Raw genomic sequence first — 72,089 nt, forward strand, 5'->3', positions numbered from 1 at the left:
AAAGGTCACACATCTTTTCAGAGAGCTTTTTTTTTCCTCCTTTGTGGATGAAACATTTTCTGAGCACAGACTTTTTGACTAATGATCGTTTCCCATGCTGTGGGCTTAATTATTTAGCACAGAGTGGAGAGAGCTTGCAGAGTACCTGAGAAACACTGAGTTGAAGCTTTAAAAAAAATAAAAACATTTGAAGTTGAATATGATTTAGACACATACAATATTTCCACATACTTAAATCTAAGACACAAAACATTCGATCATTTGACCACTATTATTACTATAACTATTGAATCCCTAGATGGGGTACATTCTAAAGAGTAGTTTTGTATTCATTTTGCAATTATGAATATTTTAGACCTATCAAAATACCTCAGCTAGCATTTTTAATGCAATGCAGCTGCTTATGCTGATAAACAAAGCTGATAAACTTGGTTCCAATAACTACCGGAAATGGAGATGTATGTGGAACAAAAAAAAAAAAACAGAGACAATAATCATGTCTTTTTGATATATAATTCAGATGTCTCCAACTGACGTCAGTCTGTGCCACCAACCCCCAAACATCTGTCGATGCAAGCAGGAGCAAAGCCAGGGATATTTCTGAGAAAGTATTCCACCTCAGTAAATGTGACATACAGCTAAGCTAAGGTAAGAATGCTGTCAATAAGCAATTGAAAAGTGTGTTTACACCTTGTGTCACACATTTATCTGGAGAAGTAAGTTCAATAAAACAGTACAGTGGGTGATCATCACAATAACGGGGGTATCACATCTCTTTTACTCGCATCCTCTAATGAAATGTGTGCGTGAGGAAGAAAAGTTAAAAAGAGAGAGAGAGAGGCATACACGATGAGACAGAGATGATGGGGGGAGAGAGAGAGGGTGAGAGAGAGAGATAGAGAGAGAGCAAACAACACAAAGAAAAAGACAATTGAAAAAAGAAAAATATAAAATGGAATATGTACAAAAAAAAAAAGCAGGCCAAAAGAGTGAGAGGAGAAGACAGCGGATAAAAGAGGAGAATGGGTCTGTAGTTTAAGACAGAGGCAACAGTCAGTCTCTGCTTCCAGACATCACAGGACTTACTGAAAACAAAGCTTGGTTCCATCAAACACACAGTGTTAAATCAGATGATCAGGAGCAGAGAGTCTAAACTTTTTCTGAAACCAACTGAGTGTTTTATGCACCCAGTTCAGCTTTTACTCAGCTTTCCCCTCCTTCTGCCACCACCTCAGAGCTATGAATTAAATATAGCCACACACACACACACACACACACACACACACACACACACCACGCACACATACATACACTCACACACACACACACACAAACACGCACGCACGCACACACACACACACACACACACGCACGCACACCATGCACACACACACACGCACGCACACACAGATACACACAAACAAACAAATACAAAGCTCTGCACAGATGCTCAGAAACAACAACAAAAAAAGATGCTGTCTGCCTCTCTTCTTCATCCGAGACCTCACACACAAAAACTCCCAAGCGGGCCAATTTCTCAGAGTCCCAGTGCCAGGCCTGTATTCACATTGTTCTATTCCCGGACTGCTTCAGCCATCCTCAGGACATCAGCTTGATATCAAATTAAGTGTATTTAATGTAATCATTTTCTGAAAAAAAAAAAAACAAAAAAAACCTCCGCTTGTTTTTCTCCGAATGCTCGATGTTTAATGGTCTAATTGAGCCATTACACATTTTGGAATCGATCCTTGAGTATGGTAGACAAGCACAAGGGCTTAATTGATTGAGCCGTTCTCTGTCGGTGTGGACATCATTAATTGTTTTCATAAAAATGTCACATTTACAGCGCTAGGCTTGCCAAGGGAGAAAATGGATAACACAGGGTGCTTAATGCATTGCAAAAAGAGAAAGAGCTCCTTGTGGAACATTAAACTCGAGTCCAATTACTGAAGAGGGAGAGAGGGAGAGAGGGAGAGAGTAAAAAGCCAACAAGCCTTCAGTGGGAAAGCAGAGACTCATCTCAACCATATATTTTATTATGAGTTAATATGCCAGATCATTCATTCATATGATGTAACACCTCACTTATTATATTTGTTTCTCAGCTGCTCTGATACAAAACACTTCTCTTGAGGTCTGTAAACATATTTGCAGCCAGATAAATTTGTTTCTGTTTTGTAAACCCTGAATTTGTTTCAAAATTTTAAAACAAAATTAGGATATCACAGTATATAGAATAAAACAGAACAGAATTTAGTTGTATAGTTTAGCTGTGACAAAGTAGCAGTCTCTCTCTCTCTCTCTCTCTCTCTCTCTCTGAATGATGGCTCTTTCACTGGTGACTTGTATTAGGTGTGGGACAGACAGAAAGACAAAACACTTGGTTGTGTGAATGTTTTTCTGTTGGATTTTTACTTGTAGAAGTATTACCAAGGCTATTTCTTTGTTAGCAATCAGGGATTCAAAAAGAAAGAAAGAAAGAAAGAAAGAAACTCCAAAAGGTTATGACATGAAACCACGCAAGGTTCCTTTGGTAAAGTTTTGAGGAAATCTGACCCTGCAAATGACTTTGTTTTGGCTTCTTTGGGTCATGCATAAGGTCACACACAAAACTCCATTAATTAAACTGCTTTGTAATGATATCAGCATAATTTGCATAACATATTATATAATCTAACGAGCTCAAAACAAAACATGAACACACAGAGTTAGAGAGAGAGAGAGACAGAGAAAAAGGACAGAGGTATTATTACAAATTCATAGTTTAAAACTGAGTCTCTTCAATCAATAGCTACAGGCAAAGAAGAGTTAAAATGAGAGAGAGAGAGAGAGAGAGAAAGACAGAGAGAGAAAGACAGACAGACAGACAGAGACAGAGACAGAGGGAGTGCAAGAGAGAGCGAGAGAGAAAGAGATGCCAGGTGAAAAAAAGCACCCGTATCTTGTACAGGGAGCGGAGAGATTACTTTTAACACCAGCTCAATAAACGAGTCTATTAGTCTGCAGACTTCAGACAGAGAGAAAGAGAGAAAAGAAAAGGTCAACACCATATAGAAATCAACAGAGCAGGATTAAACACCTACTCTACCTGGTATCCCATTTGAGTTGAGTTTGATGAGTGTGGGTACTTCTAGAAGTGTAGAGAATTAATGTTTGGAAGAATTTTTTTTTTCCAGACTGATAACCTCCTGGTTAAACCCTCCAAATGACTGAAAATAGCACATGAACAAATTACATCAAATCGGAAGAAACTGGAGCTTGCGAAACTAAAAAACTGAAATGACTGAAGAGGGGATGGGGTCAAAAAGAGGTTGTGTAAACCATTGTTTCTTTTGGCTCAAACACACTGGGGCTTGTGGGGTGGTTCGTGGAGCATCCGGGAACAATACTCTTCAAGCCCTGTAGTTCAAATTGGCCTCTCCCAGGACAAAAGTGAATGGACGATTAAAACAAAGAAGTGGATGAAAGCACAAGGCCAGTTCCATGTACATACAAACCTGTTTATCTTCTCAATAGTCCTTTGTGTTGGGGACACTTTGTAGCCATGTGAACTCAACTAAACTCAGGACAAGACTGTGAGGGAGAGCAGGAGGCAGAGAGGGAGAGTGTGTGTGTGTGTGTGAGGGAGAGAGAGGAAGAAGGGTTGAGATGAGAAGAAGACAGTTGGGCTCTGGAGAGGCGGCACAGTATAGCAAAACTTAGTCTTTGAATCCTGGTTGCTCCTTTCTTTTTATGGGGCTAATTAAGGTCTGTGTGAGGCTGTTTTAGGGGAGATGAGAGGCCGCACAGAGAGACTGCCTCCCAGAACACAACCCACACAGGCTCAGAAAAGTTCATCTCTCCTGTGAGACATACTTCTGAGGTGAGAAAGTGATGAAATGATTGCCTTAGTGGCCTGTGAGTGAGTGTCTCTCTCTCTCTCTCTCTCTCTCTCTTTCTCACTCTGTTTGTGTTTGTGTGTGTGTGGAGGGTATGTGTATTCATGTTTTTTTGTGTGCGAGTGTCTCTGTGTGTGTGTGTGTGTGCGTACCATTACAGCGGTTTGGATTATGAGGTTCAAGTTTGGAGCAAGAATTTCTGCTTTTGACCTTCCTGATTGAGAACGTCCATCTCTCTCTCTCTCTCTCTGTCTCTCTCTCTCTTCCACTCTAACAGCGTGACCCTATGTTTATCCTCAGTGTTTTCCCTATTTCTGTCTGAGTGCTTGCTCCCTGCAGTGGGAAATACAAAACACTGATCCATCAGGGCCAATGAATAGTTCCTAATGTGTCACTCCTCTCAAAAGCTCATTTCTTTAGACAAAGCAGTTACTGGACTTCAATGATTCAGATGTCACTTTCTTTTCCGTCATGAAGAAATAGCTGTATATTTTATGGAAATGACTTCTTTATTTGACAGTTTCAGATCTTTTGTGGTTCGCTGATAAAGTAGCCACACAATCACCTTAATCTGCATAATTTATCTCAGAAAACATCACTTTACCTCATGATTTGGCTGAGACACACACACACACATACACACGCACACACAGACAGAGAAAAAGAGAGAGAGAGAGAGAGAGAGAGAGAGAGAGAGAGAGAGAGAGATTTAATATCCCTTTATTAAATCAGCTAAAGGGAACAAACTGAATAACCTTACACAGAAGTACAAATCACCACTATTATATATTCTCACAAAGAAATAGAATTACATTGTACTACCAAATATAATCACGTGCATACATTTGTCTTCATAGAACAAAAACCTGTCAGCCCACTGTGAGGTCGTGTGATTTTACTGTTGCTCAATAGCAAATATCCACAGCCAATAGCTCACATGTTCTTCTGGAGACCTCAAAAAATATTATTTCATTCAAGATTGAATCAGCCTTAAGTTCTCCCCTCAATCTCATGAAGAAGAAAGACCAAAGGAGGCCTAAAGCATCAGTTCCTTGAGCTCTGTTTAAAGAAGAAAAGTGTAAAGAAGAAAAACAGGCTAAATGCACCCAGGTAATGACTAGCACATGAACAGGGCAGAAATTCAGACATCCCATCTTCCTACACAACCCTGTACTGGCAGAGTCTTCATCTGCAGCTCGTCACTAACAGGTTAAGCTGTAGTTATAGTCTTACTTCTCTACAGTCTTTCTTCTAACCCACCCTTACTATAATCACACATACACGCTTCTTCTAGCCAATCCAGGCCACACCTGGATAGAGTGGCCACAAATTCCACCTGTGTTTCGTGAGCAATGGGAATGGTTAAAAAAGCATGTAAACAAAGAGATAGAACAACCCACAACAGCACAGATCGCAGTGCAATAATATACAAACACATATCCCAAGTATCTATGAATGTGCTCAACAGGCAAGAAAATGGCCAATTACAAAGTTCATCATTCCATTCTTCATGAATTGTCCATGTTACTCAAAGATCCCTTGAACTTGTGTAAGGATAAAGGATCAGAGATATGGCAATTATCAACATTGCCTCTTTAAAACATCCATTTCTCTGGAAACCATCCATATCCTTTATCCTTTATCAAAAAAAAAGAAAGAAAATAAAACTTAAGCTGAGGATGAGCCAAGATGTACCTTTTAAATATTGGGCATGGTCTGGTGAGTCACTCCTTTCAAATTTGTTTTGCCAGGTGACCTAGATAGTCATCTGAGCTTGGCCAAGCACAAAATTAATCACACAGCACGCATATCTGTGAGCATAAGCACAACAATACCTGAAAAAAACAACAACAAATGAATATGTTATAAAAGTCTCATTTGGTCTCACACTCTGATCATCCAGTGAGCTAAACACCCTAACATTCTGAGTCCTGAACATTGCATGAACACAGTTTAAGAACAGAAACAAGAAAGAACATCATTCAAAACATGCACAAAATGTAAGTGCTGAATGCTGTAACCACTGTATACATTTGAAGAACATGAGCGTGTGTACGGTACTGACCTGTAGAGAACATCTGGAGAACACAGGCACGTCAGCAGCCCTGCTCTGCACTGCCTGAAATGTTTTAAGTAACCGTCTGCATTCGACATAGATGTCAATCAAGCCCTTATTCCCCCAGCTCACTCTAATAAGGCGCATGCTTTCATGTTGATTCACTCTAACAATCATATCTCTGGTATAACAGCCACCGCTGTTGCCTTCTGAAGGCAATAAGCTGCCACACTACTCTTCAAATCAGCAAATTTAATCACACATTCAGGTGACAAAAATAATTCCACTGGTCCCAGACATTTGTTCTCTGAACATAAAAAGAAAAATCTACAAGAAGACTTTGAATTCCTTTCCAGAAACGAACTCCTCTCTTGGGACACTGTAGTTCTAAATTAGTGACAAAGTAAAATTGTTGCTAAGCTGTTGATCACCTGACATCTACCTCTATAAAACCACTGTGGCAGTCTGTACATGTCCACTTTGAGAGTGCAGTAACAACGGCCCAAAGAGCTGAAAGCATCAGAATCTGCTACAAACCCCTGCTTTTGGGCCACTTCACTTTAGCAGATGATGAACAGCCATGCTTTTGAGACTCGCCTTTGATAAAACAATAAATATTAACTTAACTCATCTACATATGCAAATAACCTAAAAGTTTCAAGAGGCACAGAATGAGGAGCTGGAGTCTCCTTTAATCTGCTATACAGAAAACATAAAGAAGACTCTTTAACCAAAACGAACAGTTGACCTGAAACTGGGTAAAACTATACTGTAGTTTTGCCCGCTGTGCACCCTCGGCAGTCTGCAGAACCTTAGACCAATTATAACAAATGTGATATTTTGAAATACAGGATTTTAAAATGAGATGAACTTCTTCCCCCGGCCAAAAGCACACAGAGCATCAAACATTAATCAGCGTTTTAAAGGTTTTTCTCTTGGTTGATGTTAGACATGTCCAAGATATCATTAATAAGGGAGATCTTCTATTTTGTAGACTATCCTGACATGCAATATGTTAAATATGCATGATGGAGTCCAGAGAGGTGATGGTTATGTTTAAGCCACTTGCCTGACACCATTTGAGCCAGTGACTATTTCACCTCACAACTTTTAGAGTCACAGGGTCAGTTACTCAGGAAACACAGAGCTGCAATTCTTACCTAAATATGACTCCTCATTTGCTAAGGAGATGTCCTTTTGCTAAGGAAAATAAATCCTTTCCAGTCTATGAATCTCAAAACAGCTTGTGGTAACTGATCACCAGTTCTGCAGTCTTATATCATTCTGGGTAAAAGAAGAACAAAAGCACACCCAGAAGTCATAAAAATCATTCATATAAACTACCTGGCAACATAAATTTCCCTTGAACTAATCAGGGGTCATGCCCTAAGGTGGTGCCATAAGCTTCTGTAGACTCACTGCTGCTTTCAGCTCTGTCCTCACGGACTGTCATTTATCAGTGTCCCCAACATCAGTAGGTTAGATCTGTGTCTACGACTGAGTTTCAGGTTTCAAGTTTATTTAGAGCCCAATATCACTGTTTACAGTCTCAAAGGGCTTTACATGCCACAACAAACAAAACAGGATGGCAACCCCTGACCACTGCAGCATTCCTGTCAGACCGCAGGCAGACCCATCCGTTTGGAAGGTAAACTATGCAGTACTTTATAGTATTTGTACTGTATACTAAAAATCATAAAATTAAATTATTTTACTTTTTTTCTGTATTTCTAATATGATGCTCATAGCTGTATCACAGCACTTGATTATACTGGAAAATTTATCCCTAATTTACTCGGGGCCAAATCCATCGTTTTACGATTCCCCATCGCTTACGCTTCAGGATCGCTAGTGAGTTTATCGATCACCCTAAACAGTCTGTAACCTCTCATACATGTCTCCTCTGATACACGTGGACTCACCGACCGTGTCCTTTCAGATCACAGAGGCCTTTTTGGGGGAGCAGTAATTGACGCGTGAAGAGCTTCTTGCTGCGGTCTCAGAACTCTTCTTACTGTGTTACTTAAACTTAAGCAACAGTAAGATTGTGACAAGCGAGCACGCTGAACTATGGCTCAACACGCAAAGAGAACTATGCAAACTGCCAAGTCTTCAGATCATCCTGCATTTCAATGAAACCGGCAAACACACGGCAGCCCCCACCAGTCCGCGCCACTGGCCCTAGGACACTCCATCTCAGATAAGTACAGTGAGTTCGCACTTATACAACTTTTTCATGTAAGACAAAGTCTTCCTCTCCTCTCCTAACTCTTCAAAAAAAAATTTCCCATCCATTTTGGTCCACTCGATAGCTCTCAGTGTACATTATGTCTTTTTCTAGGCTCCTAGTCAGCTCATTCGTTTTCCTCACTATCTCCTCACATTATTTTGGAGAGCTTTTAGGAACATTTTTCCTTTTCTACACATTTCAAATATTTTACGATTTAAATCTAGATGAAACTTGCTGTCACAGCTTAATGATAAATTCAGGAAGGCTTCTGCGTGAAACTGATGTATCAGGCAAAGCCCAAATAATCAATATGAAAAGCTACACAGACCAAAAATAGCTTTTTGTGACCCTGTCACCATCACCGCAACATTTAACAACACAGTCCACACTGACCTTCAATCCAAATATGGTGTTATGCAATTGGGTTCTTATCTGTCTATATGCCCAGGACACTAAATTTAGCCCAAACCCTATCCATCACCCCCACAGGAAACAGTTGTTGTGGTGACAATGAGAAAAAAAATGAACAAAATCCCCTCTCATCACTATAATGTTTTCCTTATTTATTTTCTGTTTCAGGTTGTGAAAAGCAGACACCCAAGCACATTAAATATAAAGAATGTTTGGCCTCTTACAGTTGCACTGGTTATCAATGAATCATTCTTAATTGCCACGTTTACAGAGACTGCATTTTAAACCTAACCCCCTGATACTGACCCAGTAATAACTGTCTTTACATGCGTCAGGACACGCTCTCTGGCCTGCCCGACACCTTAGTCTTTTTCTTTATTCCTGTCAATGTGGTTCCCCAGAGACGGAGACAAAGAGAGAGAAGGCATTTTACCTCAAGCTTTCTCATGAGGTTTGTAACCACTGGCATAGTAATAACTGTAAGTCAGTCCGGATAAGAGCGACAGCTAAATGAGCAAAATTGTAATTGTAATTGTAAACTCAAATCAAGATGGGATGAGTTACCAAGTCTTTTTTAACGAAACATAACACTACGGCTCAGACACATAGAGCATTAGCACAAGTTAACTCAATGCAAAAATTACAGCTTTTCTCTCAGTCAGATGTAGAGGCTGTATTTGAATCATTTGCTTACATCAGCATGGGTCAAAAACATCTCAGAGGGAGGACTGTCCTTGAACCTGATAAAAGCTTCATCCGATGAAAAAAACAAGACTACAGCTAGAACTCAGACAAAGCGCTAACAAACGCAGAGAACATGAGCCTGGCTTTCACCGTGATCCCATTATTATCAGAGCAGGATGTTCAATCAATGAATCTTGAAAACAAAGTATAAGATGATGTGCTTTTACCTCAATGTTACATTCACCCTGTGTTCTGTACATATTTACCCTTCTTAAAACACACAGTGAATCCGACATACAACGACATCAAAACAAGAGAAGTGGGCGGAATTGATGTCACTGAGTACCACTATTGAGTATGATACTCTTAGCCCCAGGTCTTGAACAGGTGATTCTTTACATTACTGAACATGCTGTCCTCTATCATTTACACAGAGGAGTCCATTGTATTGATAACCTTATCTACCAGGTTGAGACCAATTAGATCAATGTGGAAATGTAACTTAGGTAAAATTAATCCTTATTACCCTGCTCACCTTCAAGATAAAATTAAAATGATCCATATTCAGTGTAAATCAGTGCGAGGTATTGGTGACATGTTGATACATTACAGCAGAGCTTAAAAGATAAAAAAAATGAAGTAAGGGTTTCTGAGGTCATATTTTTCGCTGTAAAACCGGCACTGAGCAGGTAGTACTTAAAAACTTACCATGTGTCCAGATTGCCAGGCATGTCACTGCTGTGACACTTTCAATCAAACGGTCCAATTTTCTAGTCAGGATTCGTTAGTGATTTTAGTTGTGAAGTTTTAATGTTGTTTTCAAGTTGGATGTTCTGAGCTGGGATTTTTTTTTTTTTCAGACAGATAGTTGTTGCTAATATTGATTACTCAGCTTGGTATGTGAACAGCTTTTTCTGAAAAGTGCACATCAGCCATTTTCAAAACAAAAATAACAACAACAAAAAGAAACAGACTAAAGCAAATGAGTAAATCTGATCCACAGTTTAGTTGTATTTATAACAGTTGTTATTGGGAAAATGACCAAATGGCATATGAACAAAAAAATGGAAGTGTAAATGTTCATATTTTCATAAGAAATGAGCAGTACATCATTAAAAACGGATAACTCCCCTGGAAGATTTATGTTTCTTGTGACCAGCAGTCACGTACCGGTATGTGCTGCCGAATAATTTTAACTGTATCAGTTCATCTTTTAACCACTTGGTGGCAGTGTAGGTTCATTCTACTTTACAAAGTGAAAATTAATGAGAGTCCGTTTAGACTCAGTATTCCTCACCTGATGGTCAGGCTGGACTTTTCTCATTCACTCTAACTCTGATATCAGCCATGGTGAACGTTCCTGTAGGAGTCAGGCTCTGCTGTTTGACATCACACATTTTACACTGTTTTACACTTCCATCAAGAACGTCTCATTTCAACTGGAACTGAAAACACGAAACCTGACCCTTGACCACTGACCTGTCTGGGTTCCCCTGGGATTGGGCAGTATCATGAGAAACGGATTGGGATGAGGGCCAGGAAATGAGCATTTTATCAGCCATATTAAAACAGGGGAAAAGAAAACTGGGTGGATGTGAATTCTAAATTTAACATATCCTCTGCTTGGTATGTGCTCCAGGGTAGGGTTCAGTGCTCATATAACACTATGTATATAATACTGCTTACTGTGCTCTACCTACTCACTGAGACAACAACATCCTTACTCTAGTCATGTATCCTGTTACAGGAAGACTGTTATAAATACAATTACACATACAATAGTCACATCTCTTAATTAATCTCTTAATCTATTCAGTCTGGCCTTACATTTTTAGTCTGTCATGTCAAGTCTCACTATCTCATCTGGTTTCTGCAACATCTCCTGCCAACTCATATTTCTATTGCTTAATAAGTATTGTGCTGTACTGTCCCACATTGGACCAGACAGTGTGTGCTGTGCTCGTCTGGAGATTCTTCACTAATGAGAGAGATGCAAATTTGTGCCAAGACTGAAAAAAAAAAAAAAAAACACACAGCACAAAGTGAAAACCCCTGTCAACAGAAAGGGAGGATAAGCAGAGTGGACCAGAATGTACTCTTTCAGTTCAAAGGTCAAAAATACAACCACTTCTCTCTCTCTCTCTCTCTCTCTCTCTCTCTGTCCCTCTCTCTCTGTCTCTCTCCCTGTCTTTCTCTTTCTCTCTCTCTGTCTCTCTCCCTCTCTCAATATGCCTCCCCTCTCTATCTATGCCTCATGGCATGGTGGAGATGATAACGCACACACTCTGTTAGTCATCGACTGTGGAGTGTACTTGTGTGTGTGAGTGTGTGTGTGTGTGTGTATGTGTATGTGTAGGAGGAGGATGTGAGAGTGGGCATAGATTCTCTGTGTTGACCTCAGAGCTGTTTCGAGATGGAGAGGCAGGCAGTGTTTTGCATTCTGCACACTGAATATTACCGACCTCAAATGTTTTTTATGGGTGTATTGTTTTTTTCTCACTAACATTTATTCAGAATGTTATGCACATACACCATTACTCATTATACTGAAAATGTTTGAATTTGCATATGCATTGCATATTTGTAACAGTATAAATTTTACACAGAGTGGTAGAATTTGCACAAGTGACCCTGTTCAATGTTAGTGGTTCTATGAAGCATGTTCCTCTACCACGGAGCTGGATTCAATAGTGCTGTTTGATTTTAACTGTTTTAAAAATGGTGCCTCTTAATATGAGGCTCCTTGATACTTCACAAAATTATTATCTGATTACAGTCTATCTTTTGTGTAAGATACATGTGTTATGCAGTGTATATATTGTGTAAATAAATAAATTGCCTACAGATAAGCATGAAATACTTTTTAATTTCAGATAGATAAAATGGACCTGCATGTACGCAAGCACAGTTTAATAATTATGTTAATACCAGGTTCATTACCACCCACGGTGTTTGCTTTTTCCGGAATGTTCTTACTGAAGCACATTTGTAAGACAGGTTGAGACTAAGCAGTGAGTGTCAGATGGAGGTAAAGCGACGTGAGACAAAACAGAGCTCCTACATTCTCCTCCCGTTTCACACTGCACACCCTTCCCACAGACGAAAGACAGGAGGGAGGGATGGAGTAGCATGCGTCCGACCTGTTCCCTGAGAGGAAAGACATGAACAAAGGCAAGTTAAGACTGAGGTCAAACTCTGTCCAGGGTTAATGATGGTCATTCTTCAGGATGCCATTACATCCTGAGCCAATCAAGTTTGAGCTGGAGTTCAAACTGTTAGCGATACATTTGTCAAATATATCCTTCGTACGTGCATGTCTGTGTGTGTGTGTGTGTGTATGTGTGTGTGTGTGTGTGTGTGTGTGTGTGTGTGTGTGTGTGTGTGTGTGTGAATACATGTCTCTTATTTTCAGCAGAAGTCTTAAACTGTGGTGAACGTCACATGAAGTTCATTTCTCAACCTCAAGTCCACAAACAGATGATTACACCTCATTTATCTCACCACCAATAGTAAATCATTCTGAGACTGTTGATTTTAGATACACAGCTTGTGAGAGGAGAAGTGACTTTACATTCATGGTGAACAAAGACAGATTGCCTCTCCATAAGGTCTTTCAGTCCAGGGTGCAGCACAGACTACAACACGTCTTAATAGAGCATTAATGTTTCATTAGTGAGATTAACGGAGGGTTAATGTCCTTTGGGATGAGAAACTGATAAGAAATGAAGATTAACCAAACAGCTTCGAAAACTGAGTCATACAAATTTATGCCAGTCATGAGACTTCCAGGACAACAGTTTCCAAACTATCTTCATACTGGTCTCTTCAGTGGAAATTTGAACGGTTTTTGTTTCTTTCAGAGTTTTTCAGTGTTTTATACTTAGAAATTTACCATCAGCCCTTACAACTCCACATAAACATGTTTATAAGCTCATCCCACATCCCTCGTGGATGATTCTTAATGATATCACCACTGTCTGAACGACACAGCATCAACATTAGGCTTAATACAACAACAAAAACAGCAGCACCACCAACAACAATAACAACAATAACAATAATAATACTGATACTACTACTACTACTACTACTACTACTAATAATAATAATAACTGCGTCAATACAAAGTTCCATCACAGAAACACAAACCAGAATCTATAGCAGTAATCCTGCGTCTGTTATAGCTATCTTTTCTTTTCACTGACTAAGTCATGCTATGATGACACGATTTGGAAACAAATCCTTACCAACAATTAAGTTCTGTTTCACTGGTCAAAAATTTTCAGTGGAGTTTTAATGAAAACCACACTGTCATATGGAGTGAGTTGTGTAGCAGAATTTCTCACAGTATTTCTGTCTGAGAATTTTCAGAGTTTTCTTTCTTAACCGTAATAAACTCGAGAATAATAAGGCAAACGTGAGAGGCTATGGCCCTCCAGTCTTCCTTGTCCTGAAATAGTGCAACAGAAATAGAGTGAGCAGAGCCCTGGCTGAGCAGACTGACTGATTATGTAAGAAACCTCAGGGGAAATTATTGCAATGTTCGTGACGTGAGAGACTTCTGCTTTCCCCTTTTTTGCTCACCAAAGGTAAACCCATCTTGTCGTAATTAAAATGTCACAAACCGACTTCAAAAAGCAAAAAGTTAACTATAGGAATAATGATTAAATCAAAAGCTGTGGGTTGAACTCAGGTCAAACGACGTGGAGTTCTGCCATGTTTTTTTTTCCAGAAGCAAAGAAAACTCTAAGCATCTGGACTGAAAAGGACAAAAGATTTAGACTCTGTACACTCTGGAAAATATCACTATAAGCCCTGGTGCTGTTTGTCGTTTTTATTTTTTTTTTTCAGTCTGTGTACTGAAGGCTTTTGTGCCATAGCCATAGAGTATCACAGAGAGGTGAGTATCAGTTTTCCCTGATGAAGAAAATGGAATCCTCTTTCCAACGGGCAGCTGCTTCCAATTACTATATTATAGAGTCAAAGGTTATGAGTTTGATAAAACATTGGAGAGTTTCCCATCTCATGGGTCAAAAGGTCACAACCCAGAGAGAGGGTATAAAGGATTATGGGGTGGAGAGTTACCAAAAGAGCCTCTAGCCCTAAAAACTGATCCCTAAACATATTTACCCTATTTACTTAGTGTATATGTTTACCATCCGTCACCCTGAATGACAAATATAAACAGATATTTTGGGAGGTTAAAGAGTCACAGTGTGTACTTGCACTTCTTGCCTCCTACTTGCACGTCTGCCCCGGGGTCTCCTCCCAGTTGGTTGTGCCCAGAACACCTCCACAGGGAGGCACCCAGGAGGCATCCTGACTAGGTGCCCGAACCACCTCAGCTGGCTCCTTTCAATGCAGAGGAGCAGCAGCTCTACTCTACTCCCTCCCGGGTATCAGAGCTCCTCACCCTATCTCTAAGGGTGCACACAGCCACCCTGCAGAGGAAACTCATGTCCGCCGCTTGTATCCGCAATTTCATTCTTTTGGTCACTACCCAGAGCTTGTGACCATAGGTGAGGGACGGAACAAAGATTGACTGGTAAATTGAGAGCTTTGCCCTCTGGCTCAACTCCCTCCTCACCACGACGGTCCAGTACAACGACTGCATGACTGCCACCACCGCCCCGATCCGCCTGTCGATCTCCCATTCCATTTTAACCCTCACGCGTGAACAAGACCCCGAGATACTTGAACTCCTCCACTTGAAGCAGTAACTCCTAAGTCCTAATTTGGAGGGGGCAAGCCACCTTTTTCCGGCATAGGACCAGGGCCTTGGACTTAGATGTGCTGATCCTCATCCTGACCACTTCACACTCGGCTACAAACCACCCCAATGCGTGCTCATCACAGTTTGATGAGGCCAACAAAACCACATCATCTGCAAAAAGCAGGACAACATCCTCACCCTGACTGCGCCTTGAAATCCTGTCTAGAAAAATCAAGAATAGGATTGGATACAAGGTACAGCCTTGATGGAGTCCAACACTCACTGGTCCGCTGTTCCATGGCCAGTGAGGAATCCACATTGTTCCTCCTGAATCTGAGGTTCAACAATCGGTCGCAGTCTCCTTTCCAGGGGCTTTCCCAGGGAGGCTGAGCAGTGTGATACCCCGATAACTGGAACACACTTTCCGGTCCCCCTTTTTAAAAATGGGGACCACCACCCCCTCTGCCACTCAACAGGCATTGAAGAGACATGTCAGCCATGACAGCCCAACAACATCCAAAGCCTTCAGCATCTCAGGGCGGATCTCATCCACTCCTGGTGCCTTGCCAGGATGAGGCCCTGCCTGCCCCTCCTGAGTCACCTGACGGTTTGCAAGAACTTCTTTGAGGCCAATTGAAAGTCCTTTTCCATGTCCTCCCAAAATTCCTCCCATACCCAAGTTTTTGCTTCCATGTCTACCATTGCTGCAGCCCTTTTGGCGTATCTCTCAGCCAATGCCGGAGTCCCCCGAGCTAGGCAAGCCCGGAACACCTCCTTCATCATCTTGATGGCTTCCCTCACCGGTGGCGTCCACCAACGGGTCCTTGGGTTGCCACCACGACAGGCACCGATGACCATCTGGCCACAGGTCAAAGCTGCCACTTCAACAATGGAGACTTTGAACAGGGTCCATTTGGACTCCATGTCTCCAACCCCCCTCGGGATCAGGGAGAAGCTCCTCTGGGGGTGTGAGTTGAAGACCCTCCAGGCAGGGTCCTCAGCCATATGTTCCTAGTTCACCCTCACTATGCACTTGGGTTTACCAGGTCTGTCCAGCAGCCTCCCCCTCTGATCCAACACCAGGTGGTGGTCAGTTGACAGCTCTGTCCCTCTCTTCACCCTAGTGTCCAGGTCTGATGAGACGACTACAAAGTTGACCATCGACTGTTGGCCTAAGGAGCTCTGGTACCAGGTACACTTATGAGCCGCCTTATGCTCGAACATGGTGTTCATTAGGGACAATCCATGGCTCGCACAGAAGTCCAACAACAAAGCACCACTCGGGTTCAGATCGGATAGGCCATTGCTCCCAATCACTCCCCTCCAAGTGTCTCCATCATTGCCAACGTGAGCATTGAAGTTTCCCAGTACAACTACAGAGTCCCCAGATGGTGTCTTCACTAGGACACTTTCCAGTGTCTCTAGGAAGGCTGGGTACTCCGAGCTGCCTTTCGGCATGTATGCCGCCACGACAGTCAGAGATTTCCCTCCTGCAACCCGAAGCCGCAGTAAAGCAACCCTTTTGTTCACTGGGACAAACTCCAACACAGCAGCACTCAGTCGGGGGCTAACAAGTAACCCCACACCTGCCCATCACCTCTCACTCTGGGTAACTCCGGAGAAGGATAGAGTCCAGCCCCCATCCAGGGGTTTCAGAGCCAAGCCGTAGAAGTGAGCCCAACTATATATAATTGGTATCACTCCATCTCCTTCACAAGTTCTGGCTCGCCAGAGAGGTGACACTTACCAAAAGCCTGTGGCAGGTCCGGCCTCCAGGCGCTTGCCCATGAGCTCCCCTTCCAGGCATGGCTCCAGGTGGGGGCCTCAGTTTCCCTATTCCGGTTGAGGTGCCTGTTTCTCTGTGGGTGCTATTCATAAGGGCTTTAAGAATCGCATTTTGTCTGGCCCCTCACCTGGGACCTCATTGCATTGGGTGACCTTACCAGGAGCTGCATGCTCCCAGGATCGCAGGGGCTCACAAACCCCTCCACCATGATAAGGTTGCGATTCCAGGAGGGGTCACTATTCATACGTTAGTTAACAGGCAGGCTCTACTGCAAAATGCCTTTAAGAGGATACAAGAGCAATATTTATTTTAGATTTGCTAAATATCTGTGGCTTATCTGAGTTTTGGTGTAGACTATGAGACATACATGCAAAGAATGGACTTTTTAGCCTCATAGAATACTAATGCTACATTTATTACACAGAAAAGTTTACAGGATCCAGTTAAAAAGCAGTTACTTTCTTTGGGTGATTTTTGTTACATAAAAGCATTTCTATTAATTGTACCTTATCTATACCTTTTTGGCCTGACCTGAGTATTGAAATTAGAATATTTACTTCTGTAATTTTAATTCTGTCACTTTAAATGCCATCCTACACACCTCTGGGTGTTATGCTAAAATAAATGCTAAAAGGGAAACCCAAAACCAAGCTCATGCTTCTCTTCATTTAAAACTCATCACTCTCTCTCTCTCTCTCTCTCTCTCTCTATCTTACCTCTTGAACGATAAACAGTGGATGAAACATTCAAATAAAGGTGAAGATGTAACATCCATTACTGACTTTTCCCTGTAGCTATTCAGCACTCTGAGTTTTAACCAATCTTACAAAGTGGTCTGGGAGAAAAAAAAAAAAGATAAAATCTCTGTTTCGTTCTGTGGACCGAAGATTAAACATCATGCCAAGAAGTCTAGGTCAAGTACAGGGCAGTAATGACGTCCGCTGTTTATGTGTGTGTGAACATTTTTGGGTGTGCGAATGTGGCTTATGCTAAGATGTATTCTCTTGTGTGTTATAAATAAGTAAAGTAAAACAATATTCAGGATAGGAAGGACACTTTACATATTCATATTTGAATCCAAAGAGCGTTAAACAAATACAGAAACAGTGAAGAAAAAAAAATCAATTTCAATTCTATCATGGCTCTCTTGACCTTGCATGCTGTTAAGCTCTCCCGTTACACACTTTTGTTCTTATGGTAATGTCATGTTATATTTTTTGTTTTACAGTATACCAATCACTGGGCAGAATACTGTGAGTTTAAATGACCTCTCAGATAGCTTAAGTAGTGCTATGTTGTTTTTTTTTGTATTTTAATTGTATTTTATTATTCTTGTGAGTGAGACCTCCCAAAAAAATCACTACGTTCAGCACTGTAGGACCAGTTGAATTTTTGCTGTACCACAAGCATTGAAAGGTCACAAAACAGAGAAACACAAAAAGGTAAGTTCTCAAATACATAACAGGTTTGTGCACTTTGTAGCCTCTGTATGTGTATGTATGATGTAGACAGGTATAATGTAGACACGTATGATTTAGACAGGTATGGGGAAAGATGTTGATGCTATACAGGGTCAACGGGTAATAGATATGCTTATTTATCAGTATTTTGGGCATGTTTTCTTGTGATAAGCTATTTGACTCATCAGATCACTTGGGGAATTGAAACAGTTTAGAATCAGGGTCTGTCCCACTTCAGTAAATTTTTGGCAGCCAGCAGATCCTCACTACAATAACTGTATGTCTGCTCTCTCTCTCTCTCTCTCTCTCTCTCTCTCTCACTTACTCGCTCTCTTTCTATCTCTCTCTCTCTCACACACACACATACACACATACGCGCACGCGCGCACACACACACACACACACATTCTTTCTCTCTCTCTCTTTCTCTCTCTCTCTCACTCTCCTTTCCCTCCCTCTGTGTGTGTGTGTGTGTGTGTGTGCAAACCTGTCAGTCCTATCCCCAGTTTATAGTATGGAGCTGTTCTAAGCCTTGTACATGTAAACACAGTTGGGTTACAGCAAGTGTATTGCTTTCATTTGCTGTTTTAAAGTGCTCTGGTAAATATTAGCATTATCTGATTTATGCTAACAAATGTGTTTTGACAAAATTGTTTTTCAGTACCTCCCTGACACATAAAACATAATATCCTGTTTTAACATCCAGAAACAAACTATTAAAAAGCACGGCTTGACATTTAGGCTTAATCACACCATTTAAAAAAGAGTTGTATCATCTGTCTGCTGTCCCTATTGTTCATTAAGTCATCATCTTAATGAAGTAACTGAGACTGCTAAGCAAAGCCTTTGACTAAACTGCCAGAAGATCTGATAAAAAAAGAGGAAGGGAGAAAGTGTTGGGGGGGGGGGGGGGTACTCGATCAAATCCTGTGTCGGCAGGGTTTGCAGCAGATCTGACTAGTGTTCACATAGTACACTATTATCACAGATAATGGAACCACCTTGTAATTGGAAATCCCTCGATTTTGGTGAGATAGCATATTTGACATATCACAAATGACACAGATAAGGAATAAAAATGGTCCAAGACACATCAAAACACATTTCATTCATAACTTCCTGTAATTCCTGGAAAACTGTATATGTTAACCTGTAAGAATCCACAAATTACACTTGCCAGAGGTCAGTTAGTGTATAAAAACGGAAGAGAGCTGTGGAAACAGCTTGCGAGCCGTTGTAGTAAGAGAGATTTTGTCTGATTTCTCAGACTGTGTTGATTCTGCCACAGTGCTATGTAATCTACAGAGAGTGCTTCACTCAAGAGAGCAGTCATCAATATCAAAGACAGTAGACTTTCCTTGAAAAAGTAGTTTCAAATAGAAGACACATTATTTGAAGCACAAAAAGAATTGTGTGTGCGTTTGTTTGATCTCGACTGAGTAACATCTGGCCAGCGTCTGCATCTGAATAAACAAACTGGTCTCAAACTGTCTCTTTATCCTCTCTGAGTCAACTAACGCATGAATGAAGTTTCTGGGCAAGGTACAAAGCACTTTGCTTTGAAGCACTTGTGTTTTGGTTATGTTTGCTGTGTTGGCTTTGGTTCCTCTATGTACCCCCACCCCCTCACCTCCCTCCCCTTTGTGAAGGCCATGGGAATGTCAGCCCTTCTCCATGAAATTATATGCCAAAAAATCAAGGTTTACTCTCAAAAAAGGCATATGTCTATTTCCCGGACACAGCGACTCCAGCTCTGGATGAGTTCACATGGTGACTGAATTCCTGTGAGCTCATTGTTCTGCCCTGTGCAGGAAACATGACTTGGGGTGAGAAGAGCTTGTGTTAGAGGATTTGCATCATAAAGGAGACTTTTTCCTCAGACACACACACACACAGAGGGAGAGAGAGAGAGAGAGAGAGAGAGAGGGAAGACCACAGACTAAATAATAAAGATGAAATCCTTTTTATATCTGCATTTAACTCTAACCTATGACAAGTGTCCATCTTGCCCTCCTGTCCATCTCAGAAACAATGTTGTCCTTTATGTCTACTCCTAGTTTTTCATATATATATTTACACACACACACACACATGCCCATGTCTATCTATCTATCTATCTATCTATCTATCTATCTATCTATCTATCTATCTATCTATATGCGTATCTATGCATAGATAATAAGAAGTTTTCTCTGCACAGAAATGCATCTTTAACATAAATATGAGAATATGGATGTTCTCTAATTGTTGATTTTCTGACTGTAAATGTAGTAAATTTAGATAAAAAAAAAGAACATTTCATTGCATTTAACAGAGATCGTTTCAAGTGAATAATGGTACAGACTGCTGAGCAATAAGACCTCACATAGCCTATGCGAAATGAATAAAAAAATATATATTTTGATGTATGTTGACCCACCCGCAAAACTGTGTGACACCCAGGTGGAAGGGGGTGTGGTTGTGTGTGTAAGTGTGTGTGTGTGTCGGGGCGAAATAGGTAAAGACGGGGGTAGCTGGGAATGGGGGACCCTGCACTGCTTTACTTTTGTCCCGCCAAGTAATCAACAGTGGGCGGGTAAGGCAAACCACGTGGTCCTTTCAGCAAATTCCCACACAAACACACCCACGTACAACACGCGGACGAGCTCTCCAAGCGCGCACGCTCACACACTTCTCTTGGTTTTGGGAATAAGGCGCAATACATACCACGTTAAAACACGGTCTGGGAGTAAAAGTGTCGATCTGCAGTTGGCAAGAATGCTTAAAATTGGGGTGTAACTTATCGCGGGTTGGATTATAACATCAGAAACGTTTTCCTGCCTTTTCCCACTGTCTTTTCTGACGGAGTGATGTGTCCCGACCAGAACCAGAGAATCCACTTCGGTATCATCTGAAAACTACATAAATGTTCGTAAGGCATTGCACTCGTAATGTATGTATAGCAGTCAACTTTCAAAAAGTTGATATTCAGATTCTTGCAAATGTAATATTACAGTTTACATTATTTAATTACATATGCTTTTAAATGCTGCCGAAGATTGAAGAATTCAGAGACTTTGCATGGTAAAGATTTTTGTGTTGTATCATTCCAAGAACAAACTGATGGGTCGGATGCGTTTGATAGACTCATAATGTTACGTAATGTAATGGTAGTCATATAGTGACAAAAGCTCTAGACTGCTTGCGGAGGCAGCTGCGCCAGACAAGTTAAAACAGATTTTTGAAGACAATGAAATATATACGGCATGTATGGAAATAAAGTGAAATCAGACAGTCCTAAGTCCACTCTATACAGATTTGGAGTTAGAAAGGCTTTTGATTCAGAGGTTAGGCTCATCTTACGTGTGTGTCTGTAGCCTGGATATAACTGATTTGTTTAGATACACTCGCTGTGGTGATGTATTCTTATTGACTATGAAGCCCACGAGTCACAAAGACATACTGCCGCACACCAGTCTAGTTTTAATTGCGCACCCCATTGGAAAGTTGAAAGAGTTACCGCCTCACTGTGCTTTGTGTACTTATCTTCGGGTGCGCATTCGCCCATTTCACCCCCATAGGTGACGTTTTATCTGTAAAGGTGCGAAGTGCTCTAAATCTGTTGCATTTTCATGGCGCTCGGGGGAACTTAGCCCCTCCCCCGTCCCCCGCCGCCCCCCAGTTGCTCACTATTGACTCTTTACAGCTGCTCGGATAGACTAAGGTGCAGCACAGTGGCCAGGCAAAAAATGTGTGTGCTAAGCTTAGAGTGCTTAGAGTGTGTGTCAAGCTTTGCCGTCGATTTAAGTGTGCATGTATGTGTGCGTTTGGGTCAGTCTTTGCTACAGAGCATGTCTGCAGCGTTTTGTTAGGAAAAATATCTCAGGGAACTCGATGCTATCAGAAAGTCAAGACTTAACTCAAAGAAGTTTTCTTTTTTGTGTGTGAGTCTGAGGAGGGGGAACAAACTTTACTTTTAGATTTAATGAGTAAAACAATCTTTTTAACCATCCATACAACTTCATACACACTCTGAAATCAGTAGTATTCCAGCAAAACATATTATTACCACGTAGTATTAACATCACTTTATCTCTCCATATTCCAGTATTCAGGGATCACCTGCTGCCAGCTGCAGTGAGAAACATAGCAGTGGTTGCTGTGTGTGTCAGTCTGAGTGTTAGGGGATGAGTGTGGAAGTGGAGCAGATGGGGTCACCCCGGATACCGACCCCAAGTAGTCTGGACCTAAAAGAGAGGTACGCTGACCGAATGGACGAAAAGGATTCTGAGTGTCTGAGGAGCCGTAACATGTCACCTGATCTGAGACAAGACTTTAGCATGATGGAGCAGAAGAAAAGAGTGACCCAGATTCTACAGAGTCCAGTAAGAATCACACACAAACGCAAACACAGAGAGAGAGAGAGAGAGAGAGAGAGAGAGAGAGAGAAACAGACACTCTGTTCATCCTAAAACAGCCTTGGGTTGATGTTACTCTCATGCTATCATTTAGAGCTTTCGCTGTTAACATTAACATTTAACATAAAGACACAATAGCACCATTCAGCCAAGTTTTGTGATATGAGGGCATGATTTGGGGGTAAAAACTCTTGACATGCTCTGGTTTGTGAGGATCATAAGAGAGCCTTGTTGAGACTACATAGCAATACATCATGTGAGTGAAATGTGTGTACTCTGCAGAGACAGATGGCCAAGCCAGGAGGAGGGTTACCATGATTGGTTCTTGATTTGATCGACAACATGTTCACATTTTAGTCTGTGTATTCATACTAAAGAGAGCACTAAACAGAATAACTGCATGAGACCAGACTGTGTGTGTCACAGTGTGTGTGTGTAAGAGTGTAATATGGAAGTTCAAGTGATTCCTGCTCCTACTGGAGACAGTTGAGCAAGCACAGAGGGCTTTGGATGCCTCTGCAGCTAGAAGTACCACATACACCACAACCCACACATGAGAGAGAGAGAGAGAGCGCATTCAGAAATGTTAAGAAACAATCAGACTTGGAAAGTGATGACTGGTCAGATTGGTCAAATTTCTTTAAACTGCATTGGTGCCATAATCCTGCGGCCCCCCTCACGCACACACACAAGCACACACACACACACACACACACCCCTACACATAGTGCTTATTAACCTTTGAATCAATAACAGTCAGTCTCATAAAGGGAAAAATGCTGTGAAAACACTCTTTAAAGAACAACATACACATAGACATGCACACTCTCTCACTTAGCATGTAAAAAGGAGCCCACGCTTGTGAGAGATTGCATAACAACCAACAAGTGGAACTCAGTGCATCACCATGGAAACCATGCAGAGATAGTGTGGAATGTTGGCCTTCCATCAACGTTACTCCTGTCGAGTCTCTTTCTCCTCTTTTTTGGTCAAAGTATCAGTGCGAATTCATAGCTCTTTTTCTTCCCTTGGATTCAAAATTTATTGGTTTAAATTTACAATGTAAATTTAGCCTTGCCCTGCAAATTAAGATTCAGACATATATCTTGCCATTTTTGGGAAGAAACTCTAGACAGCTAAAATAAAAAAAAAAAAAAAAAACACTAACAGAAACACTAGACAAAGTGATGTCTTTGTCTCTCTCTCTCAATGTTTCCCTCGTCTCTCCCTCTCTCTGCCTCTCTTTCATCCTGTTTTTGTCCATATAAAGTAATATGCTTACCAGTTTTCATAACGCCCACACAAAGATAGTCATGAGGAGCCAGAGCTTTTGGAGATGTTTTGTTTGTGCAGTCATATTCTGTCCTGATAGTGTGAATGTCTGATATTGTTCATGAGTTGAAGGGTTTTATCTAAGCAGCAACTCAAACGTGTGTGCGTGTGTGTGCGCGTGTGCATGCGTATGTGTGTGTGTGTGTGTGTGTGTGTGCGCGTGTGTATGCATATGTGTGTGTGTGTATGCACATGTGTGCGTGTGTGTTTTCCAGGTGTTTAAGGATGAATTAGAGGGCTTGATTCAGGACCAGGTCTCTAAGGGCAGTAATTCCAGTGGTCTTTTGGCTCTCAGTCACATTGCAGACCTCATCATGGCCAACTCACTGCCTGGGACAGGAGCATACAATTCTTCTCTTGGTGAGTGAACACACACACACACACACACACACACACACACACACACACACGTACTTCTTTGACCCATATAGTCATAACTGCATTGTGACACAAAATCCATACTTACTCTCCATCAGAATGTCTCAGTGAAGACAGTACACAATATGCAATTCTTGCACAACAGCCACCTCATTTGCCCTGACTTGTACATACTGACGGTGCATCCTCCATCATGCACATGGCAAACCACTGTATTTTTTCACACCATTAGAACTGTAGCATCATAACCTGGAGGAGCTATCCTCTCAGATTGACACAGATCCACTCTCAGAGGGTAGACATCCTGCTGCTGTCCTTAGCAAGACACCACTGTGATCTCTGATTGGCTGAAGAGTAAACACACCTGTTTCCCATGTGAAAGAAATCAGCTTTTAATTAAGAGGTTGGAACGAAAAGCAATGAGGACAGCTCACTTCTCTGACTGAATCTGAGAATGTCCTGATCAGTTACATAGACAATAACACATAATCACATTAGCCCGTCCAAGCTGAGCCAAAAAAAAAAGAGGACATCTGGCCAACAGGGCTGCCCAAAAGAACACATCCCATAGCTTTCCTTTGGATTCCTGTTAACAGTTGTAGAATCAAAACTCTAAATTCTAAATGTAGGCCATACCCTTGCCCTGCCAGTATCTCAGCTGCATGTTACACTTGGGAAGCCATTTTTTAGGGACCTTAATGAACTCAAGATTAAAATGTTCTAAATGAGCTCAAAATGTTTCAATCAGTCAGATCTCTACATAGTATTAAAGCATCAATACTATACCGCACCACCTGATACTTGTCCCAGCGGTGACCTCTTTGCTGTTCTGCCTGGCTGATCTGTGGACTGCACTCTGATACTATCACTGTTACATTTACATTCCAAATGAAGGAGAGAAGAAGTGTGCTTGTTCAGTGGACTTTATAATTCTGGTCTATGGTTTTTACTGGCAACTTACTGGAAGTTATGTCGCTGCACAAAGGGTGTTTCACTGTTTTAAGAGCTTGTAAAATGCAAGATTCCAGTGTGTTAAGTTCCTATTCACAATGTGTTGTTTTACTGTCTCTAAATAGGGATAGACAGAACTCTGCATTAACCTTTACCATTCTGCATGGTGCTGCTAGACTCTTCACAGAGTTTTTGTTTAATCAAACAACTGTGAGATAATGTTATACACATGTCAGAGTAACAGGGCTATGTAGTGAGTCCAGACGTCTTCATCAGAGAGTTTTTATACTGTACATGTAGGTCGGTTCACTAAGTCTCTCTCTCTCTCTGTTCAGGCTTGGGAACGGTCACTCCAGTGAATGATTTGTTTGGTGTAGACTGTAGTTATTCTAAAGCAGAGCGCCAGAGCCGCTGTAAACTGGCCAGCCTCTACAGACTGCTGGATCTTTATGGCTGGACAAACTTTACCAATGCTTATATTACTGTGAGTACACACACACCACACTACACAAATATACTTGCAAATCATTTAGAATATTACTGTACTTTGTATATACAGCTTTGTGTATGTAATACTTTTCAGCTAAAGGGAATTTATTGCCAAAGTTTGTTTGAAACTGTTGCTTGAGGCCTTTTCACTGAGCGTCTCAGGTATTCTGTAAAACTGTTTTAATGTGGATTTATGATTTAAATTAACAGTTTATCATAATTGACTGTTAAGGCAGACTCTTTTATTCTCCCCATCTTCTCTCTAAGGCACTTCTTTCTCCTGTATAATGAGTTTTGACATACTGTTTTAGATTAAATTCATTATTATACATCTCTCCCTCTCTCTCTCTCTCTCTCTCTCAGGTGCGTGTAAGTAAGGAACAAGACCATGTTCTAATTCTTCCTCAAGGCCTCTCATTTTCAGAGGCCACTGCAGCTAATTTGGTAAGCCTTACACACACACACACACACAAACACGCGTGCTGACTGTAATGTTTATTGATAAGTGGAGTCAATAGTCTAGTCTGTCCTGATGCCCTGAGGGTAATTTCAGAGATATAGCACAACATTAAAAAGCCTGTTCCCCTGACCTACACACCCCGTAAACCCCTCTGACCTACTCAATTTAACACGACCCAGCAAACTTCATATGATGCCCTTAAAAGTCAAGGACAAACACAACATGCAGGCACACACATAAACAGCATGTCAGTCAAACAGCAATAGTTGTCCCAAACTCTACCTTTGCCCCAGTCTTTTATATTAATGAAATATTATAGTAATATGCATTTCACTTGATAACTGAAGTATTACTATGTTCTGTGCTAAATTTTTTTTTGCATCTGTTATGCCATAGTGATGTTTTTGATAATTTTCTCTTTTTTCATTTTATTTTTTTAAATCTTTGTATCATGCTATGTGTGAACTTTGTAGTTAGTCTTGAGAAACAGTTGTTTTTGCCGTTGGATTTGGTACACACTCTGTGTGTGTGTGTAGGTGAAGGTGAATATGATTGGTGATGTGGTGGATCAGGGAGTGACTGGACTGGCAATAGATCTCACAGGCTTCAGCCCCCACGCTGCCGTCTACTCAGTCCGTCCTGACGCCCGATGTATTATACACATACACACTCCAGCAACAGCCGCAGTGCGTACACACACACACACGCACACACTGAACACGCCGACTGGATACACACACATACATACACACACACACACACACGCGCGCATGCATGCACACTCACCAGCAACAGCTTCAGTGAGTAACACACACAAAACAATAGAGTCAAAACAATACGGCCAACTAATACTAGATCCTTTGTGAGATAACAGAAATCTCATTACACAGGCATGTAGACATGTGTTTACTTTTCAGAACTGCTATAGATTAACACAATTACAAGTCTGAAATGTACTATTTGTCATATGGACAAGTGGTCAGCCCCAGTCATGAGGTGATTAAGAGATGATTCAGCTGTGTGTGAGAGATGCCTTTGTCCTCTCTCTCTTCTCACTGGCTAAGACCCTCTGTCACATGTCCTACTTTTTTAGGTCTCATCCATGAAATGTGGTATCTTACCCATCTCCCATGAGGCCTTGCTACTAGGTGACGTGTCCTACTTCAGTTACCGTGGTGATGTGGATGATGGACAGGAGAGGGTGGAGTTACAGAAAGCCCTAGGACCCACTGCCAAGGTAACATTCTGTAACCATTGCCATAGGTCACCGTCATGACCTCTGCTACACAGTGGAGAGCCATAAAATAGTGACAGTTCGTATCACCACAGTTACTGTGGAGAGTTAAACAACTGTGAAAGGTGTGGAGCACGCCAAGTAGTAAAACTGAAAAAGAACAGTACTAAAGAAGAAAAATGTTTCTTTCACATAATGGAAGTGCTAACAAAATGTTGCAGTAGTTAGAGAGAGAGAGACAGAGAGAGAGAGAGAAACAGAAAGAGTGTGTTTGTGTGTGTAAGTTTGGGTGTGTGTGAGAAGACAGCATGATAGAGAGATGGGGAGTATTTAAAAAAAAAGGCAGGAAATTTAGAAAAAAAACAAGACACTGGAGCATTTCAGGGGGATCAAATAAAACGTTTCACACAGACAGTAGAGAAAAACAGATAAACATGCTCTGAGAGAAAAAAAAATAGGGAGAAAGAGATGAATGGACAGATGGACAGAGAAAAAAGAACAAAGAAAGAACAAGAAAGAACAAAAAAGATCTGTATTGCTCCTGTTGTAAAGATGAAAGCCCTCCAGGCTTAAAATCTTTATAATTCTACAATATTGTCCAGAAGTTTTCCTGAGCACTAAAACTTCAATCCATACTACTGGCTGTGTTCTCTAGGTGCTGGTCTTAAGAAACCACGGGGTGTTGGCATTTGGAGAGACAATAGAGGAAGCATTCCACTATATTTACCACTGCCAGGAGGCATGTGAAGTCCAGGTAAGGCTACACACACACACACACACACACACAGTGAGTAGCTCACATTGAGATATCAGAGGCTTGAACTGTGTATTGTGCCACGGGTTTCGTGCTGTAAGAGTCAGTGTTTCTTTATCCGTCTGCGAGAACAGGGCTAATGACTCCCATCTGTTCAAACACACTCAAGTCAGATCTCTGTGATTAATCTCTATACTGCTGCATACTCTGTGTGTGTGTGTGTGTGTGTGTGGGATGTAGGGTGGTAAGCCAGCACTCCACATGAAGTGGCCCCTTCATGGCCTTCCGCTGTGGTAAACAGTAAACGTTGATGTCACAATCTACCCAGCACTTTATCCATCTCTCTGTCTCTCTCTCTCATTCTCTCTCTGTAGGTTAATGCCTTGTCGTGTTCAGGTGGTGTTGAGAATCTGCTGCTGTTGGACAGAGAGCAGTACAGACCTGTGAATGCCCTACCCATAGTGAATGGGGAGATGCAGGAGGAACAAATCAGATGGAGATTGGGAGAGGCGGAGTTTGAGTCTCTGATGAGGATGTTGGATAATTTGGTGAGTGACCTTTGCACTTACTCTGACTTCATATCAGTCACAATGGTGAAGTTAGACATATGGATCAAAACACTTCAAATTCAGAATATGAAAAATTAAGTATTAGTACAGGTTTAATTTTTTTTGTGACAACGGCAGAAAGTTTTTTTATTTATTTATTTTTTAATCTTTTAGTGGGTGTGATGTGGTGTAGGTGGGTTCTGTGTGTGTGTGTGTGTGTGTGTGAGAGAGAGAGAGAGAGAGAGAGAGAGAGAGAGAGTTTGGGGTTGTTTTGGGCGTGTAGCCTAATTTGTGAATGCCAGATGTATTGAGAGCAGACCACATAGCCATTAAGAGTCGATTGTGTGGAAAATTTTGAGTTTGGCTTTTGTGCTACACACACACACACTCACACAGACACTCACACACACACACACTCACACAGACACTCACACACACACACACTCACACACACACACACACACACACACACACTCACACACACAGAAATTCCCCTCTGTTTATGTGTGTGTGTGTGTGTGTGTGTGTAAGGGATGAATTGTTTATGTAATCTACCCACCTCTGAGCCTCTCTTTCAGAGGGTGGTCTGAAACAGGCTCTAATTCTAGTGTTTTACATACAGCACATAGACATATATGCTCATGTAAGATTTGTGCCTTACTGCTAGACATCTTTAAGACATCCTTAAAATGGAGTTTAGAAAGGTTTATGGTGCCTAATATTTTTTCATTTTAAAAGTGTGTTGAGTCTTCATTTAAGTCAAATCATCAGCAGTATGAAGTAGATTTATAACCGGCATAAATAATAGTAATAATAAAGTCCTGGCTTATCAGGTTTTGCTTTCCCTGTTTTTTTAATTTGATCAGTTTCACAATTACTGTTTAATTAATAATCTCTAGTCAATGTGTGTAGTAATATTTTCATTTGGCACATCTCTGCACCGTTATTCCCCTTTAAAATTCGGACTCTACTGGGGTGATGACAGAGTTACTGAAGGCAAGCTTTACTGAGCTCATTCAATGTGTTTACAATGTCTTTTTTAATGCTCCATCAACTTCTATGCTATTCTCTCTGCGTTACCAGGGTTACAGAACAGGTTATGCCTACCGCCATCCTATCATTAAAGAGAAACCACGGCACAAGAACGAGGTGGAGATCCCAGCCACCGTTACTGCGGTAGGATTAGAGGAACAGGATGTGTTTCCATGGAGTCCGTTTCACGTGCAGGCTCAGAGACGTGACCGAGAGAGAACACGGTGGCTCAACTCTCCCAACAGCTACTTAAAAGTCAACGTCCCAGAACGGTCAGCCAACGGAGAGTGCAGCCCCCGTACTAAGACTATGGTATAAAACACAAGCACTTACACACACTCTCCTGCTTTACAAAGCTCCATGGTCCTCCATTAGAAGGCAAACAATAGTTTAAAATGTCCTCCTGAGATGGGGAAGTAAGAGGATAAGAGCTCTTGTGTTGGGAGATATTTTGTAGCTTGGTCAAAATCGATGCAACTCTGCCCCCTTGTGGTGTTATTTTGTAATTACAAGAACTGCCTTTCGCGTGCTGTCTGGATAGTTTGGGCCCTTTACAAGACCTAAATACGGCACATTTAATCAGTAATGGGTAAATAAATATTATCTCTGGTCGTCTCAAGAGAACATAAAAAACGTTCAGGTGGAGATTGCATGTCACTGAAAAAAGGTGATTGAATATTACATTTTGTTGAAGTTGTATTTAGCACCAGACAATCAAATTTGCCCTTTCAGGTTTATTAATTTTGATATTATAAGTCATTCAGTCTGTGCTATATTTGCTTTAAGTGACATGATAACATAATATTATCATCTATCATTAAAAAATATTAAAGCAGGCCTATATGGTCCCTCTGTTTTTCATCTCACAGTGGATGAAATCAGAGGAGTCAGGCAGCAGCAGTGGTACTCCAATAAAGATAGAGGATCCCAACCAGTTTGTTCCACTCAACACCAACCCAACAGAAGTACTGGAGAAGAGGAATAAGGTAAAGAAAAGAGAGAAAGAGAGAGAGAGAGTAGAGTCTATCGTGTACCAGAAAGATGCAAGAACTTGATCTTTTTGTGGTATACAGTGAGTCCCACTGAGTGTTTCTGTCGCTGACAGCCATTGATTAGATTATCTGTTGGAAGACCAGGATTTCCCCCAGGCATCTCGGCTTAGTGCAGACCTCTGTCCTTCAGTGCCTAATTACACACAAAAAGTCTATGTCATTGATTTACTTTAAACACCAATGTCAGCAACTGAAGCATTTTAGGCTGTTGTTTTCTCAGGCTACAGATTTGTAGTTCATTTATTTTTTTAGATATTTATAATATTTACACATTAAGAGTGTTTTGGATAGAAGTCCTGGACAATAGATGTGGCACCATGCCTCTGTAGCTCTCCCTGTGTGGTCTGTGTAAGGACAGACTTAAACCACACCTCCAAAACTCTGCCTGATTCCCACATAACCAGCTCATAGCTTTCTGTTTACTGTCCTCAGTTTGACTTCATTTTTATTTTTGTTTATGTTTCGTTCCAAATACTTGAAATGATTTTGCAGTCAGAGCCAGAGTTACGTACACTCCTCATCAGTGGAAATGAATGACACAGTGGACTGTTTGGATCTACAGCACTTGTTTTTATAACGCTATTCTGTGGTTCTGTAGATCCGTGAGCAGAACAGAGCTGATCTGATGACTGCGGGGCCAAAGTCTCAGCTATTGGCTGGAATCGTGATTGACACAGTTCCTGGACCAGTAAGTGATTGTGAATTCATCCACACTATGATATTATAATAAACAGTACCATAATGAGTGGCATTTTGGAAAAGTATACTATGACAAATGTTTTCCACTAAGATATTAATTAATTAGAACAAGAACATTGGAGCTACACTTACATTCAGAATATTTTGTGAATCAGAAAGAATTCATCTCACTTACAGATCCCAAATTAAGTGTTTATATGCACAATAGGTGACCAGTCAGTTTAAGCTATTTGTTTACATAAATTAGTGTCTAATGTGTAACACAGTAAAGTGTAACACAGGCAAAGAAAGGAGTGAGAACTCTGTATTCTGTATACAGCATCCTGCTTATGACCGTTATCTGACTCAAGCATCTGTATGGTTTTTAATTGCATATATGCAGATATTTAATAAATAGTCAAAGGATTCCATCCCTTATTTCCACTTCAGTTACTTCATCTTTATCAAATTTGGTCTAATCACTCTAATCTAATTTAGGCGCGGCTGTGAACGAGTTATCTCAAATAAGCAATTAAATGATTTATTCATTGATTATTAGGCTGCATGTAAAAACAGTAAGTATGTGTGTAGTAATGTTTTTTTATCTTCCCACAGGCAGTCAGGGATAGTTAGAAAGAGAGGGAGTTTATCGTTGAAGTGCTTGATCATGTTGTTGTTCTCTCTACAGGCCTTCATCTATGAGGATGAGGAGCAGACGGCGACTTTGCCTCCAAATCCCTTCAGTCAGTCAGACAAAGAGCTGCAGGAGTACACAAACACTGTGGAGAAACGCCAACATGGTACACCAGGTGAGCAAACGCTCACAGACACACACTCACACACACACTGTTCAAATGTTCACAATATTTTACTCTCTCTCCCAGTCATCACATTCTGAATACTGTGTTTTATTTATGTGAAATTGCTTCTGAAAAGTAAAGCTGTTCATTTCACCCAAAGTCAAGTTTGCCTCAAAACAACTAATTTCTTCAGGTCAAAGATCCTCTGATTAATGATTACTCCTGTGATACCAGTTACAGAGAAGGGCGCTGAAATTGCCTGGATGCGTTAGTTGCTGACATTAGCTGACATTATTCTCATACAGCCAAAGAGTCTTAACTTTACTCCTTAACTTTTGTCAGCTGCCTAGTGCTCGGCCAAACACACTGCTGTTCTCTTCTACACGGATCAGCTGAGTTCAGTGAATGGTCGAGAATGAGAGAGCGTGTTACACAGTGTGTGCGTTTTACCACAGAAATGGTGAAGATTCAGCATTTAACCGCCTCTCCTCTTCCCTGTCACAGAGCCCGACGATGTGACTGATGCCGAAGAGATGACCACGTACGACAGCTCCACCATCTCTCTCTCCCTCTCTCCACTCATGACCCCAGCTAAAGACGGTAAAGCCCTAGCCTTCTCTCACTCACTCTCTCTCTTTCTCTTACAGGAGCCTAGAAGTATCAGTATGGCTAGGTGAAAATGAGAGTTATGATATAAAATGAAAAAACCTTAACATCAGACTCTCTCTCTCTCTCTCTCTCTCTCTCACACACATACACACACACACATATGCACACAAAAACACTCTGAACCTGAGAGCAGGCTTAGGGCATTGTGAACGTTGAAGGAAAGTTGAATGAATTTCTGTTACACATGTAAACTGCCATGGGCTGTTTTAATATGATGAAGGTAAACATATTTGTTTGTTCTTTTATAGCATTCACTTCCCCATGTGCTCCTTTGTGCTGAAAGTGACTTCTGACACTGTTGTTAACTGAAATTCCCCCCTCTATCTCCATCTCTTGGCTCCCCTCCAATCTCTCTCTCTCTCTCTCTCTCTCTCTCTCCCACACACTCACACACACATAAACTCAGACCCCCTGTTAGAGCTGCTTCCTAATGGTCATGATGACCTGCCTCAAGAGGAAGACGACCTAAGTCTCAAGGTTACTGAACTCAGCATCAACAAGGAAATGGAGGTCTCCATAACAACAAGCATCGCTGAGACCATCAGTGAACCTGCGACTCCTGAGAGCCAATCACAGTCTCCCAAGAAAAAGAAGAAGAAGAAATTCCGCACACCTTCTTTCCTTAAGATGAACAAGAAGAAGGAGAAAGGAGAAACGTGAGGAAGCAGAGAAAAAAGCAGGTGTACTCTTCACTTGTGTGTGTGTGTGTGTGTGTGTGTGTGTAGCTGGTAGAAGTGAGAAGACGGACCATAAAGGATGAATGTTTAGGCTATGCCTCATTGTCAAAGCAAGTTGTTTAAGTGAGTCAAATAATGTGGGGATGTTTTTAAGATTGAAGGCTCTATAGGAAACGCAACACAACATTATCTCCTTTACTGATTTGCTACAGCTCTGAATAAATTACATCTCCACTAAATAAAATTAATATTTCAATCTGTAATTAATGCAGAGAAGTGGAAAGCACATTTTTATTTATTCACTCATCATACTGATAGTTTTCCATTTGAAAGCAAAGACAGTTACTAAGATTATAGAGTTTTTTAGTCTGCATAACATAGTGAAGGCTTCCTGTCTCATGACTCTTCTTTGATCAAATCACAAATTTTGCCCACATTATTTCCTTCATGGTTTAACCATGTAATAATCTCTCTATATATTTTTTTTGAGGGTCTGGAATTTTCTTTTTTTGCAATATTATTTCTGTGTCTGAATTGAAGTAATTGTGGGATTAAACTTGAATATTATATTGTTTGTCAGATGCAATACACTGTCTTTGTATGGAGTGACTTACACACATGCCAACCATGTGACTGTGTAGTAAATTGCTGCTAATTCATATTAAACTCTTTAAAACACTAGGATATAATTCACTGATCGCTATTAAAAATATAAATTAAAAATATCTCACTCATATAACAAATATGTTTTATGGATGTATCTTCATTGTTTTTTGAATTTGTGAGCTATTCTTTCAGTTTCCTGTCGAATTGGAAAGTGGTGCGATAGGGGACAAAAAAGAGCTACAGGTTTTGAAAGTTAAACGTACGTGGTATGATGTGCTTACAGGTTTTTGAAATATTTTGATATTTCTGAATGTTAAGAAATACGTTGTATACAGGGCATGGTGTTGGAATGTTTTCTAAACAACTGGCTAGAGGAATACAAAGACAGCTAGACACAGAGAGATCTTCAATGTGAACAGTGAGAAGTTAATCAAATGAATTGTGTCAGACACAAGGCTGAGGTGCATATGTGATTGCTCTACGGGGCTCATGTGACTGAGACTGAGAGTGAATGGTTTATGTGAAAAGCAAAGGAAGATGATGAAATTAAATTCCAGTGAGGAGTTTGAAGAACTGTTACTGCAGATGTTTGACCGACACATTTTTGTACTCTTTTAACTTGTCTTTGTTTTTAAATGTGTACTAAAAAAGTTATAAATCTCTTTGTATTCTTCTTCTTTTTATTGTATGTACTCATATTTTTATTATTGTTAAACAAACTGTTTTCTGTACTGGCTTCATTGACTGTTTTCATGTATTGTTTTTTACTATGGCTTAATTTGTCTTCCTCTGTTTAAAATATGCTTTGGTATTTGAATGTGATTGCCTGAAACATTCAGTGTTTTGTGAGGCTGCTTCCTGGCTCGTTTAATAAACCTGTGAAATTAGTTCTGTTAGTTTTCATTCCATTTAATAAAACAGTGCAGAAAGTGATTGACATGAGTGCATATTGAAATGACTTTTTAAATAACACTAGGTTTAACACACCAAATTTTCCACTAAAAAGAACTGTTTAACCTTTCTTTCTGTCTCTCTGTCTTTCTTCCCTCTCTCTCTCTCTCTCTCCCTCCCTCTCACTGTCTCTCTCTTACACACATGCACGCACCCACTGTTGGTGGAACAGCCATGGAACAGGCCTGTGAGCTTTAGACAATAATGGTTAACAAGAGGTTGTTTTGATATAAATTCAGCCATGGTTTACCTCGCTATTACAATGACAAAAAAAAATCTTCTAAAGGCTGATAATTATCTCAGCTCAAGCCTTCAATCACACAGTCCATAATGTGAGTGGGAGTTACCATGGGAATATCTAAACAAGTGCAGCACAGACAAACCAAGAGCTTGCTCAACAGGTGTCCTTGTCAGTGGATGAACAGAGAGTACATCAGCAATCACCACATCTCTTGCATATGCACACACACACACACACACACGCACGCACATGCACTCATGTAGTCACACCATCACAGATTCACTATCAAAAACCATTACCAACACCAAACATAATACAGAATTTCATCTTTTTTTAAATAAAAAAAAATTAATTTCATTAATAGACCAACAGCACTTAAGAGACAATCAGAGAATGAAGAAGACATATTTCAGGGGAAAATGGAGGGGATAAGACAAACACAGATGGGAAGATGGGTACAAAGAGACCTAGAAGGACTAGGAGGGAGAAAGTGAGAGAGAGAGAGCGAGGAGGAGAAAGAGAGAGAGGAGGAGGAGTGGTGGTTTAAAGAGCAGGTGATCCACTGACACAATAATCTTCTGCCACTCTCTATTTAACCCTTGACCACAGGGCAACCATTGTATTTAACAAAGGCCACGCTGTGTGAGTGTGTGTGTGTGAGCCAATGTGTAAGTGTGTGTGTATGTGTGTGTGTGTGAGTGCGTGTGTCTTGGAGCTGCCCAGTGTTAAAAATGAGATGTAGTGGTTTTTTATAACACACAGATGCTACAGCAGTACAGCAGTGAATTTTCAGACATTTGCATGAAACGTCTGAAAATTCTGGGAGGAGTGGCGCTCCCCTGGATCTACGTGCGCTATGACAATGTTTCTTTTCTAAAGGAAACTTTTTCAAGTCAACATGCAGACGCATAGAAGATGAACGCTCAGATTTCCTCTTGAGGTTCAGTTCTTAGGCATTTGAAGAAAAGAAAAAACTTTTTCAGTCATGCCCACTAAGATAAATGACACACTGGTATTTGTCAATTTGTCAGTGCACTGGGCTTGCCATTGCTCTTCAGATGAATCAGACTTAGAGAGCTCAGACCACAAGTACACCTTAGCCTGTGCTCTTTTTTCTAAAACCAAATTATGTCATATTTTGATTAAGATAACTACTTGCTCTCTATCTTTGTGTCTCACACCCCTCTTCTTACTCAAAGGGAGAGTGCATCCTCCCCCATCTCTCTCTTTTGGACTCTGTCTCTTTCTTTCATCCGTTGTAGTAGTCCAAGCACATCTGCACCAGACTAGCCATCTGCATCTATTGTCTGGGAGTCTGTCCACAGATCTCACGCACCAGTGCTCCTGTGGATCTGTCCGTGCTTCTCTTTAACCACCTCTCTCTCTACCTCTATCAATCCATCCACCCCACCAATCCACAGCTTTACTTCCTCCTCTGAGAAATGAGTACTTAATCAGCCTAAAAGAACAAGCCATTGTTAAACTCCCCTGAAGAAACACGTTCAACTTCAAGGCTGGGTTTTTTTTTTTTTTTTTTTTGAGAGCCAGCAGTTGACATACATCCCCAACATAGGATCATTCTTGAAGTGCCTCCCAATACCCTTTCAGTAAATTCAGCTAATTCAGTAAATTTATTTTCTCTTTAGGAAAACCGTCTAAACTCTAATGGTTCAACTTAGTGACATGCTTTTCATGAAAATAAAATGATATTTGTTGTTGATTACAAAACAACACCTTTTGAGAGAACTGAATCCTTGAAACAGATTTGAATTTGTCCCCTAAAAACTTGACTATGTAGGGCATAGAAGGAGGTCAAATCCCTCTCCTCATGAGTGTGCAGAACCTGAATATGGATTAGAGTGAGGTAATGCCATGTAATGCCAACAGCTGAATCCCTTAGTCATATTCATATGAGCAGGAGCAGACTATGTCAGTTGTATGAAGGAGATCCTTTCAACTGGAGATCTCTTTTATTCAAACCTATTAGTGCCAAGTCAGATTACCTTGTTCTGCAGTATCCAGCAACAAATTCAAGGATTGTCATTATATGGTTGGTTATGGTACTTAGTTCATTAATAATATAACTACACACCTCCTGTTTGATGTAAACTCAGAATAAAAGCTCTGGAGACTGCCAACAGGAAGACAGTCCACTGGACTAATGATGTGGGATAGGGCTAAAAAAAAGTGTAATAACAAATAACACCAATGTTATTTGCCTATTAGCTCTGCTACTATTCCCACTGATTATATTTATTTTTTTGAGACCTCACTCACTCACGCACGCACGCACGCACGCACGCACGCACACACACACACACACACACACACACACCAGCCTGAGTGTCAAACGCTTTCCAGTGGGAGGGATTATCCACCAAGTGGGACAAGCGCCGAGCGGCCCGGTAGCAGCTGCAGCTTTGCTTGAGCACATCGCAACCTCCAGTCTCTAGGATCCCAGCGAACATCGTCCGCATTCACGTTTTTAACAGCTTGACTACCTGCAATATGGTGAAGATTATTCGACAGCGGGGTACAAAGAGACCCACCAAGGTTTCTGTGGGGTCCAGCCGGTCTATGGATCACGAGAACTTGGTCGACATGTCCAGCTTTTCTCTCACCGGCGCCTTGGACTGCGGCGATACTGCATTAGACCCTATCGACACATTTATGAAAAACGTTCAAGTGCTGCTTCAAGCTGCAAGTTACATCGAAACCAACGAGAGGAACAATGGAAGTAAGACAAAATATTGTTGGCAATGCGTAAATTATAGTAGTGCGTAATGATGTGTGAGATTAGTGGCATGGGTAACCTACATGACTGAGTGGTTTCCACGTATCCTACTTGGAGCTGACATTTGTATATGTAGTCTTTAGGCTGTATAGCCTACGTCTCAATCGTTCGATAATGTCTGAAAGGTCGGCCGTCGAATGTAACAGGACATTTTCCGGGAATAAAACACAATATTTAACAACAACCTACTTTCACTGAAAGGCAGTTTGGTGTGATATAACGTCTAAATTACGTATTTTGAGGCTCTAGGGCACAAGAAAATCTGTAAAATTAATTGCCGAACCAATTGCACTGTGGATAAATGCTCAGAAATGCGCTAAACGAACAACAATGTAAAACTAGAGGTTAAAATGAGTTTGAAGTTTATAGAACACAAAGAAAACCATTTTACAGTGCCTTTAAAGACTGTAACAAATACCAGCCTGCAAAAGATTGCACTGTATAATTCTGTGTTGGTACACTTTCCCAGAGTTTATCAGCAGTATAAACGTTATCAAAGCTATATCAAGGTATAAACGTTTTCAAACAGTCCTCTTCTCGGTAATAACGTAGTTTACACTTAGGCTATTTATGTTTGAACGTACATTGTGTTTCATACTAGACGAACGAATCTGTTGATTTTTTTTTTTCTTTTTTTGAGAAATATAGTTTCAGGAGCGGTTTAAATCGAAATTAAAGAGTGAACATGTCCTCCTTGTGAATTATTTACGCCGTTCGAAAACTCATCTGATAAAGTTTTGACGGGCTCGGTTTGACGGGGAACCGCTTCCTGGTTTTTGAATGGGCGTTCACAAGGGTTCCACATGGAACAGGCCCGCTACTTATCATTGGATCAGATACAGCTCCGTGTCTTTAGAGTCAATGTATATATCCAATCAAACGTTTGTACATATCTAACGTCACGGACACGTTCTCCCATTGCAGAAGCTGTGCTTGAGTTTGTAGTTTTTGAGCGTTCCCAAGCATGTTTAGCGTATTCTGCCTTGTTATCCATACTTTAGAATAACAAATCATTCTAAGATATGTAATCTAAAATCATTACAGATCAGTCATTACTGCTGATTTTAGATTTATAAAGTAAATACGAATAAAAATAAATCTGCACGGGTTAGTGTAAACGAGGGTTAGCTGCTATTAAAAGTGTCCTCCTAAAATATGGCATGCTGACATACCGAGTTTGAACTTCGCCGTTCGTTGCAGGGCGATGGATAAACACCAGCCATAAAGCTCTTTCCCAGGCTGTTGCGGTAATATTAAAATTTAGTTGCAGGAAAGACTACATATCCCATGCTTCAGTGTGGGCGAGCTTAATACTCCCCGCCCATCAGCTGTGCTGCAGGTAAACAAACGGGGGGAGGGGAAGGAAAATAACAGCCTTGTAATTCCTACGAGGAAGTCTCAGTTTATTTTCCGTGTTTAGCCATTTTATTCGTTTTTTTTAAATACACGCCTCATTCGACTTTAACTGAGTTGTAAACACGTTTATTTTTTCGTATCGGCTGAACGCGTTTCTCCTGAATACAATAGAAACGGTGATTGAAGGAGGAAGCCAGGCTATATTCTACCGTCAGTCGCGCTGCAAATTGTATGTGGAGCTGTGGGCTATCTTTTAAGCTTTGGCTGCAGTATGACTGAAGTACAGTTCACCAACATACAGAGGTTACTGGAGGCAGCTGCGTATTTAGACAGGAGAGAGAGGGGTATGTATTGGGGTACTGAAATGCTTTCTTAACTGTCTGTCTGTGTGTGTGTGTGTGTGTGTGTGTGTGTGTGTGTTTGTTTGTTTGCCTTCCCTTTAATGCTCTGTCTCTTGTTTACCTTGAAAACAACAAAACTGCTACTTTGATGTCCACTACTGCTGAAGCAGTTTATGGACCATTTCAGGTGGCTGTGGCATGTTTTGTGATAGGCACTGTGAGTAACCCTGGTAGGATGGTTTGTATAGCTTGCACCTTCTTTGGTGTGAATATATGTATGTCCTGCAATGATAGTCTTTCAGCTCATTATCAATGCACTTCTTTTTTCCTCAGAATGCGAACATGGATACGCCTCAACTTTACCTGGTCCGCAGAGCCCACACCAGCAAAGACAACGCAAATTCAGAAACAGAAAAATCGATAATAGCAGGTAGGGGAAAAAAATAAATGTATAAAATAATATGAATGTCTATGTGAAGTAAAAGGCTTATTATGGTTATGAATTAGTGTGCGTTGTTCAGAAAGTACACTGAAACCATTCTTCACTCCTCCCTTCACATCAAAGGATTTGGTCCTTGACTGGTAATATTTTAAACATGTTAAACAGTCCTAGTCAAAGTGCTGTACATGTAACCAAAGTAAATAATCATTAGTAAGCTCTGTTTTCATTTTGAGTCTGATATGGTCTCTTTGTTGTTTCAGATCAACACACAATGAGCTTGAAAAGAACAGGTGAGCTTTACTTCCACTTCTCTGTCTCTCCTGCCCTCCCCTCTCTACACCTCCAACCATCTCCCCCTACCCCCGCTGTACTTTATTTTTATCTGGGAGGTCCTACTAGACAGTTACACAGCATATGTAAAAGTATAAGAAGTAGGGACTCTGAATGTTGATATTCAGATATTCATATAGTTGATTTTAGGACACATGGATTATAAAAGACGACTTTGGAATGTGATTGAAGTCTTCAGTTAAAAGAGGCTTTTGCTACACTTACTAAGCTGTAATTGGCACAGAGTTATTGAAGCTGTAAATGTGTTGGAGTTCAGCTGCATGTTAGCCAGACCACACTTAAGAGAGCAAAGGTACAGAAAGGTTTAGACGTTCAATATGTTTGACATAGTGTATATAGAGCGATGTTTTTTTGAAGAGAGTTCCATTTTTCACTGTTGCTGAATATCAGAGTAGCAGGTCTTTGGTTATACTGAATCTTATAATTTTTGTTTACTGAAATATTACATCTATCATTGGAGGTTACATTTTGGCATTTCTACACTCAAAAAAGGTGTGTGTGTGTGGGACTATTATATGTGTTAACACACACTGATCTGAGTCTACACTGTATCTGTGTGGACTTGGAATGTGAAAATCAGTGGATTCTCTTTGATATTTTAACAGATATTCAGCTAACATAAAGAAACATTCATTGGAAAATGGATGTCTAAGCTGTTTATGGGTCTGTAAGGGTAGCTACTTACTTTGTTTTGACAACCTCAAGCAAACTATCCACTTAATTGCCAATGAGTATTCCAACACATAATGGGACACCAAGAATCTGACTCCATTTTTAAGTTTTTCAGTTTTATGAGTTTTTCCCCCACCATTTTAAGTGTTTTTTTTATATTTTAAATGTTAAAGAGGGAAACCAGTTTGTTTTCATACAGACAATATGATGATATAGCCAGAAAAGCTTTGTTTGGATGGGAGAAGTGAATATTTTAAAAAGTAAAAGAGTCTTCATGACCTTGAACTTTCACAGACGTCACACTTCCTGGTGTGTGGATTATGAGGTCAAGTTTGGCATCAGTACTGTAACAGTGTAGCTTCCTGTTGCATGGTTTCTCTTCTTGGGCTTCCTGTTTATAATGATGGAGTTCTCTCTTTCTCTTTCTCTCTCTCTCTGTATCTCTCTCTCTCTCTCTCTCTCTCTATCTTCCATATGTTTGATGGGGGAGCTCCCAACATATAGGGTCAGAGTTCAACCCCTGTCTTAATCTTCTCTGGGCTTTTGAAAGCCGCTTACTGGGCTTGATCTTTGGTTTGAAGAGATGCACGTGTCAGTGCACGATCACACCACCGCTGTGGCCAGGCTTAATCTCTACAGACCAGTCAGACACACTCTCACTGACGCGTGTGCACGTATCCTCTCTCTCTCTCTCTCTCTCTCACACACACACACACGCACACACGCACAAAAATACACACGCTCACATGTGTGTTTCTTCTACTACTGCATCAGTGCTAATCTTCAGAGAGCAGTCAAGGAGAACAGAGATACTGCTAAATGCACGTGCACACACCCACATGCTTGCACACATACTCACTATAATTCTCTGGTTGAAATGTGTGTCTTTACTTGTGTTTTTCCAGGCGTGCTCATTTGAGACGTTGTCTAGAGAGACTTAAAGCCCTGATCCCTCTTGGTCCAGACTGTAATCGCCATACCACTCTGGGCCTGCTCAACAAAGCCAAGGCCCATATTAAGGTAGTGTATCCTGCTCCATCCATTCATCCATCTGTCCATCCACCCATTTCTCTACTCACCAGTTCACTAGTTGTCCCCTGCCAGCTGGGAAATATGTCGCATTCAGGGTTTAAATGACCACACACGATGACGTTCATAGAGCCTGTTAACCAAACACCCTGTAATTAGCACTCTGTGTTTATTATCACAGTTACTATGGTTACTGTTGTTTTTCTCTGTGTGGTCACCATGGAAACCTAACATAGACCACTTGTGCTGACAGTGTTAAGGAACATATAAGGGAGTCCCAAAAGATGTAGGAGACACAAGACTGAGATCTGTTTAAGAGCCCGTTTGACTTTTGGTTAATGTGATTCAGTGTGACCTCATTTCGTTCTGCTGTCCAGCTCAAGCTTGCGTTGTGATATCATTTCACAAATGTTCCTGTTGTCACTCAGTGTCTGTGCTATTACACACATCCCCATTCATGGCTACACTGATACGAAATGTGCCAGGGATAATAACACACTAATCTTTAATACTGAATCCTTAGGCAGAACCCTGAGGCTTAGAGAGGCACTGGTCATTCTGAGGCAGAATGTACTGAGTCACAGTATTCTCAGTATTCAGTAGCAGGTTCCTTCAAAGAGAGTTAAAGGAACTGAAGCAATCCCTCGCTCTGCTATGCAGAAAATGTCTGGCTATTGTCTCACAGCAGCATTTAAAATTGAATTACTATGATAAAAAAACAAACATAACAGTTGTTCTATGGTTGGCCATCTCCCTCCAGATCTACAAAGCTAACAGGCCAAAGCTTATTCTCTGGAGCTGATGGAAATGCCACTTATATGTCCAACAGCCCTCTGACACAGCTGTTGTCTTTGTGTCTGTGTGTGTGTGTGTGTGTCTGTGTGTGTGTGTGTGTCTGTGTGTGTGTGTGTGCTTTTTTCCCCCCCTGTGGGCTGTAAATCCTGGCCTGTGATTGGATATCAATGAAAAATGTCACGGATGGCTTTGGCTACAGAGCTCTTCAGATGTGTAGGTATTTATAGCTCTGGCCACAGTGAGTGAATTCATATTTAATAAAACAAGCTTGAGAATTCACTCCACATGTCATTTAACAGGACCGAACGCGAGCAGTGCCTGCTTTAAAACACTGGGTTCTGGATTCTCCTTACACTAGATGTAATATAACAGTTACACACGTGGTGTTCTCTCAAGAACCATTTTACAGGGAATCGCTTCATGTAGATAATATATTTATCCTCTTCAAGAACAGATGAATTAAGCTTCTTTACAATAGTATACTTGTGTACTTGTAATACATGGAGCTGTTTGAGCGCTCTCTCTCTCTCTCTCTCTCTCTCTCTTTCTCATATACATGTGCGTGCATACATATCTCTGTGTATACAGTGTTATATATAACACTGCTAACACTGCACAATCACCATTTTTCTGATATTGTCTTCTCTGAGCAGGAAGCTATGGTTTTGTTCATCGTACAGATTCAGATCATCTTTGTCAGAGTGTGTCATTAATATCTGTACCTTTTGTCTCTTTCTGAAACTTGCTGTTTCTGTCTGTGTCTCTGTAGAAGTTGGAGGAGGCGGAAAGGAAAAGTCAACACACGTTGGACAATTTGGAGCGTGAGAGGAGGCATCTCCTGAGACAGTTGTCCCTGCTCCAGGGTGACAGAGGGAGTACGGACACACATGGCCCGGTAAAGAGGGAAAGGGAACGAAGACGTCTGGGGAGCGGTGGTTCTACACCAGGATCTGACCAGTCGGACTCAGAGAGAGGTGAGACTCGTCTCTTTGAAGTACTGGCAAAGGTCGTACTAATGGCCTCTGTCTGAAGGAGAGCACATGGACATAAAGCATTGCATTTCCATAGAGCTTTAATAAACGCTAAAACTAATTTTTTAATATAATGCTTTAAAGAATAAATCCCTTTTCACTTGTCTGAATGTTTCTTTACAAATAATTTGTGGGTATTGTATGTGTGTGTGTGTGTGTGTGTGTCTACCTGACAGAAGAGATAGAGATTGATGTTGAGAGTACGGAGTTTTCTCCTGCGGAGCTGGACAGTGTCGGCAGCAGCTGCAGTGATCTGGAGGACAGCAGCAGCAGTAGGCAGAGCATGACCAGTGATGAAGGCTATTCGACTGGCAGCTTTAAACTCAGTCTGTAAAAAAAAAAAAAAAAAAAAAACTTCAATACCCACAACCACTTGCAGGAGCTACTTGGCCGAAATGGCCTGAAATTAAGCTAACAAAACTACAATACCCAAAAATCCCACAGGATTCACTCCACTGGCAGCTTCAAAATGAGCCCATAGAAAACAACAAAACCCATAATCCCTTATGGGGAGTTACTTCATTTGGCAGCTTTAAACCTAGCCCATAAAAACTGCATTATCTTTAAATCCCCAACTGCTGCTGCTCCACCAGCAGCATCTACACAGCTTTACCTAGTTATCTGCCTACAGTTCACCAGCAGTGACCATTGGATGCGACTGGCCTTCCAGGAGGAGTGTGTATAGACAAGGGCTAAATCAGCAGCCTGAACCTGGTTAGGCTCAAAGACAAAACCAGCCTAAAACTTAATTACACATGAACCAGCCTAAAATTATGTTAGCCCTAAACTACATTACCCATATTCCACTTTTCCATGACTGCAGTTGACGTAGTCTGTAGCTGAAACCACAGAATATAATACAGTACGTAATACAGCACTTAACTAGAAGAGTGTTCATGTGGACTCAGTCCTCCTTTAGCAACATGACTCCAGTTTCAGCTATTTATTTCATAAAGTGTGTTCCAATTTTGCTTCAGCACACCATCTAGGAGATGAAAAAGGTGTTTGATAGCTTAGAAATATCTAGAGTGCAATCAAAAGAACTGGAGAGCCAGACTTTCCTGCTCTTTGATTAGTCTCCTGTAAAATATCTTGGGCTTGGAATTTTTCTTGTGTAACAATTACATCAGTTTGCGACAGCTTGCTGTGTCCGATGAGACTTGGTAAAGAAACCAAGTCAGAAATTTGGTATAGTAATTAAATTGCTCTGGTTCCTGTTCCTTATGAACATTCAGAGAACCTTTATGCAACTTGTGAGACTGTTTATGATAGCGTTGACACACAGGATCAATGTCAGGCTTCACTGAGAACCGTTAGCGCTAACACAGTTTGAATATTCAGCCTTTCTTCAGACAAGATCCAAGTTAAGCCTGAAGTACTGTACAGAGTACCACTGCAAAATTGTAATACTATCATCAGTTTTTTTTTAAATACCATATTTATTTGGAAAACAGTCACTTGTTAGCACCTGCATTTGCAGTGTCAACCTTTTTAACAGGGCATCTCGCACTCTGAAAAAGTGACTCAGTTCAGTTTAAGGACTGAATGAGACTCTCATGCTGTACTTGTTTAAATTCTAATTTTGATGAATATCACTGGTATCTCTTTTTTTTCCATTGAATATTTGTCTGCCAGAAGAAGGATTTTTTTTTTTTTAAAGGATGAGTAGCAATAAATGTGATATCTCACATACCGAATCAGAAATCAATGAAGATATTAAGCTTATTATAGCCTGTGTGTGATCAATGAAGATCAATGAAGATATTAAGCTTACTATAGCCTGTGTGTGATCCTCATGGTGCTACACGTCTGCTCCTGCCACACAGCGCTACTCTCAAGGGCTCCTGTACCTGGTTCTGCAGTGTGTGCGTCTCCAGTGAGACAGTTTTTATTATGTATGAACACAAAGGTTGCTGCCCACTGACTCCAGTGTAAAGGTAATCTCTTTGTGCTGGTTAAACTGTTTTCCTAAACACTCCATTCCTCCTCACCCAGCTCTTCTACATTCACATAACTGAGGCCTTTTGTATCTTTTGATTTTGAGAAATCCCCAACAGTCAATACATCTGAGGCAATAAGGTATTGCAGTTTTATATTGATATGTTTATCCCCGTTATTTATCACATATATAATCTTAATAATTATCCTGGCACGAGTGTCCGTCCAACGGCAGAATAGAAATGCTTGTCTTTTTTTTTCTTTTTATGTGATAGCGACTCACAGATTAATAATTTTAAATTGACATATGGAAAATAATTCAAGAAGGAATAAATGTATTGAGTTTTATATAAGAGTAATAATAATAATAATAATAATAATAATAATAAAAGAATATTGATGTCCCAACAACAAAGAAAAAACTTCACTTATTGCTAACAAATCTTGCGCAGATATGTTTATTAGATTCAAATTGTTTATTGTTACTGTAGCATGAATATTTGTATAAAAAAAAAAAAAAGAAAAAAAAAAAGAAATATTAAAAGGTTTACATTGTGTGAATCTTGGAAGGAGGCATTGTGCTGGAGAGCGCTTGCTGTAGGTCTGAAAAGCAACGATGCGACGTGAACTTAAAACACAAATCTGGCATCACCACTGGATGGCAAATCTGCAAGAAAACTGCGTGTTGCACCTGTGTGTAACCGTCCCTGTGCCCTGTAACACTTGTTACCGTTATTTATTACCTTGTTTTGTTTCAAAAATTGAAAAGCATTCCACTATTGTTGTGAGATGTGTATCTTGAATATAAAGTGTGTCAATGAAATAAAAAAGCAATCTTTCTCTCAGTGTATTTTTTTTTTTATGGCATAACGCTTTTTGAATGTCTTTTTATCTCAGAAAGGATATTGTTACACTAATGAATGATGTCCAATTCCATAGACTTAAAAAAAAACTGTTAAGGATGGCACAGTTCACATTATTGTCAGAAACAATGGTAACAGTCCTACAGGTGTGTTACATTTCTGAACATATTATGAAGCTGAGACTGTTTTGGGCTTCGGTGAACAAACCTTAGATGTGGGTTATTGTAGGATGATAATGACGGGCTTAACATCTTAAGGGATTTATAGGCCATACTCACAAAATGTTCAGAGATAAATTCAAATTAAAAAGGAAAATTTGGGGCTCTTTGTTTTTAAGTGATGAAGCTGTTGTTTCTATTTCTAAACTCCTAAGTGAACCTTGAGAGCCTCATCCTGCACACTTGACGTTTGACACAGTGCATCTGCTTTCTCTCTCATTTTGTCCCTCACAGTCCAGACTGAAAACCCCTTGGTAACACACATCGGGCTTTAAAGAGCATGATCAGTGTGTTATACATATCAGTGTATTCCTGTGCCGGGAAAAGTACATGTTTCCGTTATCCCAAAGACCACTGATATACAGTAGGCTTAATTTCATCAAAAAGTGAGAGAGAGAGTCAAGAGTACCATACAAACATAAACCAAAAAAATTATGTTTATTCTTTAAGATGTAAATATACAAAAACTGAGAAGCAAAATTAACACATCCCAATGAACTGAAATAATATAATCCAAAATGCAGACATGAGTAAAACGATGACTCCAGTCACTTCTGCTGTGATGGGGATAAAAAAAAAAAAAGAACTCTCTTTGCCAGAGCTCAGCCCCTTTAACCAGTGGGGAGCAAATAGTTTAACAATGCCGAACTTTTGTGCCTCCATCTACTTGGCTAAAGTATGACAAAACTGGCTCATACCAAACACTACACATTACTGTTACTTAAAAAAAATAATAATAATAAAATAAAATAACAGGAGTTACCTGTGGTGAAATTTTGTTTTCAGATAAATTTTGTACACGTTTGTTATCAGTGGCTGCTCTTTTTCTTAAACAAGGGCGTTCTAACCAAGAAGGGGACAGAAGGCAGCACAGAACTGCTCTGTCTGGAATAGAGTATTAATAAAGAAGAGGATGATGGGTCACTGTGGCATCAGATGCCTGACGTTATACTTCGACGTGTCGTTATACTGAGTCATGGGTTTATCTGCAATTCCACACGTTCCCACTCCAACCTTTCCATTCACACTCTCTGGTGAGGCAAATATACTCCTTTTCACCTGAGAGAGAAAGAAAGAGAGAGATGGATGTGAGTGACCGTTTTGTGCCTTAAGACAATATACTACATACTACGTTTATGAGAGGCATACACTGATCCTAGATCAGCAGTTTAATTCTGCGAAAACTGATACATATTTCCCTTGATCTCTTTCAAAGCCTCAAGTACATCTACAATAATCAAACCTTCAGAGATTATTGAGATTAAGAGAAGGCGTTCTTATAATGAATTAATGAAGGCCAAGACCGGACAAGTAAAAAATGAAAACTGCTGTCATTGCCAGGAGATGTGCTAGAGGGACAATTAAGCTGTTGGCAGCTCTCCTCATTATACAGCTGTCTTTTCCACAGGCTTCATGGTTTGTGTCTGCAGAGACTTGCACATACCTGACCCTTCTTGTTTTTAGAATAGGCTTTGTTGTTGAACTGCTGCCATTTGGACTTCTGGTCCTCCCTCTCCTGTTCCAGCTCCTTCATTCTCTGCACCTTCTTCTGCGCCTTTTTCTTCTTATACTCCCTCTGTTCTGCTATCAGTGCTTTTCTATTAGAGCACAAGCACACATTATTAAACACTTCAAAAACCTGTAATAAACTCACCTTGCAAGACAATAACAATGATTTTGAAAAGCATGCCAAGGATACTGAATTCAGTGATGGAGCTGCAGATAATTTTAATACAGGAACATTATAGAAATATTCAAAATACACTCCCCCAATCCCCAACTCCACCACCACACATTAGCATGCCCACATACACAGACTTCACTCACTTGGATTTCGGTTTCCCCCCTTCTTCCTTGTTTCCTTTGCCTTCCTCAGCTGGTTTGAGCGCGTGCAGTGAGACCACCTCAGCGTTGCCGTATCCGATGAAGGTGATGGCTGCTGTGCCGTTCTCGCTGTCTATCTCTTCAATCTCTGCCTCATACAGTCTGCCAATCAAACAAGTCTGTAAGCAGGTGAGTACAGGTGGAGGAGGCCCTTAACACAGCTACTGCACTAACCACATGGCTCAACTCAACTTATCAGAAGAATTAAACTCTTACTTTCACTGCTCTCCACAAAGTATAAACTGGCCGTCTTTTTAAAACTATAACACATAATGAGAATCCATCATCTGTTAAGTTAAGAGCTGATACACACTTCATTCGTGATTTGAGCGCTGATGAGAAATCAGTAGCCAGAATTGCTGATGCGTATAGTGTGGCTAATACTCACTGTCCATCCTGGCTCCAGGTGGCCATACATCTGTCTCCCACATTCCAGTTGTGTTTGACGGGAGCCGCGTCGGAGCTGTTAGCACTGGCCACACCTTCAACCGGCTGAGAGGTCAGCAGGTCTTTGGTCAGCTCAATGACCTCCTGGATAAGAGGGGAAAAAAAAACATGCATAGATATTCTTCATAGGTCAAGTCAATGACCTCCTGATTAAGGGAAAAAAACAGGTATTTTTCATAGGTAAACTCAATGACTCCCTGATTAAGAGGGAAAAAAAGACATTCATAGGTGTTTTCATTGAAATCTCAGTGGCAGTAAATTGCAAAAGAACTACGAAAGTCATATAGATAGGTTATCTGCAGTTATCAGAGACAATAATAATCTGTGTGATTATGACCAGTGAATAAAATCTGGAGGCTACTGTCAAGGGACCAGTTTCATATTTTAGATACTAGCTGAGCATGTGTGGTTTGCAAGAGCCATAGTCCAAACCTGGAGGTCTTTCTGTAGCTTGAGCAAGTCTTCATTCTCTGGGTCTGTAGATAAAGCAGCCTCCACCTGCTGCAGCTGTGCTTTGTAGCTGCTAAGTTGTTTCACCAAATCTTCTGACATCTGCAAAGAAAACCAAAGATAACCTTCAGTAAACTGGACGGACATGTACCATCTGCATGAACAGTCTTTTGCTTTAGTGTGAGATTAACACAGAAACGGACAAAACCAGCAAAAGTGCATAAAAAAAGTAAGTGATAAAATAAAATTAGAAAGCATATTTCACCAAAGTGAGAGCCGACATTGCATAAGTGGCATATGTAATTTAAGTAATGTTTTTGCAATAATACTAGGTAACACTGCGTAAGCGTAGCTGTCAGTCCTTCTTAACCAAGCATAAACATAACCATAAACATTGAAATACTGCGAAACTGCGTGTCCACGATAGCTATAAAACTGGACAAAATGACTTCTCACGTTATCGTCTACCACTCTCTGAACGATTTTAGATTTTCCCTAGTAATCAAATTTGGACATTTTATCGCTTGATGAACAATTTACACAACAGACTACTCTATCGCGTGATTAAGGAACTGGATGTATCCCACAGGCAAAATCTGGGCAACACCCTCAAAGCCTGCTTTTTATTTATTCTCACTCAGAGAGTCAAAATGAGCAGGTCTACATTGTCTTCCATTGTTTTCCCACCAGTTCTGGTCAGCGCGCGAGCACTGGTCACTGATATACATACGTTTTCAAAAAGGGGTAAAATGCTCTGGCTGAAAATGCAATGGAATGTATAGCGGTGCGTTTATCGTTATATTCGGGCCTTCAGTATTAAAGCGTCAGTACAACGGTTCGATTACCAGTGCAGAACGGCTCTCACCATTACTACAGAGATTGCTATGTTGTGGTAGCTTGTTAGCATGCAATCGTTCCGAGCGGAGTCAACGGGGTAGCCATTTAACAAACGTAGGAACTTCGACAAATGAACGAGATATCGACAAGTCCACTTGTTTCGTTAAACTTGAAGTAACTCGAAACATACACTAAAAAGAGAAGGCAGCTAAAACTAACAATAATTATGAGCAACAAGGTAGTTGGATGCTTCCTTGCATTAACGTAACCATAACACACAGGCCTTCACGCACTGACGTGATAACACACACACGGCGGCAGCCATCTCACCGTGTGAGCTACGCTAACCGGGCAGGCTACCAAAAAAATCACGATGAAATACAGACACATTATAATGAACTGAACTCACCGCTGTTTTTTTGAAACTGTAGTATGTTACAGATGTTAGAATACCAATTTCGACGTTGTTAGTTCCATATAACGCTGAAATAACCCAAACCAATTTACAAGTGCGGTTTGCAGCCTCCGCTCTCAGTTATGCCCTTACCGGATGTACTTATGATACCGCTTGGGAATGGAATGTTCTCGCGAGTATTGCCAACTCGTGAAGGCGACATTTGACACTAGAGGGTGCTGTGTTAGTTGATTAATTTTACAAAACAAATGGTTTCAACAGATGTTGTGCCCGAAACCTAACAGAACCCATTTATATATAAAAAAAAAAACGCAGTAAAGTGCCGTGTGTGAACCAGAGAATCTACTATACCAGACAACCGTAACTGATGCTCAAATCTCGAATATTTGATGATTTGATCATTTGTGAAATCTGTGATACTGCTCACATAATGCAAAGATCTACCTATTTTCCACGTTTATTTACTCATGAAGCAGTGAAGCAGTGAAGTTTGATTGTGAATAAGCGCTATCAAATGGGACTTTATGTCACAATGAAAATGATGTGCTTTTTACGCGCTCTGTCCATGGTACTGTCAATTTGGAGAGGGCTACGTAAATTGTGTGTTGGCACAGTTGCCAGAGACTCCGCACATCCTTTGTTCTTTTTAAGAGTCAGACTTTTAAGAGTATAGATTTAAATCCTAATTGAGAATATATTCCATCAACAGCTGTGCTGTTTCCAGATTTTGACATATACTTCTCACCAAAATAACAAGTTGCTAATAATTTCAGAATCAGTTCAAGACAGTACTAGTGTAGGCTAGTGTCGATTGATAAACCGAAATATTCGGGTGGAAATTGTAGAAGTCAACTCCGCCCCTTTCCAGACGGAGATGTCGTGTCCGTGAACACAGTAGTAGCCGGAGAATTTGAGCTAGTGATATAAAAAAAAACTTCCCGCATACTCACCACCATAAATGCTACAACCTCAGCAACTGAAGACTTGCGAACCTTGTCTGTTATCTTCCATTCTGTAAGTTCTCTACATGGAGCGATTTAAAACTTTAATTTATACTTGGTTAATTTTGTTCATCATGGATTTTAGACCATGAACATGTGGCTGAATTTTTTTATACTCTGAAGATTCACATTCAGTAACAGTCTGTACTAACCTATACTACATATTGAAAGAGTATATGTAATGATATTGTTCAAACTTTGGATGGAGAGAGTAAGTCAAATGGACAGAGTAAGAGCCTTTTTCAGAAGTACATTGAACTGCCATCGATATCATGCTTTTTCCACAACACATTTTTTCAGCTACTCTGAAAAATTTGAGCCGGTCATGAGTTCATCTTTCGTTGACTGGAATTCATTCTGATAACTGAATGAACTCAGATACATTTTTTCTTTAAATGGACGAATAGTAGTTCATTTATAACTCACGCTCTGATAACAGTTAAATTTTTCAGCATGGGCTGCAACAGTTCAACAAACGGTACAACGTCGTCCCCATACACTACACAGACGTCAGTTCCACTAACCATGCTGGTCTGTTTGCTTATTTTATTGACGGTGTTCGGGAACGTGTTGGTGGTGATCGCTGTGCTGACAAGTCGCGCATTGAAAGCGCCACAGAATCTGTTCCTTGTATCATTAGCCTGCGCGGACATACTTGTGGCCACTTTGGTGATGCCCTTCTCACTGGCAAACGAGCTTATGGGGTCGTGGTACTTTGGATCGGTTTGGTGTTACATCTACCTAGCGCTGGACGTCCTTTTCTGCACCTCCTCAATCGTGCACTTGTGCGCCATCAGCTTAGACAGGTACTGGTCCGTCTCCAGAGCCATCGAGTACAACATGAAACGCACACCGCGCCGGATCAAGAGCATCGTGCTGCTGGTATGGGTCATCGCAGCCCTCATCTCATTCCCCCCTCTCTTGTCCATAGGAACTGGAAAGGACCAAGAAGGGGACCGGTGTAAGATCAGCGATGAGAAGTGGTACATTCTTTTCTCGTGCACAGCTTCTTTCTTTGCGCCTTGCTTGATTATGATCCTGATGTACGTCCGCATTTATCAAATAGCAAAGAAACGCACGCGGAGTCACCCTGGCGATAATTACAACGACCAGGGCGCAGCCAAAGGTCAACGTGGCCACGCGCGTAAAGACGCTCAGGAGAGACAGAACGAAGATGGGGGGAAAAGGAAAGAGGGTAGGGAGGGGCGAGATGTTAACGGAGTGGACGTGGAGGAGTGTTCCTCCTCAGATTCCAACGATAACGACAAGGGCCTGTGCTCCCTGAAGAAGAAACGAGGGAAGACCAAACTCTGTCAGATTAACCCTGGAAACCCTCCTCAGCGACCACAAGAACAACCACAGCAGAAAGAGACGACTAAAGTCAGCCGCTGGAAAGGACGTCAAAACCGGGAGAAACGCTTTACGTTCGTCCTTGCCGTTGTCATGGGAGTATTTGTCTTTTGCTGGTTCCCTTTTTTCTTCACTTACACACTCATGGCTCTGTGTGACTCCTGTTGCGTCCCTCGGACCCTGTTCAAATTTTTCTTCTGGTTTGGGTACTGTAATAGCTCCCTAAACCCTGTTATATACACAGTTTTCAACAATGACTTTAGGAGATCTTTCAAAAAAATCCTGTGTAGGAGAGAGAGAGTGAGAGAGACGTAATGCAGTCCATAGATATCACAAGCAGAAAACTGTTATGAATAATTTACTCTACACCTTGTGCTGAAATGTTCAATTCAAAGCATCTTTTATATCTCTTGTAAAAAAGAACTGATGTTGAACATGAACTGAAATACAAATCCAAATGCAACCGAATATGTCGCAATCCACACGTCAGCGTTTGCAAAATCATAACTGTTGAAAAAAGTTCAGGGTACATAAAATTGAGGCAAGATGTTTGTAAAAAGGTCTCACTTAACTGAGAAATTTTCCACTGCCTAGATTCCAAAAAAAAAAAAGAAATTGGGGAGTAATGAGAATAAATAAACAATCCACATTGGGTCATAGTGGAGTATGAATACATCTGCTGTATTGCTTACTGTACAGGTTTTAATTTGTTCTGTGTATCAGAGTTTACAGTGTGTCCAAACACAGTCCCAAAGGGAGACATAGTGACCATGTTCGGGAAACAGACATTATTCACTTGGAGAGCTTCTTACGGGGTTTGATTAGATTTTAATGACATCCAATCAGCAGGGAAAGGAAGATTTCCATTACCGGAATGAAGGGTTTTCATAACTTGGTCTAATTCACACTTCCTTTCTTTGTGTGTACATAAGTGCACCCATGGTTGGATGTTTGCTGGAAAGAGGGGGGGGGGTACTTAAAATAGACAAAATGGTATGTCACAGACACATGTTCTCTAAATTGCCTTCAGTTATCAGACAGCTTGATTCATGACATGTATGTACTATGGATGTAAAATGTACATTTCCTCAGTGACCGTTCTCACTTCACGGTCATGAGAGTGTTTATTTAAGAATATATGTTCTGGAAACAAGGCATTGACACGTAAATATGCCATTGATTTATTCTCTCTCTCTCTCTCTCTCTCTCTCTCTCTCTCTCTCTGTCACTCTCTCTCTCCCCCTCCCTCTCTCCCACACAGAAACACACACACACACACACACACACACACACACACACACACATACACACACACACACACACACACACACACACACTCCTTTCTCTCTTTCTCTTGTCCCCCTCCTGTCTTAAAAAAAAGTTTACAGTGGCTCTTTGTGTTGTTGTGGTGACTGATGTATTTGTGCTCAAGTTCAATTAGACAGACTCTCCATCCTCTTCATACTTCAGTGTGCCCTCTACACCTCACTCAAATGTTTGAGCTGTCTGACAGGATAGAGAGGCAGGCTTTTAATTCTCAAATAACTGTCTCTGCCCTTTTTCTTGTGTGTATACCCAGAAACAGCAGGGTATCATAAGCTTGTCAAGTTTTGGAGAATCAGGCTAAATTGTATTTTTGAGGATTCACAAAGTGGAAGTCAAAGCAGTGATTAATATGCTGGACATATTCATATATTTGGTGCAGTCATTTCTTATTGTGAATTATACATTCATAGACACCAGCGATAACGATGATCTCTGTGGTTAAAATGTAGTGAGAGAATGGCTTTGTTTTCAGCTTTGAAGAAGGATAAGACTCACACTTGATGACATTAGAGTTTTATGTGATATCTTTGGATTCATGGTAAATGTTGTTGATTGTGAATTTCATAGCATTTTATGATGTTGAATTTTCTTATAACTTTACATTAAAGGGCTTTAAAAGTGCAACAGTCTCTCCGTTTTTCTGTTTGTCTGTTCTGTTTCTCTTTTTGTTTTTGCTTTTTTTCTCTCTCACCCAAATATTCTGGTGTGAGAGTAGGACCAACTCTGTTGTTTAATGTGAATAAAGGTAGCCCATCTAGTCTTCAGATGTTTTAGATTATCATTCTTCTTTGGTGGTTCACTCATCTGAGTAACTCTCTGTCCAATGATTTTATGTCCATATTTAGTCCTCAGTGACTGAAGGATTGTCACCATGCACAGAATGTACTGAGATCAGTTTAGATCTGATGAAATTAACATATTACCCACAACATTCTTCAGTTCCCACAGAAGTATGTTGTGCATGGATGGTATCATAACAAATACATTTCCCTTTCGTTTTCAGAAGGAGATAAGGAACATTTCTGATCAACATAGTTAGGGGGGCTTGCTGTCTCATCTCCCATCTCTACTCATCCCAACATAACTGATAGTGAAAACAAGGCTATCAAATGAGAATAAAACTGAACCCTGCAGGGCATCAGTAGGAACAACAATATTAAACACATCTAAGGAGCCCTGGTAATATAAAGATATCATTAAAACTTCCCCTGAAGACAAATAAAAAAAACCACACAGACACACACACACACACACACACTCAGGGAGGGCTGGCTGCTTGGCTCTTGAAACAATAAAGCTTGAGATATTGTGTTGTTCCATAATCAATGCACAACATGTATTCATGAGTGGAGACTTCTTTTCTTTTCTTTTCTTTTCTTTTCTTTTCTTTTCTTTTTTTCAAGGATGGTCTCATGCTGGTGACATGTGGGTTCCTTCAAGTTCTATATGACGTAACTGACTGATTGTTTGTGAAGCAAAGGTCCTAGTTTGTGCGTGTGTTATGAACTGACACAAGTATTTATGACAAGAGAGCAATGAAAGTGAATAAATAAAAGAACAGAATAAAATATAAATGAAAACAAAATTAAGATAAACGTGAACAATTATCAGATCTATTGATTTTTTTTTAGATACATTAATGCCAATTCTTTTCTTTCTTTCTTTCTTTCTTTCTTTCTTTCTTTCTTTCTTTCTTTCTTTCTTTCTTTCTTTCTTTCTTTCTTTCTTTCATTCATTCTTTCTTTCTTTCTTTCTTTCTCTCCCCCTCTCTCTCTCTCTCTCTCTCTCTCTCTCTCTCTCTCTCTCTCTCTCCATGTTTGGGTGAAGTTTAAACCTTTTAAACACAGGAACCATAATTCATAATTTATAATTCATACTTCAAAGCAGACTGTTGCACCTGCACGTATGCACATGTGCATGCTCACACATGCATGCGAATGTGAACACGTGTGCACACACCCGCATACACATCTTGCAACTTTTTTATGGATATTATCCTCTATGCATCATAACAACTTTTCATTTTACTCCACAGACATGACTAGCAGACACAGGCTAGAACTGTTTATTGTACCTAGAAGAGCTAGCACACGATCTGAATTCATGAAGGAGGCAATTAGCTTTAGTAATAATAATCCATTAGGGTTTTGTCTAGAGACTAAGGTTTCAGCTTCAATCCAGGTAGACCATCAACCCATTTTAACACTCAGACAGATGCACTGATCCATACACTGTGATATAATTCCTGTGATGCGTTGTACATTTAGGAAGAGAGTGTTAAGAGAAATGAGATCAATCTGGTAGGATCAGACTATCCTAATCTTTTCATTCACTTCTCAGCAGAAAGCCATTTACAGTTAAGGAATCACTTTACTCTTTTTGATGTGAACACTTGTAGCCCATCAAAGTGAATAGAAGTGAGTAAGAGTGTGTGTGAGAGAGAGAGAGAGAGAGATAGAGTGTGTGTGTATGTGTGTGTGTGTGTGTGTGTGTGTGACAGAGAGAGAGAGAGAGAGAGAGAGAGAGAGAGCAGAGATCAATTTGCTCGTTTTAGGCAGATGTTTAATACTGTTCAACCCATATGGGCTGAAACAGAACAGGAATCATCTGTATTTTTCACACCCTATGTCTGAGTGTCTCACTGGGAAAAAAACAAACAAATTCAGTACAAAAACTCGCGTTCCGCTTGGATGCCCATGCATATATTACAGTTCGACACCATATTTAAGTTCAGCATCTAACAAGCACCAGGAGGGGTAATATGCAAATATATGCAAATCAATTTCAATTTCCAGAAGTGACCAGCTAATTACGAAAACTACAGAATAACGCTATGGTAATTCAATGACCTCTCACCTAATGCTTCTGTAACACTGACAAATGTTATGAGCTATGACCAACTCTTCATGACTTAATAGACAAATATTCAAAATTGACAGGATACTAGCAGCCTGTATAGAGAAAACTGAAAATAAGAAAAACGTACTGTAGTAAACCGTGGCAGATCTCACACACTTGGAATACAGCAGAGAACAGAATGGAGAGGGCTTCAGGTGATGCATAGTGTGTAGACCTACAGTAAAGCACAACGTGAGGTTTATTTGTTGAGATCTTAAAGTGTGGTATAAATAGTCTTGTGTCCATTGGCCTCCGCTGGTAGATTTAAGTTCTCTCACTGCAGGACTGTGCTCAGTGATTTATTTCCCATTTTGAGAGGGCTCTAGCTGAGTCATAATTTATAAATCTGACATCAGCACACAAAAGGGAGTCTGCTGTATAAGTTTCCTAAGGCTGGAATTCCCACGACTTAGGGACAGAACAGTTCTCATGTAAACTGAGGCATTACACTCATACGTACGAACGCGCGCGCACACACACACACACACACACACACACACACACACACACACACAAACAAAGCTTCTATCCTCATTGTACTTATTAAGTGCCCCCACAATCCCTTACACTTGTACATACATACAGACATGTACACACACTCACATAAATAAACACACACACACACATACACACACACAAACAAACAGAAAACACCCCATGGACTGCTATGCATAGCGTAACTGTAAATAGAGAGAGGAAACCACATAAAGATCTTGCAATTTCCAGAAAGAGAAGAAGTTAGCTGACTCGTGGGAATGCTTGAATGAAGGGTCTTGCAATAGAAAAGGTTTCTGAGGACACAGAGAGTAAGGGAAAGTGTGAGACAGACAGAGAGAAGATAACTTAAGTCAAGAACTAATAGAATAGTACAATTTCTTCTAGATCAGTGTGAGACACAGGCATTAGGATAGATAGATAGATAGATAGATAGATAGATAGATAGATAGATAGATAGATAGATAGATAGATAGATAGATAGATAGATAGATAGATAGATCAGTCAGTTTGTAGTGAAGAAGAGACAACAGGGATGGGAAGAATAGAAAAATGATTGACAATCACAGTCTTTCCCTGTGAGTCATTTGACTGCTAAAGCAGTTCACAGTGTATGAACTGTTTGAGATGGGCTATATTCTGATTTTTGAAATTATATTTTTTTCAGTGAATTGACAGAAGTTCATTCCAGGTCTGGGGGCTATATTCAGGTTCAGGTTTACCTGTTCATTATAATGCACATTTATTATGTCTTCTCTGACTCTCTCTCGCTCTCTCTCTCTCTCTCTCTCTCTTTCCATGTTTGTTTCTTTCTTTCTGATCCACAAGGAGTAAGGTTCTCTTGGTTTCAAATATGTCAAAATGAGCTTTTTTTATGCTTGCTACATTGTCACAGCAGAGACCACAAGTTTTGGATATATTCCCTTTAACATCTTGATGTTCATTTATGTCTATTTGCACAGGAAACCGCTTCCAGAAGGGCTGAATTTCTTCTAAATTGAATTTGAATACTTTGTACAACACAGTGTTTTTGACGGACTAAAACTTGTTCCGAAACAGATTGATGGGAGGTGAAAAAAAAATAAATAAAAGGAAAGAAAGAAGTTCTTCTTTCCAATTCAAAGCTGCTCAAGTGTGACAGAAGAATCCTAGATGAAGCCTGAGGGAAATGCACAGAGCCTCTCGCACTCGTTGAGCTCAACTGTTCATCACTTTAATCAAACTTCAGAAATAAGCCTATCACGGCTGTACTTTAATGGACTCAGTGTGTCAGTGTGACATTGAATTTATGAGAGCATTTACAGTACATGAAGGAAAGCGAACCTTGAAACTCGCTTGCAAAGAAATGAAAAGCCTCATTAAACATGTTGGAGAAACATTAATGATTAATCTAAATATCTGTTGCTTGGAGTGTGTTGTCAGCCAAGTAAGAACAGTCTGGTTAATCAGTAGCCAGTCAAATTTGTCACCCACCACCCCCCCCCCCCCCACCCCCACATCCACCCCCAAAATGAGCTCATTTCTTTAAGAAATGTGTAAAACTCAGGTTCATATTCCGTTAGAGCTGTAAACCAGTTTTCTTCATTAAACAACAAAATGCTAAAAAGCTGAATTATGTCCATTATGTAAACAGCACTTTCAGCACATTTCCTGTCTTTTTAATGCTTGTATTACTTCAGGTAGCACATCTTTTGGCATAAGGATGACTTCTTATGCAGTTACGAAACAGGAGACCTGCCATTTCATGTTATCATGCTACAAAATGCAAATGGAAAACTGTCCAGTGGTAATGTTCATAATGACTACTGGAGTACAGATGGAAGGACTGCCACTTTACATGATACTTTTTCTAGATCTGAATACTCTGAAGACAGCATCATGATCTGAAAATATCCCAACCCAAAAAGCAAAAACAAGTAAAACACAATTTTCAACAACAAATTATTAGGGGGACCATTTTGGTGTATTCATAAGGCTTTCAGCAAATATATTTTTCAAAAATCAATTAACATATAAAATCACATGTCACAACACCCAAAATCCAACACCCAGAGACTGTACAATAGTCAGAGGGAAAGAGGGAGGGGCCTAGAAAGTGTCAAGACCACTTTTCAGATTGAGACATGAAACGCCACATTTGGAACCAAGCAATGGCCTCCAGGGATGAGCTGATTGACAGATAGGAGATTTGGATAATGTGGAAACAGAAGAGGTAGAACGACAGTTCCTTCCATGGAAGGTACCACTGACAGAGAGTTGAGATGACTGACATAGGGAAATCCTACCAATGACTGGAAAAAGGCAGGACTGAAGGACAGCACCTAAAACAAGCACTCAGTACCAAATCAGCGGAAACATTGGTCTATGGAAAGATCAACAGAAACACGAGGTGTACCATATCAGAGAAGACCCAAGGTACAGCCTATGCAAAGTCCATCCAACACTTTGTAGTGGGCTACAAGACACAGGCAACAACACCTACACTGAGAGGCACTGCTAAGTGGCAGGGATTGTACACAGGCACATCTGCAAGGAATGGGTTGGACACTCCCAAGTCCAGATGGGAGGCACCTCTGAGAGTAGTGGAAAACCACAGAGCTAAAGTCCTATGGGACATCCAGATAAACAAGTAATGGTTAGCCAACAAGATATAGTCATAATAGGTAAGGAACAGAAAATAGCAGTAGTGATAGCAGTGGCAATCTTAAACAAAGGCAACATCATGAAGAGGGAACATGAGAAACTGGAGGATTACCAGGGAATAAAGGAGGAACTAGAGACAACATGGAAGGTGGAAACCAAGGAATTCTCAATGGCAACAGGAGCTCTCTGGGCTGTGACCTTTCAGCTGGAAGAGTAGCTCCAACATGACAATAGGAACGAGAGCAGTGCAGACAACTGCAATCCTAGGAAGAGGAAACAATGTTGTGCTGAACCTCACACATTCCCAAATCTGAGGAAGATATCATCCACAGGAAAAAAATAGGGTGAGATGGGAACTCATATGTGTATATGGATGTGTATAAATAATTTAGTGTGAAAAAAATTAAAAATTTAAAAATTACACATATGGTACCATGACGTAAATTATATTTGTATGCTTGAGAGGCTGCGAAGGCAATATAAATATGAAAGTTTGAAAAGCTGGAACTTTTGAATAGAAAAGATCTGCTGTGTTTTCTCCTGTCGAAAGCCCTTGAGATCATACCAACCGGGAAGATTCAGAAAGACATCTGTACAAAGTGTATGCTTCTGCAGAGATAGATAATGAATGCATGTGTGTGTTGTGGAATGAAAATGAACAAACCTACCACACATCTCACTAAACATGAACTGGCCACATCTCAGTGAACTTTAACCACTACGGGCTACTATGAATTTCAGGGATTATTTCACAGTGTGGAATAGGGGAAGCAGCAGACAAATTTATGATTTTTTTATTTATGTCCAGAAGTGAGCCATAAGTCTTTTTGTCACTTTCAGCTCGTATATTGTTTTGAATGGAAATAAATCAGTTAACATGTAGAACATATTGTGCTTTTGCTTGACTACCCGACAGAATGGATTTCACAGTCTTTTATATAATCTGAAGATAGTTTGAAGGATGAACATGACCAATGTGTATGCTGATCTAAGGCATTATCAGAATTGCCAGTTATAATACAGCTCATCTTGCACATTGCCTTGTTCCTTGTAAGAATTAGTCAGTTGGATATAAGTGCTATGACTCCCTCCCTTCATTAAAGTTTATGAGAATATCAGAGGGGACCATTCAGTTGTTCAAAGGCAGCTCTTATGGTGTAATATATTTCTGCATAATTCAACATATCTGGGATTGACGTAGATAAGGCTTAAATAAAACCCTGTAGAACAGGGATTTTGAGCTTAGATATACATATGTATCTCATTTGTTTTAAGAGATGTTGATTTACCAGTGGTTAAGTGTACACCACACTGCATGTTAAAGCTAAATTAATAGCCCTTAAACAAAGACTTTTTGAACAGACCTTTTGAAACTCAGAATCGTCCTCACTATACTGTGAAGTATTCTAGAGGGCCATCCAGTGTCACCAGGATTTCTCCTAACATCAAGATATAATTCACAGATGGAAGATTTTGAAATGAAAAAGAATATCATCTTCTGATTGATTGGCAATTAACACAAATCAAACTGACATCATGTGGAAGACAAAAGCACGAGAGAGAAAAAAAAACTGCAGACAGGTAAATAATTTCTTTAACTTATAACATATAACATTGCATGGCTACTACAGATGTCGAAAGAAAGACATTGTACTGGCGGGTACTCTGTCAGTGAGTATTAGAGACATAGAATGTGCAGAGAATGAGCATTCTGCTTTGTGCAGAATTTGGCATTTTAAAATGGAAAGTGGACAGAGGTTAAAGCTCTAAATTAAACAGTCCCCATGTAAAGTATACTCAGCTGCCCTGAAGGTTACTGACTGTCACGTAAGCGGGAAGAAACAGGGCGACTGTTGGACTGTGAGCTGGTGTGTATGTGTGTGCATGTGTGTGATGCTTGTGAGTGCACGTTCCATTCCAGAATATGTATTCCTAATGCACTCCAGTGTATTCCCAGAGGCACGACTTTGACTGATGCTGAATGAAAGTGCTTTTCAAAACTATGCAATAAGTAATGGGGTGAAGATGGAGTGGGTGAGAGAGGAAAAAGGGGAGAGATAGAGAGAGAGAGAGAGAGAGAGAGAGAGAGTGTAAGAGAGGAAGCAAGAGACAGAGAGAGAGGGAGAGAGAGAAAGAGAAGAGAGTAGGAAAGGGCTATGACTCACGCAGAGTGTGTTATCGTTTTCATAAAATTAGCAATTAAAAGCCGATTAAACACTTTGAAGTAACTTTGATGCTTAGATGATGTTTGTGTTGAATCATCTGTCTCATTTGTTGGAGATCAGTCATCAGTCAAGAGTTTGACTGATGTTTAAGGACCTGGATTATCAGATTTTTTCCCACCAGATGTTTCTGCACAGAATTATTCTCCTTGTGATTGTCGTGAGCAGTTCAGCTCTTGACGTCACCATGAAGAAATTCTAAATGATTGTGCTTAAGACTTTCCTCAAGGAGAGAGACAGAGCACAAACACACAGTAAATAACTATTAAAGCCAAACACTGAGGAAAATGAGCATTAGGTAATGGTCGATGATGTATGATACTCTGTGAAATTAGAAGCTGACGATACTCTGATGCTGTGTTTTTTCATCATCTGTAGGTTTGGCTAAATGAAAAGTTTCATTTCTACTAATCAAATCAGCTGAAGCGTTAAGACTTTTCTGGCTGTCTGCTCTTCTAAGACTTGTGTTCTCTCAGACCTGCTCGCAGAGACACACACTCAACCAAGGTAATTTCACCAACTCACAGTCAGCTATAATTCTCTCTTAGCTGCCTGCCATGTCCACAGTATTGATCTACCTCAATTTAACACAACCCCATTCTCCCCCCCCACTCCGCTCACAACAGATTCTTCTCTTCATTTTTCTCTAACTTCACAATAAAAAACCCCTTTCCACGATGAAAAATCTGTTCCCCTCTTTCCCTCTCCATCTCTCTCTATCTCTGTAGCAAACACACATGTGCCCATGTATGCATCAATCAATGCACACATCATATAAAACAGTGTGCACAATACACAATTCACATAACACAAAACAGTTCATATAACATCCACTTGTCCGTTACTGGTTTGTGAATTACTAATTTATTAGTAAACCGTGACATTTTCAGTATAATATATACTCCTTAAAAACTTGGACACGATCCACTGATCCAATACTCAATATTTTTATGTGCCTGGTAACCCAAATGACTAATTTAACTTCATCAAGATCAGAATTTGTATGTGTGTGTGCGTGGTGTGTGTGTGTGTGTGTGTGTGTGTGTGTGTGTGTGTGTGTGTGTGTGTGTGTTTGTGACAGAGAGAGAGAGAGAGGGAGAGAGACTTTGTGGTAAAATAATGGAATATTTATGTTTAAATAAGTGGAGACCTGCCAAAGAATAAGACCAATTTGTTTGTACCTCTCAGACTGAGATGACTCCCCTCAGATTTATACACAATGGATATGCTTCAGAACAAAACAAACAAACAAAAAACAACTTTCAACTGCACAAAGATCAAAACAAGTAGAGAAATCACCAAGTAAATCTTGGGAAGTGCTGTAATGTTACATGGACTGCATAACTGTATTATCATTGAATGTATATCATTGCTTCTCTTATCCACTAGTATACACCGTAAAGGTACTCTTTTAAAAATGTACAGAAACATTAAAAAAGACACCTCCGGTCAGTTCATTACTGTGGAGGTAGAATTTATAGACCAAATATGTCTATTTAAGCTTTATTGTCACTAAGTAGCAGAAGACATTAACCAATGAATATGTTTTTTTGTACAATGTCTCAGTTCTTAAAGAGTTACAAGGCTTTAGAGTGAGACATTCATAGCCAGTTTCAGTTTATTAATTATGCATTGTGCACATTAAAAAAGATAATATAAAATTCCACAAGTCCAGAGGTTTGACCAATATTACATTTTTTATGGTCAGAGGCCCCGGTATGAATGATTAAAATATTCTGGATGTTTTAATGGCCATTAAATCACTTTATGCACAATAAAATGATGGCAGCAAGATCTAAATATGAAAAATGGCACCTTAATAGATAAGTTCAGCTAAATTTCAGGGTTTCTGGTGAGAGCAAGAGAAATATAAGAAAATCAATTTTATCTGTGACTTTTTGTTGCTATAGCATCACAAAGGCTCTGTTGGATCAAAGGAAATTCTAACAGTTAAACATTTTCGACTGACAGAGGGAAGGTTAAAAATGATTATTTAATATTTCTACACATCATTACGTAGTGCTGCTTACAGATAACACCTTTGCTAGTAAATATTTTTGACTGTCTGAGGTTTGATTACTGAGTTTAGAATGTGTAACTTATTTCTGTAAAAAAAAAAAAAATCAAATTTATGGACCAAAATATGAGAGAGAGTTATTCGCTTGAGACCCGTTTCTGAATATGGATGAATTCACCTCTACCTTATGTAAATATTTCATTCTCCATCACTGAAAGACAGACGATGGCCTCTATGACCTCCCATCTCACTCTTCCACCCGTTTCAAAAAAAGAACTGCAGTTATCACGATTAGCATATTTTACAAATATCCCAATTAACATTTTTCTTAAACACACAGTTGAATTCCCAAATGGATGTGGAAGTGTCAAGTTCTCTCCTCAAAGAAGTCTTCAAACTGATAGAAACAGACATGTAGCCTCTGCAATGTTCAGTGAAAAAAGTTTATAACTTCAAACTACAAGGCAGACTTTCTTCCTTTGAACATGCTAGAATAATTTGATTATTCGCCCAGAGGCTTTTGTATACAACTATTTCTTTGCATAAGTTCCTTCACAATTTTTATTTTAGAACCAGGGTGAAGAAGAGGGGTTTTTTTTAGCTTTGGGCTTGATAAATAATGGATAAATGTATTTTTAAATAACATGTTTTGGAAAATGAAATAAATTTTCATAAATAGGAAATAGTAGCAGTATCAGCATCATAGCTGGGATGAGTCACCATGGTTTCATTACAGATGATCACTTTTTTTCACACAAGCAAACTAATTACACAAAAATAGACACCCCAATATTCACACCAGTGATGTGCAATGGAAGGAACTGAACTGAATTCAGTTCTAAATACTAACGGGACAGACAATCAAAACCTTTATGTGAAATATCTGTGGAGAGGGCTATGAATCACAGAGTTATGATAACTCATTATACAAATTTTGGTAACTGTTATAATTTCTCATAAGCATTATTTATCACACAGAACTAAATTCAGCACAATAAAATGAAAGGGAAAAGATGTCTTTGTTGAATATATGAACCAACATTTGGCTTCTTATCAGCCCAAGATCAAGAGAAAACATTACACTATTGCTCAGAGTAAATGTGCATGGGGAAAGTACAGTACAGACAAAATCTGAAAACCTGATTCACTGATAGTACCATATATCACAGTCATCATGACTATCTAAAGTCTCAGATCCCTTTATTCCACTGCCCAGTATGATGTTAAGAATGTTTCTGAGTCAATGTAGCATATAAGAATGCAGAATGTACCAGAACCAAATTACTGACAAAGCCATAGCTGAATGCCTATCTCATTCCTGTGTGTTTGCTGAACAGTTCTGAAATGATTCATTAACAGTTTACTCTGGATTAATTTCAGAAAGATTCTCTGTCAGAGGCTGTTATCTTCTGTGGAAATATGCTCAGCACAAGAGATGACAGATCTGATAACGCTGCCATTCCACTCTAGAGCTTCCCAAATCGATTATTATTATTCAGCTGAATTGTACTAGTCTCTCTCTCTCCCTCTCTCTCACCTTCTCTCTCTCCCTCTCTCTCTCCCTCTCTCTCACCTTCTCTCTCTCCCTCTCTCTCTCCCTCTCTCTGTGTCACACAAACGTACGCTGAACATGTACCCGCTACTTTACGGCTTCAAAAATGATCTTTTTTGGTGTTTAACCATTATCATCCCTCTCTCTGATTTGCATATGCCAAGGCCAATAAAGTTTGAAAGTAACTCTTGTGACGATCTTCAACTGCAGACAGTGGTTACCATGGAGATAACCAGACTGAGTGTAGTGACTAGCTATCTGTCTATTGTTTTTCAAGCATTCTCAACAGAATATAAACGTATTTGTATCCAGGGGCTTTCAGCTGGGGCCTCTGTGGAGAGAGGTGTCTGCCAGGTTTTGCCCGCAGAGTCTGACACCTGACAATAGATAAAACAAACAAGAACAGAGGGAATACAGTTCACATCAATGGTTTGCAACCCATGGGAGAAACATTATGTGCACAGTTTCTTTTCAATAAGGTCAAGGGGACCTTTATCATATGTGTTCCATGAATGACATTAATACTCTGAGACTGGTATCACACCTCACACTATTGCATGTGTTTATGTGTAAGACATAACATCTCACCAGCTGTCTCTCCCTTTGCAATAAAATAATCAACAAATGGCAGTCAACAGTATCCCGTTGTTTTGATATTTGATAGCTGAACTAAGAAGCAGAAGTTGTCCGACTCAGTAATGAATGAGACACACACACACACACACACACTCAAAGACTTACTTAATTTCGTTTCACTTTGCATTTCATTTGAGCAAATTTGAACAAACTTTTTGAGCCACACTGCGGTATCTTCTTAATACAAATAATTCATTTCTATGGAGTTTTCACAGCGTCACCTCAGAGAAATGCTTGTCTACACTGCACCTAAAAAACAATGTGTTCTTGTACAGTGCCTCAACATCAAAACAGAGAGCTCTACCACAGTATCTTCACCGCAAAACATACCACTCCACTACACAACCCCAAAAAACATACTTCTAAACAACAGCACGTCCAAAAAAGCAATCCTCCAAAATATCATTCCCAAAGCAATTCACTCGTCACGAACAAGCCTGCAATATCTCCCCCCCAAAACACACTCTTTTCCTGCAACATTTTACTACACACCCTTTTACTACAACACACTCCTTTACTAAACATCTCCACTCCACAACGCACTCCTTTACTAAAACATCTCCACTCCACGGCACACTCTTTTACTACAACACACTCCTTTACTAAAACATCTCCACTCCACAACACACTCCTTTACTAAAACATCTCCACTCCACAACACACTCCTTTACTACAACACACTCCTTTACTAAAACATCTCCACAACACACTCTTTTACTACAACACACTCCTTTACTAAAACATCTCCACTCCACAACACACTCCTTTACTAAAACATCTCCACTCCACAACACACTCCTTTACTACAACACACTCCTTTACTAAAACATCTCCACAACACACTCTTTTACTACAACACACTCCTTTACTAAAACATCTCCACTCCACAACACACTCCTTTACTAAAACATCTCCACTCAACAACACACTCTTTTACTACAACACACTCCTTTACTAAAACATCTCCACTCCACAACACGCTCCTTTACTAAAACATCTCCACTCCACAACACACTCCTTTACTACAACACACTCCTTTACTAAAACATCTCCACTCCACAACACACTCCTTTACTAAAACATCTCCACTCCACAACACGCTCCTTTACTAAAACATCCCCACTCCACAACACGCTCCTTTACTAAAACATCTCCACTCCACAACACACTCCTTTACTGAAACATCTCCACTCCACAACACGCTCCTTTACTAAAACATCTCCACTCCACAACACGCTCCTTTACCAAAACATCTCCACTCCACAACACACTCTTTTACTACAACACACTCCTTTACTAAAACATCTCCACTCCACAACACACTCCTTTACTAAAACATCTCCACTCCACAACACACTCCTTTACTACAACACACTCCTTTACTAAAACATCTCCACAACACACTCTTTTACTACAACACACTCCTTTACTAAAATATCTCCACTCCACAACACACTCCTTTACTAAAACATCTCCACTCCACAACACACTCTTTTACTACAACACACTCCTTTACTAAAACATCTCCACTCCACAACACGCTCCTTTACTAAAACATCTCCACTCCACAACACACTCCTTTACTAAAACATCTCCACTCCACAACACGCTCCTTTACTAAAACATCTCCACTCCATAACACGCTCCTTTACTAAAACATCTCCACTCCACAACACACTCTTTTACTACAACACACTCCTTTACTAAAACATCTCCACTCCACAACACACTCTTTTACTACAACACACTCTTTTACTAAAACATCTCCACTCCACAACACGCTCCTTTACTAAAACATCTCCACTCCACAACACACTCCTTTACTACAACACATCTACTCCACAACACACTCCTTTACTAAAACATCTCCACTCCACAACACACTCCTTTACTAAAACATCTCCACTCCACAACACGCTCCTTTACTAAAACATCTCCACTCCACAACACGCTCCTTTACTAAAACATCTCCACTCCACAACACACTCCTTTACTGAAACATCTCCACTCCACAACACGCTCCTTTACTAAAACATCTCCACTCCACAACACGCTCCTTTACTAAAACATCTCCACTCCACAACACACTCTTTTACTACAACACACTCCTTTACTAAAACATCTCCACTCCACAACACACTCCTTTACTAAAACATCTCCACTCCACAACACACTCCTTTACTACAACACACTCCTTTACTAAAACATCTCCACAACACACTCTTTTACTACAACACACTCCTTTACTAAAATATCTCCACTCCACAACACACTCCTTTACTAAAACATCTCCACTCCACAACACACTCTTTTACTACAACACACTCCTTTACTAAAACATCTCCACTCCACAACACGCTCCTTTACTAAAACATCTCCACTCCACAACACACTCCTTTACTAAAACATCTCCACTCCACAACACGCTCCTTTACTAAAACATCTCCACTCCATAACACGCTCCTTTACTAAAACATCTCCACTCCACAACACACTCTTTTACTACAACACACTCCTTTACTAAAACATCTCCACTCCACAACACACTCTTTTACTACAACACACTCTTTTACTAAAACATCTCCACTCCACAACACGCTCCTTTACTAAAACATCTCCACTCCACAACACACTCCTTTACTACAACACATCTACTCCACAACACACTCCTTTACTAAAACATCTCCACTCCACAACACACTCTTTTACTAAAACATCTCCACTCCACAACACACTCTTTTACTAAAACATCTCCACTCCACAACACACACTTTTACTAAAACATCTCCACTCCACAACACACTCTTTTACTGCAACACCTCTACTCCAAAACTCTCTCCTTTATTACAACACCTCTACTCCAAAACTCTCTCCTTTATTACAACACCTCTACTCCAAAACACGCTGTTTACTTCAACACTTCCATTCAAAAAACAGACTGCTTCATTACACTGTATCAATCCCCAAGTGATCCAATTTCTACCACATATGCATTCCAAATCACACTGCTAAAATTCCACTTAAAACTGTCTATAACGTATCCTGTCCCAAAGATCCCGCTTTTCTACATCATCCAGAAAAACACAATGCTTTACTTTAACATCTCCACCCTAAAAGTCAATACTCTATGACCATTATGCTACCACAAAAGACTGCTTTCTACCACAACCTATCTCTTTCAAAATTCACATAATCTGCCAGTTAGATATACGTTAGTTTAAGTCACCTGAAGCCCTGCAGACCAGTTTTTTCCTCAATTAAATTTGATATTTGCATTGTTCATATTGAGACCTGCTTCTGCTCTCCTTGGCAATATTAAAAGGTTGTTTTGCTAAAAAAGAAAAAAAACAGATAATCTCTCAGATGTTGATAAATTAAAGTATTTCATGCCTGTAAGATTACAGCATTCTATGATAAATCTCTTAATCTCCAATAACCTTTATAGTAAAAGTCACCTACTGTTGAACCATACTGAGTCAAACCTAATACAATTGGGTGGCTTTGGTTGCATAATGACTTCATTACATTTTCTAGAAGAGGAAAATTGTTGTAATTTTCCAGTTTAGCACTTGATCTTTGCTTCCAGTGGTTTATATTAATTAAAGAAATAATCAGTTTGAGAAAATGATTTTATGCATGATTCATAATGTGACAAAAGATATTCCACTATTACTTAGTCACCTGCCAATGTTACTAAAAGCCAAGACTTTTCCAGCAGGATGAATAAGAATTAATCTTACTTTCAAACAAAAATACAGTACAGTAGTGCATCACTGATGGGTCAGAGAACATCATATTAACAATTAATCTATCTCCTAGTGATTTTTATTTTTAAAAATAAGATTTTTTTTTTCTTAATCTAATTCACATGGTAATTGTTATAGTATCATATTACCACAGCTCTACAGTACAGTAAAACTTTAATATCTGTATTTCACTATGTATTTTTGTCTTTATCCAGCACTCTCACATCCTTCCAGTCTCTGCACAATCAGTAACTAGTGTCCACTATCAGAATCATTTACATGTATTGGCTTACTTTACTTAGTAAGCTCATGCAAATTATGCAAATAAACCTGCTAAAGTCTTATCCAGTGAGACTTAGAAATTATTCGGTGTCAGAGGTTCTGGAGTGATCTTGGGGTTAAGCAGCTCACTCCTGTATTGTGAGTGAGAAGGCTTAAAGAATTAGTCCACAGTATACAGAGATGACTTTAACTTCTTTTGTAGGAATCAGATTCACATTCCTTAAATTAGCAGGCCGACTCTCTTACCTCCTAGCAATTACCACAAAAATGACATAAGTACAGTATAGTGACTTGGTATACTACACACAGCCCAAATGCTGTGAGGTATAAATGATTTTTAGTGGAGTCTGGCAGAGTGCGAATTATACAATGACAATCGGGGGGTGGGGGGGGTGGGTCAACTTTTTCTCCAGGGCTATATGGCATAGGATATATAAATGTTTCAACCCCCCGAACTGTTGTTTTTACCTCTTTTGGGGGGATTCAAGTCTTAATTAGGGGGGTCAGACCCCCCCTGTAATTAAAACCCTGGAGTGTGGTGACTTTCTAAAAATGTAGCTTTCCAAATGGCCCATTGTGAACAATTCCTCT

At 40.2% G+C, this 72,089-nt stretch overlaps 4 protein-coding genes across 4 annotated transcripts; 3 read left to right on the forward strand and 1 right to left on the reverse strand.

The window, feature by feature from the left end:
* The first annotated feature begins 20,912 nt into the window (after positions 1 to 20,912).
* On the forward strand, positions 20,913 to 33,652 carry add3b (adducin 3 (gamma) b). The gene is made up of 15 exons (XM_030787406.1): positions 20,913 to 21,125; positions 22,306 to 22,582; positions 24,163 to 24,307; positions 25,612 to 25,760; positions 26,129 to 26,209; positions 26,762 to 26,911; positions 27,319 to 27,462; positions 28,115 to 28,213; positions 28,588 to 28,761; positions 29,845 to 30,105; positions 30,663 to 30,779; positions 31,444 to 31,533; positions 32,212 to 32,332; positions 32,828 to 32,923; positions 33,411 to 33,652. Exons 2-15 carry the CDS (start codon positions 22,385 to 22,387, stop codon positions 33,650 to 33,652), a joined length of 2,067 nt encoding a protein of 688 aa, XP_030643266.1. The 5' UTR covers positions 20,913 to 21,125; positions 22,306 to 22,384.
* A 6,222-nt stretch (positions 33,653 to 39,874) lies between these two features.
* Positions 39,875 to 44,638, forward strand: LOC115822968 (max-interacting protein 1-like). Its single transcript, XM_030786945.1, has 6 exons — positions 39,875 to 39,961; positions 40,292 to 40,391; positions 40,658 to 40,690; positions 42,329 to 42,443; positions 44,017 to 44,221; positions 44,455 to 44,638. The coding sequence occupies exons 1-6, from the start codon at positions 39,889 to 39,891 to the stop codon at positions 44,610 to 44,612; spliced, it is 684 nt and encodes a 227-aa protein (XP_030642805.1). The 5' UTR covers positions 39,875 to 39,888; the 3' UTR covers positions 44,613 to 44,638.
* A 3,135-nt stretch (positions 44,639 to 47,773) lies between these two features.
* On the reverse strand, positions 47,774 to 51,455 carry smndc1 (survival motor neuron domain containing 1). The gene is made up of 6 exons (XM_030786058.1): positions 51,325 to 51,455; positions 50,061 to 50,180; positions 49,570 to 49,712; positions 49,125 to 49,283; positions 48,742 to 48,895; positions 47,774 to 48,356 (listed from the first exon to the last, which is right to left on the reverse strand). Exons 2-6 carry the CDS (start codon positions 50,178 to 50,180, stop codon positions 48,219 to 48,221), a joined length of 714 nt encoding a protein of 237 aa, XP_030641918.1. The 5' UTR covers positions 51,325 to 51,455; the 3' UTR covers positions 47,774 to 48,218.
* A 1,329-nt stretch (positions 51,456 to 52,784) lies between these two features.
* On the forward strand, positions 52,785 to 53,996 carry LOC115823358 (alpha-2A adrenergic receptor-like). The gene has a single exon (XM_030787407.1). The coding sequence runs from the start codon at positions 52,785 to 52,787 to the stop codon at positions 53,994 to 53,996; it is 1,212 nt and encodes a 403-aa protein (XP_030643267.1).
* Positions 53,997 to 72,089: the final 18,093 nt, after the last annotated feature.

The sequence above is a fragment of the Chanos chanos genome, chromosome 10, assembly GCF_902362185.1.
Source record: "Chanos chanos chromosome 10, fChaCha1.1, whole genome shotgun sequence".
In the NCBI taxonomy this organism is placed as follows: Eukaryota; Metazoa; Chordata; class Actinopteri; order Gonorynchiformes; family Chanidae; genus Chanos; species Chanos chanos.

Bases quoted from the DNA above. Each gene is read 5' to 3' on its own strand.
- add3b (XM_030787406.1), top strand. From the start codon at position 22,385: ATGAGTGTGGAAGTGGAGCAGATGGGGTCACCCCGGATACCGACCCCA. The intron at 22,583-24,162 runs GTAAGAATCACA...TGTGTTTTCCAG, and splicing joins CCCAGATTCTACAGAGTCCA to GTGTTTAAGGATGAATTAGA. The intron at 26,912-27,318 runs GTGCGTACACAC...CTACTTTTTTAG, and splicing joins ACACTCCAGCAACAGCCGCA to GTCTCATCCATGAAATGTGG.
- LOC115822968 (XM_030786945.1), top strand. From the start codon at position 39,889: ATGACTGAAGTACAGTTCACCAACATACAGAGGTTACTGGAGGCAGCT. The intron at 40,392-40,657 runs GGGGAAAAAAAT...TCTTTGTTGTTT, and splicing joins AAAATCGATAATAGCAGGTA to CAGATCAACACACAATGAGC. The intron at 42,444-44,016 runs GTAGTGTATCCT...GTGTCTCTGTAG, and splicing joins AAGCCAAGGCCCATATTAAG to AAGTTGGAGGAGGCGGAAAG.
- smndc1 (XM_030786058.1), bottom strand. From the start codon at position 50,180: ATGTCAGAAGATTTGGTGAAACAACTTAGCAGCTACAAAGCACAGCTG. The intron at 48,896-49,124 runs GTGAGTGAAGTC...GTGCTCTAATAG, and splicing joins GGGGGGAAACCGAAATCCAA to AAAAGCACTGATAGCAGAAC. The intron at 48,357-48,741 runs GTATGTGCAAGT...TTTCTCTCTCAG, and splicing joins CTAAAAACAAGAAGGGTCAG to GTGAAAAGGAGTATATTTGC.
- LOC115823358 (XM_030787407.1), top strand. From the start codon at position 52,785: ATGGGCTGCAACAGTTCAACAAACGGTACAACGTCGTCCCCATACACT.